At 34.2% G+C, this 72089-nt stretch overlaps 3 protein-coding genes across 5 annotated transcripts in view; 1 reads left to right on the top strand and 2 right to left on the bottom strand.

The window, feature by feature from the left end:
- The window catches only part of LOC100375004 (uncharacterized), a 14723-nt gene extending 7057 nt beyond the window's left edge, over nt 1-7666 (bottom strand). The window contains exon 1 of the mRNA XM_085503844.1: nt 7421-7666. Within this exon, the coding sequence (XP_085359970.1) occupies nt 7421-7523 (103 nt within the window). The 5' untranslated portion in view covers nt 7524-7666. The remainder of the gene's footprint in view (nt 1-7420) is intronic.
- Nucleotides 7667-14051: 6385 nt separating this feature from the next.
- On the bottom strand, nt 14052-33061 carry LOC146739183 (transcription elongation factor 1 homolog). Of its 2 annotated transcripts, XM_085503465.1 has the most exons (5): nt 32931-33061; nt 29467-29551; nt 25967-26116; nt 18867-18937; nt 14052-16902 (listed from the first exon to the last, which is right to left on the bottom strand). In XM_085503465.1, exons 3-5 carry the CDS (start codon nt 26080-26082, stop codon nt 16838-16840), a joined length of 252 nt encoding a protein of 83 aa, XP_085359591.1. In that variant the 5' UTR covers nt 26083-26116; nt 29467-29551; nt 32931-33061; the 3' UTR covers nt 14052-16837. The 2 variants fall into 2 exon arrangements, with proteins under 2 accessions (XP_085359591.1, XP_085359590.1); XM_085503464.1 differs by lacking the exon at nt 29467-29551.
- A 171-nt stretch (nt 33062-33232) lies between these two features.
- On the top strand, nt 33233-66544 carry LOC100379073 (WD repeat-containing protein 70-like). 2 transcript variants are annotated; one of them, XM_085503463.1, is made up of 17 exons: nt 33233-33276; nt 38815-38991; nt 39231-39365; nt 39881-40026; nt 40204-40263; nt 40689-40822; nt 46918-47071; nt 49397-49473; nt 51662-51836; nt 52333-52432; nt 52827-52911; nt 57844-57982; nt 58162-58262; nt 58351-58430; nt 59389-59508; nt 62139-62301; nt 65916-66544. In XM_085503463.1, the coding sequence occupies exons 1-17, from the start codon at nt 33261-33263 to the stop codon at nt 66022-66024; spliced, it is 1971 nt and encodes a 656-aa protein (XP_085359589.1). In that variant the 5' UTR covers nt 33233-33260; the 3' UTR covers nt 66025-66544. The 2 variants fall into 2 exon arrangements, with proteins under 2 accessions (XP_085359589.1, XP_085359588.1); XM_085503462.1 differs by lacking the exon at nt 33233-33276 and adding an exon at nt 33321-33380.
- Nucleotides 66545-72089: the final 5545 nt, after the last annotated feature.

Raw genomic sequence — 72089 nt, 5'->3', positions numbered from 1 at the left:
GCGATGCGATGCTGACATCAAGTGTGTGTTGGCCGAAGTTTGACCTCCAAGTCAGGCGCTGAACTGGCGCGTTACCTTAGCAACCTTTTTCTTTCGTGCTCCGCGCGTCGATCTAGTGAAATTGTTATTTTATCTCACAGCACTGTAATTACTCAACTCTGTACTGGCTTTGAATATTTCAAAATCGTTTACTTAGTGTGCTGCTTTTCTATTTAGGCAAATTTGTTTACAATATTGTACCGGCTCTGAATAGTTCAACATTCTAATTGCTTTCATAATAATTACGCAAACTCAACGTATTGGGTCTGTGAATATTGATATATTACTGACTTGACAATGCGTTGCATTCGTAACAATTACGCAAACTTAAACATGGAGCATTTAATGCCAATAACATATGAAGATATAAAATATTATAATAAAATGTATACAAGTGTTGTAATGTTCGGTGTAATAGCTAGATGTTGAGTTGAGTTTTAAATTTGAATGTGAACTATTCCAGTTCATGGGTGCCAATAAAAGTTGAGAAAAACTGAAAGGTACAAGTCAGACTCTTTGAAAAGGAATGAATCAGGAGTATACACATGACTTATTTGCCCCAACACATTGGTTTATTCTTTATTCTAAGTTGCGTCCGTATAAATAAGTATCGGCAGTCGAACTTTTCGGAGTTGTCAACGTATTTGCCAACATCGAAAATCTGGGAAAAATCGCAAAGAGGTGCAAAATAGCTGCCTGCATCGTAAAAAAATAAATAAGTAAACAATCTCTTCTATAATCACACCGAAAACATGCAGAGATGGCTGTTGATTCATTTGCCCAATGCACTGATGTTGCGTTCTCCCAGTGATAGTTCGCAAAGAACATTCAGTTTTCAGGAGTCACTTCTCTTACCAGCGCGTCCAGGGAGCGCGTCCTTCGTTAAAATTGTATTCACGCAACTTGACCTTTTGACATAGATTTGATGATGATTATTTTATTTCAGCAATATTCTGTTTGCATTGTTGAAAAGTTTTTATATTCGATATCGTGGAAGTCGTGGAATACTATTGTTGTTGCGATAAATATACATTCCTCTATTCGCCGAGTTTATCAAACAATGTTTTATTCATTGTTATCGTACACTTTATTATTTCATGGACGCACATACTCCACATTTTAATAAATTAATTTCATTTTGAACGTTTTATAAAAATAATAAACTCGTTTATTTTTAAGGAAGACATCTAAAATATAATGGAATCGCCAAGGCATTGTGCAACACTTCCGTCCCAGGCTGGTTTGGTTACGTCCCAGCAAGAGCAGCGGCCGACGTCAGCTAGCCTTATTATAAAATTTTCGAATTAACTGTATTTTGTTATGCATTCAAAATGTCGTTGTTGCAAAACATGATATCGGAGGTTACATCGCGATGGTATAGAGGATGAAACTAAAAGTAAGATATTCCAAGGAAAAATTGACTGGCAATGGGACATGCCATTAAACGGGAAACTGAGTACCTGACACTCGCAAACTAATATTACCATAGACCTTAATGATATTACTAATACAAAGTAAATGACAACATCAAATATCAACAAACTGCCAATTAGTGTTGCTTTTTAATATCCATTCTCAGTGTTAAAGCAATGTTTCGTATACCCATAAAAGCAATGGAATAGTCCAACTACGCCGTCTCAAACGACCTCACATCAAAGGCATACCGCGTCCGGTGTTTTGAAGTTCTCAGCGTTTGCAACTACAAGTAATTTGCGCCAGCTTTCCCCACATGCTTGTTCGCGCTATACCAGCCCGGTAGCTATAGGACCGAAGTTGTTTATTTTAACAAGTCTTGTTTCGCCAACAAGCCTGAAATAAATCAGTTGTAAATAATTCACAGGCCACTCGAACTAGTAATGTTAATACTGCAAGGCAAAAAAGTGGCGCGGTGATAAATGTTTCTGCGAATGACAGGCATGAAACACTGTCAAATCAAACGAGTGGATGTGTATCATATTTGATACACATACATTTTACGTACAGCTGAAATTCATTCATCTCCACAATTAAGAATGAGTAAAGCAGACCACTGTGTTGTATTTCGTGATTGACTGAAATAATAATTGGAAGCTTACCAAAGCTGAGGGATTGGTCAGTTACTTAGGCCTAAGGGGGTCGGTGGATCAGTAGGGGGGGTTACCCTGTTTTTGATTGTGCGAATAGGGGGGTCACCCTGTTTTTGATATCATGTTTTCCAGAATTAACACGTGCTCATGCATATATTTATAAAAATTTTATTTCAGAACAAACGATAAAAAAGTTAGTCGTACAAATGTATTCTTAATAATAACTATTACCTATATTGCCTATAAATTTGTTGATGCAAAAAATTTTATAGGCTAAATATTTTGAGGTTAAAGTTGCCAAATAACTAACAGATCATGCAATGCGGCTAGAACCCCAATTATACAGTTAAGTTTTAAACACATCCCAAGTCCATGTGCTGCTGATATCAGATTATTTTATTTAAATCTGTAGTCACTCACCATTGTATAAGATATTTACTGGATTTATCCAATTATAACAGGAGACGGAAAGACAACACAGCAATTAGTACAAAGAGCAGTGACAGTTTTTGTTCAGCAAGTCAAAAAAGTTAAATTTGTGAAAATGCTGATATATAAATTAAAATATAAGGGCATATATCGAGTGAGTACTCCACAGCTTTGCTTTTATTTACTATCTTTAGCAACATAGATTTCCCTCCTTCCTGCAGCCTTTTCTGTAGTTGTTTTTTGGCTTTATGCTTCCCCTCCCCTTCTAAGGTCTATTAAATGCAAACGCTAAAAATTATGTCAAAATTATGGCAAACCATGATATTTTCAATGCACATATAATACATTTTGTAATCATGTCAGAGTCAAAACTGTTAATGTTTCTTTGTTTTTTTTTAGGGGGGGTCAGCATGTTTTAAGTTTTAAAATATGTTTTGGGGGTGTCACCCACTTTTTTTTATTTGATAGGGGGTGGGTCAACTGAGATTTACAGCTGGCAAAATGGAATCTGCCGATCCCCCCTAGGCCGAAGTTACTGACCAATCCCTTATGTATAATATTGTATCAATAAGGATCTTTAACCAAATGGGTGGTGCATGTTAATCAATATGGAGTGAAGACTAGTGCAACTTCTTGCAATGATTTCGCTGTATTCTCAATATACTTAATACTTCCATATTTCATTGGCATTTACAATTAGATAGCCACATGCAAGCCCACACACCCACAAGTCTGATATTTGCGCGTACATTTCTTTTGTTCCAACTCAGCGAACTTCTGGTTTGCGCGCAGGTTATGATTAGAATGCCACGTGCTAGTTAAATTTGCACGTACACGCAGAGTGGCATATATACAACACTGCGCCTCACCTTTTCCACGCGCATCTGCACTCTCAAGTCCCAAATAAACATACCCCACGGACAAATCTTCAAACCCAAATAAACATACCCCACGGAATAAACATATCCCCCGAAAAATTTCCAAAATGACTGGGGTAAATTGTTTCCTTGCTTCTAAAATGTGCTCTTACTGGTGTATATGCAAACTTTTTACTGTTCCCTGTAATGATAGGAATACAAATATACAACAAATGATGCATTTCTAGAAATATACAAATCTTTGTTTGTCAGGTCGCGAGATATAGTCAAACAGCAAACCAATCACTACAGTGATGATGTATTTCACAAAATTTGATCTGTTGTAAGGACAAAAGTTTTCTCGATTTGCATGTCACTGTGTGTTGATAAAAATGCACGGGCTGGTCGGCTTCATCGATAAAGTTCCTCTAGTGTGACATTCGTGGCTGACGAAAAGCAAGATACCGTATAATCTTTTAAATAGGCGCACTCTAATTAAGACGTCACAGGAGTGAAAGGCCTTAATTAGGTTTTACAATAGGCGTCATGAAATTTTGAAAAATTACAGTCAATCAAAAAAACTTCACATTATAAAAAAAATATATAATATACATTAATTTTTTTAATTTTGTTGGTAAAGTATTGAATAAACAAGCAGCCTCTCGGCTGAGATAGCTCCGCTGTTAGCGATGCACATTTCAATTAAAGAACAAAAGATATCATTAGAAAATGAACAATATGGATAGTATCAATGCAATGGGACTTGCTGTTTTCAACAAGAAATCAAAAATATCATTTTTCACCATAAATGATTGTGGTTTTTAACAAGAAAAAAATATCACTTTTTACCAAAAATGACAAAAATATTCACCAAAATTAGAGAATTAAAGATATCATTACAAAATGAACAAATCTGAGAGTGGTCCACATGTAGTACCTATATATGTAATATCAAAGCAATTGGACTTGCGGTTTTTAACAAGAAGTTGAAAATATCACTTTTTACCAAAAATGCCAAAAATATTCACCAAAATTAGAGAATTGAAGATATGATCATGAAATGAACAAATCTGAGAGAGGTCCACATGTAGTAATTATATATGTAATATCAAAGCAATTGGACTTGCGGTTTTTAACAAGAAGTCGAAAATATCACTTTTTACCAAAAATGACAAAAATATTCACCAAAATTAGAGAATTGAAGATATCATCATGAAATGAACAAATCTGAGAGAGGTCTACCCAAGGTACATATACACCAAGTATCAAATCATTCAGGCTTGTAGTATTCAAGAAGAAGTCGAAAAAGTAAAACATTGACACGGACGACGACGGACAATCACTAAACATGAATGCATTGCTTAGTAGCAAATAATCATGGTACGCAATCCGGTCATGAATTTCACAAGTGAATACCTTACTTATTAAGTGTTGCAATTGTTGATTATTACTCAGTAGTAATTGCGATACAATTTCCACAAATTGGCTTTGATTTCGATGAGGAAACTGCACGATTTTTTATTTAAAACAATTTTTTTTTTTTTAATTTAAAAAAATAAATAAATATACGATCCAAAATAAGAAAGTACTGGTACGTTTATTTGAAACTTGGGTAGTGGCCGCAGATGAACGTGGTGAACTGCCCGTTTGATTTCCTTTCTGATTTCGATAGTCCTGTAGACAATTTTTAGCTCTATTGTCATCGAAGATGACTTAGCAGAGCATATGGTATGACTGATCATCCGCATCCAACTTTACTGTTCATCTTCTTTTCCAGAACTGCTTGACCAAAAGTTTTCATATTTGCACCAAAGGTACTTGGGCTGATTCTTAATCAAAGTAAAATTTGTGTCAAAATGACGATGTATGCAAAACTCTATTTTTAGTGAATTTGTTTGTAAAATTCATCTTTTCGACTTCTTCTCCAAAAAGTCAGACATGTAGAAAAAATGTAGACACATGTACAAAGTTCTCTCAAAGTTGTTCATTTGGTGAAGCTATCTCTATTTTTTAATAAATCTGACAGAAGACTACTTCAAGTATATTTGCCGCAAATATGAAAGCAATTGGACTTGCAGGTTTGGACTAGATGTCAAAAATAACATTTTTCCCCAAAAATATTCACTAAAAATCCAGATTTGCATATTTTGACAAAATCTAACAGAGACCACCCCAAGTATCTTTGCTGTGAATATGAAAGAATTTATTAAATATTTCTTTTGAATACATTCATTAATGGTTGTTTTGATTGATAAAACATCCTCTCAAACAAAAAACGTTTTTCAACAAAATTTAATGTGCGAAAATATTACGATTAATATATGTTTGACTCCCAGTCATATTGAAATTAAAGTTTGAGTCGTATCTGATGTTTAATTTTGCCTATCTGCGAGGATTATTTTTAAACATGAGGACAGCGTGATTACAAATGTTTCAGCAGTCATTGTTTATTAGGTTCAACAATCACAAATTTATGGAATATTTTGAATGGTAACCCTGTATATTGTATTTGTGTAACGTTATGTGATCAGGGGCGGATACAGGATTATTTTATGGGGGGGGGGTGTCCAAACTTTAAAATCGCCAGACTAAGTTAATGATTTTTTTATATTATAAAAACAAATTGAATAGATTTTTCAATTGGGGGGGGGGGTCCAAGAACCTCCTTAGATCCGCCACTGGTGATGTACCCCTGGCCTTGTCAAGCTTGCCTAACTTACAGACAATCTGATAGTCCCCCGCGCACACACGTTTTAATTTGTGGGTGATGTGAGTGGAGCTTATCATATGAGTGATTGTTCGTCAGTGTCGTTCGTGTCTTCTTGAAAACTACAAGCCTGAATGCATTGATACTTGGTGTATATGTAGACTTGGGTAGACCTCTCTTAGATTATTCATTTCATGATGATATCTTTAATTCTTATATTTTGGTGAATATTTTTGTCATTTTTGGCAAAAAGTAATATTTTCGACTTCTTGTTAAAATCCGCAAGCTCGATTTCTTTGATATTACATATATAGGTACTATATGTGGACCTCTCTCAGATTTGTTCATTTCATGATGATACCTTCAATTCTCTAATTTTGGTGAATATTTTTGTCATTTTTTGTAAAAAGTGATATTTTCGTCTTCTTGTCAAGTCCGATTGCTTTGATACTATACATATTGTTCATTTTCTAATGATACATATATCTTCAGTTTTTCAATTGAAATGTGTATTGCTAACAGCAGAGCTATCTCAGCTGACAGGCCACTTGTTTTAAAATGCTAATTCTGTGACTAATATGATGTCCCTCCCCTTTACCGCAGTTGGAGTTTGAACTTGGAAAATTGGCATCATATGACTTGAGTTATATTTGGAAATCCTGCTCTGTATGGTGGCACGAATGAGCTCATCAACACCGTGAATCAGGACTAGTTTGGATTTCCATTATCAAATATAAAATTTTGAACTTGGTAAATTAGCATATGATGAGAGTTATAACTTATATTTGGAAATCCTACTCTGTATGGTGGCACAAAGGAACTCATCAACACCATAAGTAGGAACTATTAATAGTTTTGGATTTCCATTACTGTATGGTGAATGGTGATTTGGAAATACAACTTTGTATGGCTTATACACCCATGGAAATTATACCCTGTATGAACTAAACACACAAACTCATCAACAGGGGGGGGGGGGGGTGCAGATATAAACTGGAATGGCCCAATGCAAACAAAATATTACCATTTAAAGGGCGGTAGTCGTCGTGCCGCGTCCTGTTCGATATAGGACTCATAGCGACATATACAACGCGTGTAAAACCCGGGGTGTAAAATACATTGTTTATTTACATGAAATTCGAACACGCGCTGCGCGACGACCACCGCGCTTTAATGATGAAACCAATAGAAGTATTGTCGAAGTCATAGACAGCAGTTATTGTTATTATCTATCGTCATTGCTTGTTTGTATGATTGCTGACGTTTCGAGTATAAACGTATAAAAGAAAAGAAGTTATAATCGATTTTGTGTTGCCATTTACCTAATCGATTTAGCCCGTGACTGAAGTGTCCTCTGTAATCTGCTGCAATCAAAACTTGGCTCAGTGCTCTTGCGTGGAGTTCCTTTGTTCCAACCGACTCCATGCAGTTTTGAACGAATTGCTCCGCGTCGAGGGGATGCACCAGGATCTCGCTCTGCTTGATACCCGTTGAAAGCGGTTGTATTCGCACAACAAGTCCGTATGTACGAAAAAGCAGCCGGCGACTTATTTTTGTTGAGATCGCCATTTTGAAATATCTGGGATTGCCCTCAGCCTCGTTTTGGCGAGAGTGGCGTATTCCTAGGGATTCCTTCGAAAAGAATCCGGTATCACAGTCACTTGAGGGATGAAATTCAAGTAAATCAATCAGTACTCAGCACTATGTATTATTAGTTATTGTATGAGTACATTCCGCCTACTGGTTACAAGACTAGTGGCATTCGTGTTTGGGAGAATACAGTTCCGCGTCATATTCTCAATCCATGCAAAAAATGAGTAGCGCTTTTCCAAAAATGTATGGACTACGAAGAAGTTAAAACTTACATTTACCTATAATTCCACTTCTGTGTGGGTTCTTGTTACCGCAATACCAACTAGATAATAGAACTTTTAATATATTCATGGATGACTCACAATGAGTGCGACGAGAGATTCATCATAGACCAGTTTGTATAAAGATGAAAAGAATACGTAATTCTATATAAACAATAGAGTGCGGCGTTTTGAATCACAATATAAATACACGTACTAGTATGTGGTTTACAATCTCCATATGCATATAATTGTGTAGTTTACAATTTCAATGTGAATATACAAGTAGGATGCTCACCATCTCCATATGAATACAACTGTAGGGGTTTACAATCTGCATATGAATACAACTGTAGGGGTTTACAACCTCCATATGAATACAACTGTAGGGGTTTACAATCTCCATCTGAATACAACTGTAGGGGTTTACAATCTCCATATGAATACAACTGTAGGGGTTTACAATCTCCATATGAATACAACTGTAGGGGTTTACAATCTGCATATGAATACAACTGTAGGGGTTTACAATCTCCATATGTATACAACTGTAGGGTTTACAATCTCCATATGAATACAACTGTAGGGGTTTACAATCTCCATATGAATACAACTGTAGTGGTTTACAATCTGCATATGTATACAACTGTAGGGTTTACAATCTCCATATGAATACAACTGTAGGGGTTTACAATCTGCATATGAATACAACTGTAGGGGTTTACAATCTCCATATGAATACAACTGTAGGGGTTTACAATCTCCATATGAATACAAGATGGATGTTTAAATTCTCCATATGAATACAACTGTAGGGGTTTACAATCTCCATATGAATACACCTGTAGGGGTTTACAATCTCCATATGAATACAACTGTAGGGGTTTACAATCTCCATATGAATACAACTGTAGGGGTTTACAATCTCCATATGAATACAACTGTAGGGGTTTACAATCTCCATATGAATACAACTGTAGTGGTTTACAATCTCCATATGAATACAACTGTAGGGGTTTACAATCTCCATATGAATACAACTGTAGGGGTTTACAATCTCCATATGAATACAAGATGGATGTTTAAATTCTCCATATAAATACAACTGTAGGGGTTTACAATCTCCATATGAATACAACTGTAGGGGTTTAAAATCTCCATATGAATACAAGATGGATGTTTAAATTCTTCATATGAATACAACAGGAATTTTTACAATCGCCGTAATGAATACAAGTGGGATGTTTACAACCTCCATATGAATACACATGGGGTGTTTACAATCTCCATATGAATACAAGTGGGATGTTTATAACTTCCATAAAAATACACGAGGTGTAGTAAATATCCATATGAACTCAGAATGGATGTGTATAATCTCCATATGAATACAAGTGGGATGTTTACAATCTCCATATGAATACAAGTGGGATGTTTACAATCTCCATATGAATACAAGTGGGATGTTTACAATCTCCATATGAATACACGTGGGATGTTTACAATCTCCATATGAATACAAGTGGGATGTTTACAATCTCCATATGAATACACGTGGAATGTTTACTATCTCCATATGAATACAAGTGGGATGTTTACAATTTTCATGTGAATACAAGAGGGATGTTTAAAACCTCCATATGAATACACATGGGATGTTTACAATCTCCACATGAATACAAGTGGGATGTTTATAATTTCCATAAAAATACATGAGGTGTAGTAAATATCCATATGAACACAGAAGGGATGTGTATAATCTTCATATGAATACAAGTGGGATGTTTACAACCTCCATATGAATACAAACGGGATGTTTACAATCTCCATGTGAATAAACGTGGGATGATTATAATATCCATATTTTTACAGGTGGGATGTTTACAATTTCCATATGAATACACGTGGGATGTTTACAATCTCCATATGAATACAAGTGGGATGTTTACAATCTCCATGTGAATACACGCGGAATGTTTACTATCTTCATATGAATACACGTGGGATGACTACAATCTCCATATGAATACACGTGGGATGATTATAATATCCATATTTTTACAGGTTGGATGTTTACAATCTCCATATGAATACACGTGGGATGTTTACAATCTCCATATGAATACAAGTGGGATGTTTACAAACTCCATATGAATACACTCGGAATGTTTACTATCTCCATATGAATACAAGTGGGATGTTTACAATCTTCATGTGAATACAAGAGGGATGTTTACAACCTCCATATGAATACAAGTGGGATGTTTACAATCTTCATGTGAATACAAGAGGGATGTTTACATTCTCCATGTGAATACAAATGAGATGTTTATAATCTACATATGAATACAAGAGAGATGATTATAATCTACATATGAATACAAGTGGGATGTTCACAACCTCCATATGAATACAAACGGGATGTTTACAATCTCCATATGAATACACGTGAGATGATTATAATATCCATATTTTTACAGGTGGGATGTTTACAATCTCCATATGAATACACATGGGATGTTTACAATCTCCATATGAATACAATTGGGATGTTTACAATCTCCATATGAATACACGCGGAATGTTTACAATCTCCATATGAATACAAGTGGGATGTTTACAACCTCCATATGAATACACATGGGGTGTTTACAATCTCCATATGAATACAAGTGGGATGTTTATAATTTCCATAAAAATACACGAGGTGTAGTAAATATCCATATGAACACAGAATGGATGTGTATAATCTCCATATGAATACAAGTGGGATGTTTACAATCTCCATATGAATACAAGTGGGATGTTTACAATCTCCATATGAATACACGCGGAATGTTTACTATCTCTATATGAATACAAGTGGGATGTTTACAATTTTCATGTGAATACAAGAGGGATGTTTACAACCTCCATATGAATACACATGGGATGTTTACAATCTCCACATGAATACAAGTGGGATGTTTATAATTTCCATAAAAATACACGAGGTGTAGTAAATATCCATATGAACACAGAAGGGATGTGTATAATCTCCATATGAATACAAGTGGGATGTTTACAATCTCCATGTGAATACACGCGGAATGTTTACTATCTTCATATGAATACACGTGGGATGACTACAATCTCCATATGAATACACGTGGGATGATTATAATATCCATATTTTTACAGGTGGGATGTTTACAATCTCCATATGAATACACGTGGGATGTTTACAATCTCCATATGAATACAAGTAGGATGTTTACAAACTCCATATGAATACACTCGGAATGTTTACTATCTCCATATGAATACAAGTGGGATGTTTACAATCTTCATGTGAATACAAAAGGGATGTTTACAACCTCCATATGAATACAAGTGGGATGTTTACAATCTTCATGTGAATACAAGAGGGATGTTTATATTCTCCATATGAATACAAATGAGATGTTTATAATCTACATATGAATACAAGAGAGATGATTATAATCTACATATGAATACAAGTGGGATGTTCACAACCTCCATATGAATACAAACGGGATGTTTACAATCTCCATATGAATACACGTGAGATGATTATAATATCCATATTTTTACAGGTGGGATGTTTACAATCTCCATATGAATACACATGGGATGTTTACAATCTCCATATGAATACAATTGGGATGTTTACAATCTCCATATGAATACACGCGGAATGTTTACAATCTCCATATGAATACAAGTGGGATGTTTACAATTTTCATGTGAATACAAGAGGGATGTTTACAACCTCCATATGAATACACATGGGGTGTTTACAATCTCCATATGAATACAAGTGGGATGTTTATAATTTCCATAAAAATACACGAGGTGTAGTAAATATCTATATGAACACAGAATGGATGTGTATAATCTTCATATGAATACAAGTGGGATGTTTACAACCTCCATATGAATACAAGTGGGATGTTTACAATCTCCATATGAATACAAGTGGGATGTTTACAATCTCCATATGAATACACGTGGGATGTTTACAATCTCCATATGAATACAAGTGGGATGTTTACAATCTCCATATGAATACACGCGGAATGTTTACTATCTCTATATGAATACAAGTGGGATGTTTACAATTTTCATGTGAATACAAGAGAGATGTTTACAACCTCCATATGAATACACATGGGATGTTTACAATCTCCACATGAATACAAGTGGGATGTTTATAATTTCCATAAAAATACACGAGGTGTAGTAAATATCCATATGAACACAGAAGGGATGTGTATAATCTCCATATGAATACAAGTGGGATGTTTACAACCTCCATATGAATACAAACGGGATGTTTACAATCTCCATGTGAATACACGTGGGATGATTATAATATCCATATTTTTACAGGTGGGATGTTTACAATCTCCATATGAATACACGTGGGATGTTTACAATCTCCATATGAATACAAGTGGGATGTTTACAATCTCCATGTGAATACACGTGGGATGATTATAATATCCATATTTTTACAGGTGGGATGATTACAATCTCCATATGAATACAAGTGGGATGTTTACAATCTCCATATGAATACAAGTGGGATGTTTACAATCTCCATGTGAATACACGTGGGATGATTATAATATCCATATTTTTACAGGTGGGATGATTACAATCTCCATATGAATACAAGTGGGATGTTTACAATCTCCATATGAATACAAGTGGGATGTTTACAATCTCCATATGAATACAAGTGGGATGTTTACAATCTCCATATAAATACAAGTGGGATGTTTACAATCTCCATATAAATACAAGTGGGATGATTACAATCTCCACATGAATACACGTGGGATGATTATAATCTCCATATGTTTATAAGTGGGATGTTTACAATCTCCATATGAATACACGTGGGATGTTTACAATCTCCATATGAATACACGGGGGATGATTATAATCTCCATATGTTTATAAGTGGGATGTTTACAATCTCCATATGAATACACGTGGGATGTTTACAATCTCCATATGAATACAAGTGGGATGTTTACAATCTTCATGTGAATACAAGAGGGATGTTCACAACCTCCATATGAATACAAGTGAGATGTTTACATTCTCCATATGAATACACGTGGGATGATTACAATCTCCATGTGCATACAATTGTGTAGTTTACAATTTTCATATGAATACAAGTAGGTTATGATCTCCATAGCAATATGGGTGTCAACATGTATTTTACTACACATTACAGACATTACGATGTGCAGTTCTTGGATGGTAAATCATTGTTAACTAAATCTCTAGGTGGACGGACATACAAAACATACATCGCAAACATTGCTGGCCCTATTGTACAAAGTTAATGCTTGTAAACTCAAACAATGTGCATGGAGAAATCATTATTTAACAAAAGATTATGTTGAGAGTAGACCATGCTAATTATATCTCTGCCAATCGATGCCTATGTAAATCTGTCACTGTCAAGAAAGTTTGATTTTTATTTGATCATAACATCTTAAGTGCTAGAGTCCAAGACCATAAAACAATACAAGGATCGAGGAATGGAGACAGTATTTTTGATTATAGAGGGACGACATCACCACATTGCATTTCGGATATATGCACGAGTAATTTAGAGGGCCATTCACTGGAATCAAGGTTCCATGACAAGATATATCAATATATACATGTGAAAGTTTAAACAAAATTCTATCATACATACAATCAAGAGATCTAGTTCCAGAATCTTCCAAAGTTGATGCAGGTTAAGGAATGAACATAATTCCCTAGTATGTCAAAGATATGGCTTCAAAACATTTTTGAAAACTAAATGGAAAAACAGCCATTTTTATGTGAAATATTGCATTATGTGTAAAGTTTGAATATGGTCATGTTCAATTGTACATGTGGATGAAAGTGAGCCCAATAGAGTTATGCAATGATAGTTTCAATCTAGTCGCAACAAGTCTAATTTTAATGATTCATTATACAATAAATGCAATCTCTGGTTTATATGCAAATACATGTCTTTTGTGAAACTATACATGTATACAATAACCCAAACCTTGCACATACTTACACTAAAGTACATAGACACATATTAAATCATTAATTTTAAATTTATTTAGAAATAATTGAAGCAATTCCATTTAACTCCCAAAACACAGAAATTACAAGTCTATGTATACTGACATGGTGTAGAATCAACTGCAATGAATCATGATAGCAGCAGTACAGCGACTTCACTCAACATCCATAGATAGATTCCATGAAACCATTATATAGAGAACATAGCATTATTACTATTATAACTTTGCTCTTTGATAATCTAGATATTAACAAATAATAATTTTATTCTAAAATGAATACAAACTACTGACATACTTGTTGCCAGTTACAATCTGTGTGGCAAAAGCTGAAATAAAAGTTCTAAAACAATACATTTAGACAAAATTCTGCAAATACTGTCCAAAAAGTGAACAAGAACATACCATATAATAACAATATTTTTAATTCATGTTCCTCAATATTACTGTAACATCGAAAACTCTGCAACCCCCCCCCCCCCCCCAAATCGACAAAGTAATTTTTTTGCTGATTTTTATGTAATTTATTTTCTATCGTAATTATTATCGATCTTTGGTACGTTTGGTTCAAAAATGTCACCTGATTTAGATTTTCTTCTTGGAACTATGGTTTAACATTAATGTTGTGCTAGGAATACTAGGAGGAACTACCATCACCCACAAAACATCATCTAGATCTTGGCAAAAAATGACTTGTTTTAATGACTTGTTTTAATGAGAATGCTTTAGATAAGGGAAATAACATCTGATTACGGAACTAGTATCAGATCTTAAACAGTATTTATACTACTACTATCTGGTTCTTATAATAATAATATTTATTTATTTACCCAATAATAATAACAATAAGAAACACTGAAAAAAACAAAACAAAAGTAAGCCATACAGAAAAACAAATGGTAAGAAAAATACATATACTTAGAATCAGCAGTGTCTTCATAACCTGCACTTGTTTATTTGTTGCCTTTATGAATTGAATGGTACAAAAAGATCAACGCCTTAATAATAAATTTATTTGTTAATTATTAACTAGGGAAATCCACATACAAAAATACATATGCAGGGCAAAATGAGAGTAGTGTAGTGTACTAATATTATTTCAGACCAAAAATTAAATTGATGAATCTTAATTAATACTACATGTACTGTATTAATCAGTGTCCCTTATTGAATAATATAACCTGAATTGTATAAAAGTTCTTTAATGGTACAGCAATATCTAATTTTGAGAAAAATGATGGCTGTCGATTTTGATGAAATAGTAATTATCAATTGCAAAAAATTCACTTGTGCTACCATTAAAAAACATAACATTTCACTACCAATTAATTGACAGATCATTCCAAACTCTGATTCTCATGATAAGTATAAATATTTTCACTCTGGGCATGTCTGTGTCTAAACATGTTTTATTTTCGCAAAATTTGAACTCATATCTTGAAAATTATTTGTCACACAAAAATCGGTAAACATTTTATTGTGATTGATTCCAAAGTTTGAAGATGATCCGATAACAAAAAAATTATTTCACATTTCACGACAAAAAAGGACAATTTTAGGTGAAATTTCACCAATACACGTATCATGAAAAAATATACATACAACCCATGTCAAAATTTAATTTGTTGAAGAGCACAAACTGCTCAATAACATGCCCATATATATCCATAGTTATTGTAACAACAAGATATAATTGTACACAGGAGACAACGACAAAGATATTGTACCCTTATATACTGTTCATTGGATGAAGATTGGGCAAGATGTAAATTTGATATTTTGAATCCACAGCACATTTTTATCTTAAACCTATCCTGAAATTTGTTGAGTGTGAACCTTCATATGAGGGGGGCAAGGGGGGCAGCTGGTACAGTTTTACGGGAAATAAAAAGGCCTTTTTAAATTTACAAGGAAAAAAAGGCATTTTTACAGTTTACAGTGAAAATTAAATTTTGCAGTGAATTGCATCATCTAGTCGTTTTACAGTTTCGAAAATGTAATTTCCCTGGATTATTCTTTACGACTTTTTTTATTTGGATGTAAATTCTTGTACGTACCGCCAAAAATAAATTTTTTTTTACAGTGTACGAAAAAAATATTTGATTGATTACGTTGTACATCTAGCCTGTGATTACAGAATTACGGAATTCATTTTTTCAATTTACGTTGTTACGTTGAACAAAAATAACCCTTGCCCCCCCTTCATATTTTGTAAAGAGTGGCAAAAAAATCAATTACATTAATTAGGATACTTGCATTATAACAATTTTGATTTGTAGGATGGAAAAAAAACCTAAAAATAAATTTTGAATTGGCAAGATACATGCACGTACCAGTAGCTAGGTGAATACGGGTATTCAATGGGTGAATGAACAACGCAATATGAATAGTCGTACATATCCCCATTTTGTATGTACATGTATCGCAACAAAATATTACCTTTACAAAATTACAAACAATATTTAGTGATGCCTTTCCATATAAAGCAAGACAAATGAAAATTCACATCCATATAGAAGTATTTAGGACTTTTTCCCTTAAAACTTATTAGATCACCTGAGATACAGGAAGTACTAAATTGACCTAATCATTTCTGGTAGTATTTTGCTTCTTCTAGTAACCTAGATCAGGAGATAATAATATTGTGAGATTGTCTTCACATCATAATTTATTACAGTGATAATGTAACAGAGCAAAATTAAAACCCTGAAAATGGATCAACAATGTCTTCAAAAGAACTAGTGTAATTGTTACATGTGATGGGCAGTACTAACAAGAAATGAATAAAGTTAATATTGTGCTATTGGTTGGCAACCTCACAGGCATCAATCCAGTCACTGTAAACATCAACAGGTTCTGATAAATCTGATTATTACAGTTAAGGAAAAACACCAACAATTCACAAAGAGATAAAAAAGAACCTTCTTTAGCTCACTACATTATGTCAACTGTAGTCACTACATGTACCTTCCATAGCGCACTACATTATGTCAACTGTAGTCACTACATGTACCTTCTTTAGCTCACTACATTATGTCAACTGTAGTCACTACATGTACCTTCCATAGTGCACTACATTATGTCAACTGTAGTCACTACATGTACCTTCCATAGCGCACTACATTATGTCAACTGTAGTCACTACATGTACCTTACTTAGCTCACTACATTATGTCAACTGTAGTCACTACATGTACCTTACTTAGCTCACTACATTATGTCAAATGTAGTCACTACATGTACCTTACTTAGCTCACTACATTATGTCAACTGTAGTCACTACATGTACCTTCTTTAGCTCACTACATTATGTCAACTGTAGTCACTACATGTACCTTCCTTAGCTCACTACATTATGTCAAGTGTAGTCACTACATGTACCTTACTTAGCTCACTACATTATGTCAAATGTAGTCACTACATGTACCTTACTTAGCTCACTACATTATGTCAACTGTAGTCACTACATGTACCTTACTTAGCGCACTACATTATGTCAACTGTAGTCACTAAATGTACCTTCCATAGCGCACTACATTATGTCAACTGCAGTCACTACATGTACCTTCTTTAGCTCACTACAATATGTCAACTGTAGTCACTACATGTACCTTCCATAGCGCACTACATTATGTCAACTGTAGTCACTACATGTACCTTCCATAGCGCACTACATTATGTCAACCGTGTAGTCACTACATGTACCTTCCTTAGCTCACTACATTATGTCAACTGTAGTCACTACATGTACCTTCTTTAGCTCACTACATTATGTCAAATGTAGTCACTACATGTACCTTACTTAGCTCACTACATTATGTCAAATGTAGTCACTACATGTACCTTCTTTAGCTCACTACATTATGTCAAATGCAGTCACTACATGTACCTTCTTTAGCTCACTACATTATGTCAAATGCAGTCACTACATGTACCTTCTTTAGCTCACTACATTATGTCAAATGTAGTCACTACATGTACCTTACTTAGCTCACTACATTATGTCAAATGTAGTCACTACATGTACCTTCCATAGCGCACTACATTATGTCAACTGCAGTCACTACATGTACCTTCCATATCGCACTACATTATGTCAACTGTAGTCACTACATGTACCTCCCATAGCGCACTACATTATGTCAACTGTAGTCACTACATGTACCTTCCTTAGCTCACTACATTATGTCAACTGTAGTCACTACATGTACCTTCCTTAGCTCACTACATTATGTCAACTGTAGTCACTACATGTACCTTCTTTAGCTCACTACATTATGTCAAATGTAGTCACTACATGTACCTTCCTTAGCTCACTACATTATGTCAAATGTAGTCACTACATGTACCTTACTTAGCTCACTACATTATGTCAAATGCAGTCACTACATGTACCTTCTTTAGCTCACTACATTATGTCAAATGTAGTCACTACATGTACCTTACTTAGCTCACTACATTATGTCAAATGTAGTCACTACATGTACCTTACTTAGCTCACTACATTATGTCAAATGTAGTCACTACATGTACCTTACTTAGCTCACTACATTATGTCAAATGTAGTCACTACATGTACCTTACTTAGCTCACTACATTATGTCAAATGTAGTCACTACATGTACCTTACTTAGCTCACTACATTATGTCAAATGTAGTCACTACATGTACCTTCCTTAGCTCACTACATTATGTCAAATGTAGTCACTACATGTACAACTTTCCTTAGAGGTTAGCCCACAGACATTCGGACAACATGAACTCTCATTTGTGCTTTTAGAAAACACAGAAGCTAAAAATGTTTTTTTTTTTTTTTTTTTATAGGATACAGTTTATACTGGTCTGGAAATCTTCAAGACATACTCTGCAAGTTATGATACCAGTGTTTCTTTGTCGATCCCTAGAAAGGAAATATTCATACAAAGGTAAAAATCTAAATACATGTACATGTATGAATTTGCAAAATGTCAAGTACAATAGTAGCAAATTATTGTTATTATTGCAGCTTAATTAACGGATTTTAATAAACATTTTGAAGTTTTGAGCGATTTTGCTGTGTCTTAAGGTAGAGATGCAGTTTATTTGTGAATTTCAATCAAAAATAGTTTTTTTCGTTTTTTATATAGATTTTTATCTAAGAACATTCTGTGAAAATTTGACCAATGAATTGTTATTGGAACACCGTTAAAATTGCTGTTTATTTTCTGGTTAAAAATAAAAAACACTCACACGTGGCAATGTTTATGTCCAATTGTCTAATTTGCATGAGTAACCAAATAACAGGACCTTTGATTGACAATATGCAAATCGAGATTGTACGGGTCATAGTTCATTCAATTCACGCGCATGTGCAATTATTCTCAAATCAGTTCTCGCTCGCTAGCAAACCAAACATTATATTTCCTCAGTGTTTTTTCCTAATTTTTATCATTACATTATGCGTGGTGTGAAAAGAAAGAGAGGTAGAAAGAAGATTCAGATGATTTCTATGTCGGAAGAGGCAAAAGCTACACTGAAGGCATCAGCCCCCCGAACGAAAAACAAAATTGATGTGAGCGTCCAAACATGACTTTCCCTGAAGGCATGAATCCGAGTTTCTGATTGACTGAGAGATTTTATTTTTAAATAATTGTTCTCAAAAAATAAACTGAGCATGTGAAGAATAATTTAACATTGTTTATAGTGATAACTGCTCATTGTCGAAACGAAGCTTACCCATTCACGCTAGTCACAATAAACATCATACTCTTGAATAGGCGTCAATGACTACAGTAAAACTTAGACTCTATTTTAGGCATCAGGAATGATTGAAATATCGGAATATGACGCCAAAATACACCTTAAAAGTCCCATTTTATTTTTTTTCTAAATCCCATCCTGAATTTACGGCAGAATCTGGTCCCTCAAATAAGGGACACGTGAGCTTTGATTCTAACCGGATATATTGCACTGGGTCGGGGAGATACAAACTTTTGTGTATCTTTTGTCCATAGGATACCTCTACTACGATCATTCGCAAGTTTTGCTAGGTGGTGCGAGACAGCTTTGTTTGCAACCGGACGAACTCCGTTTAATTCAATGAAGCAAACAACTGACAATGCTAAAATAAATTGCAGAGGTACGCTAAAATTAATTGAAAACAACCAAATAAATTCAATGAAAAATAAATCACAGAGAGAGGTAACTTGATACATTACGGTAACAACTCTTTTGACGCGCTGACCGCTTCTCCGCGTCTGATGTTTTGTTTTCCTTGTCATAATACTTACTGATTGATGATTTTGTTTTGATTTTTGAGTTTTTTAGCCTGCAACTCGGCCACGACCTTTGCTTTTTCCGTGAAAAATGGGGAAGTTTACGTCAATTTGACGGACATCCCATTTTTTTTAAAACTAACGAAGCACACTGTTTAGCACTCCTATTTTTTTCATTTGCCAATTTCTATTCAGAAAAATTCGACCGCTCGCAAATGCACCTTAATTTTGCACTCTTAAAACATGTCAGATTTCCAACACTTAATTATTTAAAACCGGTCGAAATTTCAAAACTTTTACGTTAGGAGCTGGAGCTCTCTTCTTACAGGCGACCGTCGCCGGTAGTACAACAGCATGTTTTGTACGTACATCCGTGCGCTGATTGTCTTAGAAAATCCCTGAATAAGGCGTTGCCAAAATCGGAAAAATAAAAAAATGCCTCCTTCAAAAACGAACATAATTCAAATATTTCTTTTAACAAATATGTTGCAGTGGGAAAAATGGGATTGGAAAGGATGAACAAAACTTCTGTGCCTCGCGTTTCGATTCTAGGATTACGCGATTATTCATTATTGTGTGTTCGCTTCCTGGAGTTGGTTCTCAATACTACATAAAAATCATCAAGGATAAATAATTTAATATCCCACTTTGTACTCTTCACGGTAAACCATAGCCTCTGAAATACCGTATTTGTCTTCAATTAGGCGCCACTTTGTTACACTTTCATGTCATGGTGGCGCTTATTTGTGGTTAAATTTGAGCAACTTTGTTTCAAATGGCGCTTATTTCAAGCACTTCAAGTTCTAGTACCGGTAATTGTGTTACAAGCCATTGTTTTTGCTCCATTCTGGTGATAGATTATTGACAATATTTTACATTACAGTCTGACGCTTAGTCACTGTAGCCTTTATTTTAAATACTGAGTAAATGACCCGTTTTCAGACAGTTTAGAAAGTTATACAAAAAATATCATTCTTTAGAAAACATTCACAGTTTGCCGTACAATCAACAGAAAAATAAAACAAACACAAATTCAACGCTTAGTAGTCAATGATCACGGTAGCAAAATCCGGTCATGCTGCATTCCACGGTTACGATTATTACTCAGTAGTAGTTATAATAACGTACAAAAAATAAAATGCAAGTAAAATTCAACTTAATTTCATCGTAAGCAAATGATTCTGGTCGCATGTAAACGCTCGGCGCGATTCGATGTCTGCCATGCTTCCTGTCTAGGACTTGACCTGGAACGCGTTTTTTGACCTGATAGGTCAAGTCGTTAATTAACCAATCAAAATGCTGGATGATGCCAACGTGATCAAATTACCATAGCTCATTTAAATAATGTATGAACGCAATGCGGAAGTGATTTGCCGATGTTTGCGATATTTTGGCTTTGATTTTGGTGGGAAAAACGGCATGATTTTTTTTTCAAATCAAGAAATTAGTTATTTTTGGAAAGTAAACTGAGCATTTAAAGAATAATTTAACACTGTTTACTGTGACAACAGCGCATTTGAAACAGAACATTTTCGCGTTGTTTTAAGGTAGAGATGCACTTTATTTGTGAATTTCAATCAAAAATAGTTTTTTTCGTTTTTTATATAGATTTTTATCTAAAGAACATTCTGTGAAAATTTGACCAATGAATTCTTATTGGAACACCGTTAAAATTGCTGTTTATTTTCTGGTTACAAATAAAAAACACTCACACGTGGCAATGTTTATGTCCAATTGCCTAATTTGCATGAGTAACCAAATAACAAGACCTTTGATTGACAATATGCAAATCGAAATTGTACGGGTCATAGTTCATTCAATTCACGCGCATGTGCAATTATTCTCAAATCAGTTCTCGCTCGCTAGCAAACCAAACATTATATTTCCTCAGCGTTTTTTCTTAATTTTTATCATTACATTATGCGTGGTGTGAAAAGAAAGAGAGGTAGAAAAAAGATTCAGATGATTTCTATGTCGGAAGATGCAAAAGCTACACCGAAGGCATCAGCCCACCGAACGAAAAACAAATCGATGTGAGCGTCCAAACATGACTTTCCCTGAAGGCATGAATCCGAGTTTCTGATTGACTGAGAGATTTTATTTTTAAATAATTGTTCTCAAAAAATAAACTGAGCATGTGAAGAATAATTTAACATTGTTTACAGTGATAACTGCTCATAGTCGAAACGAAGCTTACCCATTCACGCTAGTCACAATAAACATCATACTCTTGAATAGGCGTCAATGACTACGGTAAAACTTAGAAAATGACGCCAAAATACACCTTAAAATCCCATTTTTTTTTCTAAATCCCATCCCGAATTTACGGCAGAATCTGGTCCCTCAAATAAGGGGCACGTGAGCTTTGATTCTAACCGGATATATTGCACTGGGTCGGGGAGATACAAACTTTTGTGTATCTTTTGTCCAATGGGTACCTGTACTTCGATCATTCGCAAGTTTTGCTCGGTGGTGCGAGACAGCTTTGTTTGCAACCGGACGAACTCCGTTTAATTCAATGAAGCAAACAACTGACAATGCTAAAATAAATTGCAAAGGTACGCTAAAATTAATTGAAAACAACCAAATAATTTCAATGAAAAATAAATCACAGAGAGAAGTAACTTGATACATTACGGTAACAACTCTTTTGACGCGCTGACCGCTTCTCCGCGTCTGATGTTTTGCTTTCCTTGTCATAATACTTACTGATTGATGATTTTGTTTTGATTTTTGAGTTTTTTAGCCTGCAACACGGCCACGACCTTTGCTTTTTCCGTGAAAAATGGGGAAGTTTACGTAAATTTGACGGACATTCCATTTTTTTAAACTACCGAAGCACACTGTTTAGCACTCCTGTTTTTTTCATTTGCCGATTTCTATTCAGAAAAATTCGACCGCTCGAAAATGCACCTTAATTTTGCACTATTAAAACATGTCAGATTTCCAACACTAATTATTTAAAACCGGTCGAAATTTTAAAACTTTTTACGTTAGGAGCTGGAGCTCTCTTCTTGCAGGCGACCGTCGCCGGTAGTACAACAGCATGTTTTGTACGTACATCCGTGCGCTGATTGTCTGCGATTGTCTTAGAAAATCCCTGAATAAGGCGTTGCCAAAATCGGAAAAATAAAAAAATGCCTCCTTAAAAAACGAACATAATTCAAATATTTCTTTTAACAAATATGTTGCAGGGGGAAAATGGGATTGGAAACGATGAACAAAACTTCTGTGCCTCGCGTTTCGATTCTAGGATTACGCAATTATTCATTATTGTGCGGTCACTTCCTGGAGTTGGTTCTCAATACTACATTAAAATCATCAAGGATAAATAATTTAATATCCCACTTTGTACTCTTCACGGTAAACCATAGGCTCTGAAATACTCGTAGATTTTTTATTGAAAATACATCGAAGAGAAGCCATGTTTTGATCGTGATAAAAGGTCACCTTCCTAGGACCGCCCCCTGTTTAATAATTCAGGAGATGACGTGATATTTACTGGGCATTGCCACGTGTTTTTACCGACGCCATCAAAACACTGGTATGAATGACGTGTTTCTGATTTATATATTGAAGAGCAGTTGTTCTGGTCCAACGATTTTACATAAAATGTCTATGTCTATACGTCAACTTTCAATTTCAATAGTCTAGAAAGTATGACAAAGTATGACAAAGCAGTAAATCCCAGTTTAACGCGCAAATATGCAAATTAGCCTTTTTCTCGTCTTCTATTTTTAGTGAATTCTTGGGTTTTAAATTAAAATAGCTGATAGACGCTTTGGCCATTTGCCTCGAAATTTTCACACATTATTGACAAGGTGTTCCCCCTTCAAAATGCGTCCGGACAGTTTATTACGGCGAGTGGAACAAAAATAACAAGTCCGCAATTAACATGGATATATAAATTATGCAAAAATAGAAAAGAGTGAACTTTGAGGTCATGCTGTGCGACTTTGAAAGTCGTTAAAGAGATGAGTGGACGCATTTGAATTAGTAGTATACCAAGGTATCCAGTGATGTAATTTTACCCACAAATGGACTTGAAGTTTTTAAGCTAATTTTTTTTAAACCACTTTTGTCCAAAAAAGCATATTTTTGACCCAAAATCAAAAACGCATTCTGGATATTTAAAATAAAGACAAGTTTTACAAAGTTTGTATAATAAGCTTTCAGAAAATATATAACATGTTGGATATATAATACCATCTTCATTGTCTAATTACTCAATTAAAAAGCAAGCCAAATAAACTGCATCTCTACCTTAATTTCGTTTTTATGGACTTACTGCGAAATTAAAAACCACACTGATATTTTCTACAGTAGACTAAAAAGACATGTTTCAAGAGATTATAGACCGATTTCTTAAAAATTGTTAGAAACAAAACCAATTTTGTTTACATAAAAGCCATTCGTACAGTAACAGCGAGGGACTTCCGCGATCGCGTCCATCGCTACGAACCGGTAACCGGTAGTCGATCCGCCGGCGCCCAATTCACGATCATTACGTGCCAAAATTTCAACTTTGTCTGGCGCTTAATTGAGGTGTAAAATACAAAGTTTTTGTGGCACTGGCGCCTAATTGAAGGTGGCGCTTAACTGAAGACAAATACGGTACTCGTAGATTTTTTATTGAAAATACATCGAAGAGAAGCCATGATGTTTTGATCGTGATAAAAGGTCACCTTCTTAGGACCGCCCCCTGTTTAATAATTCATGAGATGACGTCATATTTACTGGCCATTGCCACGTGTTTTTACCGACCCCATCAAAACACTGGTATGAATGACGTGTTTCTGATTTATATATTCAAGAGCAGTTGTTCTGGTTCAACGATTTTACATAAAATGTCTATGTCTATACGTCAACTTTCAATTTCAATAGTCTAGAAAGTATGATAAAGTATCACAAAGCAGTAATTCCCGGTTTAACGCGCAAATATGCAAATTAGCCTTTTTCTCGTCTTCAATTTTTGGTGAATTCTTGGGTTTTAAATTAAAATAGCTGATAGACGCTTTGGCCATTTGCCTCGAAATTTTCACACATTATTGACAAGGTGTTCCCCCTTCAAAATGTGTCCGGACAGTTCATTACGGCGAGTGGAACAAAAATAACAAGTCCGCAATTAACATGGATATATAAATTATGCAAAAATAGAAAAGAGTGAACTTTGAGGTCATGCTGTGCGACTTTGAAAGTCGTTAGAGAGATGAGTGGATGCATTTGAATTAGTAGTATACCAAGGTATCCAGTGATGTAATTTTATCCACAAATGGACTTGAAGTTTTTAAGCTAATTTTTTTTAAACCACTTTTGTCCAAAAAAGCATATTTTTGACCCAAAATCAGAAACGCATTCTGGATATTTAAAATAAAGACAAGTTTTACAAAGTTTGTATAATAAGCTTTCAGAAAATATATAACATGTTGGATATATAATACCATCTTCATTGTCTAATTACTCAATTAAAAAGCAAGCCAAATAAACTGCATCTCTACCTTAAGTTCATGAACTGGGTAGGGAAACAATGTTATTCTCCCAGTTTGGATTTAATTTAGCGAATTTCACTTATGAATGAAAATTGGAAACCAGGGAATTAATCACGCATTAACAGTAATCATGACTCTAGCCCTAGTTTTGAGCTGTGTTCAATGGGGGCTAACAATCATACTTACATTTTAACCTCACATGCTTTCTCATGATTGCAGAAGGGGCAAGTAAAATGTGAGTCTAATGTTCCTAGAAGCTTCTTCTTCGTAGGAGGCTTTCTCTTAGCACGGCGTCTTCCCATAATGAATCACTTTTATGTGTTACAGATATTCTTTCTGAAAATTGCATTTAAAATAAACATTACAGGGTGGAAAACCTCAAATGATGTTCAGTTTACACCAAGGTTTGTGCTAAAGCTGGTGTAAGTGTAAAGAATTTTAGAGGATTTATGGTCAAAACTTTCCCCATGGGCTTTTCTAAACCGATACATGGCAAAATTTATAAAATTATTAGCTTGCCAGATTTGACTATCATATTAAGAACTAGGATTTGTAGCGATTTCGCATGATTTTTAGTCGTGCTTGCTGTGAGTTTCGCCAGCGTGCTCAGCTATCATTTTAGATTTGCTGGTAGTTTATTGACACAAGCTTACCCGAAGATTCGCGAACATACTCACATTTACCTGCTTCGTGTGTTTTCGTAATGTCATTCTAGTGCAGAAGGCGTAGGCGCATACTTTCAGATCTAACCGGAAATGACATCCATGTGTTCTGACCTTTCCATCATTGTCGTTTCTCTCCAAATCGGTAAATTTTTGGGCGAGTTACGGCATTTTTAATGTTTTATACTTTCGTCTATGATATTTATGAATACATAATGAGCAAATGTATAGTAATAATCAGTGTTCTCCCCACATAGAACAAAGCATGGCGGTACCGCCATGCTTGGCGACCCGGCCGCCACGCTTGGGCTCGGACCGCCATGCTTACAACTTCACCGCCATGCTAATAGGATGCATTGTTTACATCCATTTGACCCGCTCACACGTAGCACTGCATAAATTATCACCGTCTACGCCACGGCGGTTTGAACTTGCCGGGACGAATTAAACAGTCCCATTGTTAAACACGTGTGAAGTACAGACGCTGTCAATGGGGAACAAATTGTCACTCAAGTTGCAAACACCGAGATCTAAACATGTAAAGGAAAAATAGGTGATGCCGCCCGGCTAAAACATACAATCACCGCTAGCACAGCACAGAAACGGAAGCGTGTAGAAACACGGAAACGGCGTGAGGCTGGTTTTGATGAATCGTGGAAAAAGACATTTCCCTGGTTAAGGTCAATTGTTCAGGTAAGATTTCGTAATTTTAGAAATAAAATGCCAGTGTGTGTATGTTTTGCCGATCGTAAGAACACCGAACATGGTAGGCCTACACCGATTTCAATCAACATCTTAGACACGAGGCTGGTATAGACACGACATGAAAAAAAAAAAAAAAAACATCACTCATTACTGTCAACTTTTTTTAGATTATTTATCTTCATAGATTAATGGGTACGCGTATGTTATAATTTGTCCAAGCAAAAAAAAAAAATCGAATTTTGTAATCTTCCGGTCACATGTTGACCTGTGTAGGTATTTCCAAGATGGCGGCCTGTCAACGTCTTGCGAACGACGCTGCTATCATCATCACGCGCTATGATCGATGGAATCCCGATTTGTATACATAATTCTATCGTTACGTTTTAATTTTAATTGAATAGTGACCTCATGTTTTTTTTCCCTCGAAATTCCCGAGTCTCCTTGTCGTTGACCTGACAAAACCAACATGTAAACAACATGTTTTGCAGACGAAATGCTATCCATACGGCACTGGGTTCCCGATTGTGGCACAATTCAATCGTTATGTTTACATTTATTTGAACCTCAATCCTCATTGTTTTGTTTTTTTATTATTTTTAATTTTTTCCCACTAGGAATGTTGTGCAGTTAATGCTCAAAGCACGTCTATGACGAGTTTAATTAACTACAGTAAGGCAGCCACAGTCACTTGGGGGCTGAAAATCAATAAATACTATTTTTTTAAAAAAAATCATCTGCTATACGTATATAAATAAACAAGTTGTGAAAGAAGGCAGCCAATGTTTGGAGCACAACAAAGTCAGAAGGATTAGTTTAGACTAAGTTTTATGGAACAGTTCACATTAAATGACAATCTTGTCAAATTATGGTATATTATGTAAAGTATTATGTAATTTAAATAAAGTCTCTCATACATTTTAATACTATCTTGTATGTTTTTGTGAGAGTGAATCCTGAAAAATATGCAAATTAGTATGCAAATTAGACCACCATGCTTGCCTCTGAGCCTGGGGAGAACACTGATATTTCTCGTTACTTTCACTTGTCCCAACATTTATCGAACTTTTTCTATAAAGGTCAAATGGCGGTGTTGGCGTCGACAGTGTTCCTTTCTGTGGATGATTCGTAGTTTTTGAGGACACTGCATTTGAAAACTTGATATGCTCACACAACTAAGTGATTGAAGTAATTTAAAGAGCGAAAGGCGTCACGCCGTGTCGCGTCCTGTTCGTAATGAGACTCATAGCGACGTATACAACGCATGTAAAATACATTGTTTATTTACATGAAATTCGAACATGTGCTGCGCGACGACCACCGCGTTTTAATAATCGGTAGGAAGCTACAGTACAGTTCTTGCGGAAGCTTTGGCTTCACTTCAGCTTCACCTTCGCTTCAGCATCACATCATTATGGCATTGTTATGGCTTCAGTAACGCTTCAATGTCGCGACATTAAAAAGTTAGGCGGTTATCCCTTTGCTTCATTGTGGCCTCATTATGGCGACAGTGTAGCATCAGCATCGCTTCATCAAACAAAGAAGTACAGAACTCATTTTTGCCCAACCTCTCGCCCGCTTCCGCTTTTCAATCGCTCGCTTTTGCGACCGCTTGTTGAATTTCCGCTTTATTTCCAACTGTGCAAAAATTTGGACTACTAACAATTTTCTGGTTTTCATAGATCACGGTTACTAGTTTAGTAACCGTGCATAGATGTTAAACAACCGTCAAAAGTTCAAATACTTTTTGTTTTAACTATCTATAATTATATAATTATATGCACGCAATCTGACCCTTTGACCTAGATTTGGCTGGGATTGACTATTTTATTTTAAACAATATTCTGACGTGACGCACTGCTACAAAATGTATTTCAACAGAAGTACGACATGGTTGTCCGGGTTTCTTTTCCTGACTGTGTTGAGTTTACGATTTGTATAATTATTGTTATTTCCCTGCTAAATAGAAGTCCCACCCATGGACTGAGTGAAAGAAAATATTTCTAAGGCTAAAATAAAACCTAATATCTCTTTGTGTATTTGTCAATTTTGCATATATTTGTTGTGACAGTATGTTCGTAAATATCTGGAAAATTCTCGTCTTTCGTTAATAATTTCATTTGTTTGAAATGTCTACCGACCGTGTCCCAATAATTTGTTTGGAATATCGATCCCCGTTGGTTTCTCCAAACGGTCCCGACGTCTATTATTCAACATAATCAGCATTTATTTATCGTAATTCAGGGGGATCATGTCCCGTAATTTGCGGGCTGTAAAACCAAATAATTAAACATGTACTATTTATTATATATATTTTTTTACCTCGTGAAACTACAACACAGCTTAGAGTTGTCGCGGTGAAACAGTCGCCTTGAAATCGATGGAACTTCAATTATCCATTTCTCGCCTTGAAATAAAATTAAAAATATTATTAACCATTCTTACCAATCGCTAGCTTTATTTTATTCAAATCCATAAAATTCACAAGTTTCTCGACATTTGTTGGCAACTTCCGCGCTAAAAATGGTTGAAAATGTGGGTGTGGTTCTCTCGCAAAGTCCCGTTGATAATACGGACAAATATGGTTCTGTGACCCAGGTCGTGCTCCGATCAGGTGACTTTCAGCAAATCAATGATGTTGTAACAAAGCATATTTGACGCTAATTGAAGGGTCGTCGTACTGTCCAATCTCCGGCGTTGATTCACTGTGCTGTGACAGGCTTCACAATCATTCACTGAAAAACATCGGTATATTTTGACAAACGTCTGGGATTTGACCTCAGTTCAAAAAAAAAAAAAAAAAGGAAAACTGGGCTGAGATACAAATCAGTTTTGCAAGTTGGGAAATAAGGTAAACCAGATTGGGGTCGATGATATTCAGTATCGAAGGACTTCCGTGTATATAGAGTTTCAAATTGTTCATCGACTGGTCACCAAATATTTACGGCTACAACTAAATGAACACTTTTTTCTGAAGCCCAATAAATTATTTCTGCACGTCAAGTGCTATTCGATTTTTTACCAGGCTTGTGGCTCGTTTTTATTCGAAAATATTTTTTTGTGAGAATACTTTTAAAGTACGTATAGATCAAGCTCAGGTCACTTATCGTGACTTAATTTTGAAAATTGGATGTAAAATTTTACCAGACCGACGCCACCACAACCATCCAATCATAGTTGGAAATGTACGCACTTGTTTTGGAACTTTGTATCAAGATGGCAGGCGACAACGCCAGGCGGCGTTCGCGTGTTTTGCATATATTAGTAGTCCTGGCATGGGATCGAACTTGGCTAAAACTAAACGAAACACAGAAAAATACCATCAAAATGAGGAATCTGAATCTGTTCTCTTACCAGCAAATAAAATGAACGAAAATAAGGTAATTTTATAACAAGAACAGTTTCATTTCGTATATCAAATTGTGTTGTTTCCGAACGACGATTGCATCGTGAGATTTAAATTTATCACGTTTTTCCTTGCAGTCAATATGACACTCGTCACCTTGCAGATTGCAATGTACTTCACATAGTTTTTGGGACCCAATACTCGAACATTAAATAATTAAACAAGATATATTTTTAAAATGTCATTTTACTCTTGGTCATATTATTTTATTCCCCTTACCGCTTTGAATTTCAAATCCATTACATATTGAACTTCTGTACATGTGTTTCTTTACTGCCTTTCCATGTGAAAATAATGAGGTCATACTCATGTCACAATACTTTGAAGCTGATGCCATGTTGATGCTATGAGACTGCGAAGCTGAGGCCACAATGATGCCACAAAATAAGAGAGGCGAACACAGCTTCAATTTTCAATGACGCGAAGCTGATGCCACAATGATGCGATGCTGAGGCGACAATGAGGCCATGCGTAGGCGACAATGATGCCACAAAATCCAAAGCTTCCGCGAGAACTGTACTGTAGTATTTTCATGGAGCATAAATTATAATTGTCTCTATTCTTTGTTCTTTTATAATTTCAGAAACATGGAGAATAAACATAGAAATAAATTGTCTATTTTTTGTTGCATTTATGGATAGCACCGTGAAGCAGAAAAACACTAGAAAAATGAATGAACTACATATGTATGACCCAACTAATACTACTTCCTGTGTACATCTCGCAGTATCTCGCGTGATTTGATGAAATAATAATGGATATCGTGTTATTACGCTATAGTCGAGTTAGTTCGATCGGTTGTTCATTGGATTAAAAAGTTAAGCCCAAAAACAAACGTGGCATGCATCTGACCAAAGGAAAAGCCGTGTTACTAGTCTGTTATTTAGTGGTCTGAGGCTATACGCTTTGAGACATTTGATCTGCGATTGTGCACTTCATCTCTCTAAAGAATCTGAAAGTTGTGGACTTTGCCATGAAGCGACATCACTTTGTTTGATTTTGTTATGTATTTCGTGTGTTTTGTTAGAATTAAAAATACATATACATGTATCTACATATTATGTTCAGTGCATTTGTTGAAAGAAAATGATGTTGAAATAAGCCTATACTCAAGAAGTGTGAAGTTCTGTGTGCAGCTTGTTTCAGTGTTTGAATGTGAACAGAAACAGCTAGACTCCGCTGATTGGCTAAAGCTCTTCTGGTCATTGCCCTCCTACTATGACCAGTGCGCAAACTCATCATCTGACCAATCATGCATCTCGTAGCGGAAGATTTTGACGTCAGAGGTAGGGAGAAAGTTGGACAATCGCAGATGTCGCACCTGTTCGCTCTGATTTGAGCGAGATTTTCACACTTTTGAATGAATTCATCGAAATTCAGTAGGTACATGTACAATGTATTTTCGAATTTCAAGAATATCACCGTTGCATCTGTAGGTTGAGTTCGCATTTGCGCTTATTTTTGGAGTCAAAAACGCCAGGTTAAAAAAGTGACCCACTGGAAAATATGGAGTTGTGCTTCCTAACTTGTGTATTTACATGTATACATGTATGTGTAGTCACAGTTCCCTTAGGGACTGTGGTGTAGTAGAGGAGGTACGGACCTCCGATTGTTAATAAAAGACTTGTAACATGTGACTGTGCGTTAAAAGCCCAATTTACTTGCCCCGGGCAAGTGTGCATTGGAGGTGTGGCTATGCTAATGAGTGTTGTTAATCACTTGTATAACCTATGACGCATCCTGTTTCAGCAGTCCAACATCATGTGACTTTGATTGACAGTAGTTAGTTATTCAAGATTAGTAGCGCATCCCTTTCCTCGGTCGTGTTTTTGACTTTTATCCGCCAAAATCTCAGCTCGTACACTATTTATTGTCATAAATACTACACAGAGTCACTGCTGTGATATTCATAGTCACATGCATCCACTTTGGCACGACATAATCGACCTGTAAGTTCGAGAAAACGTGTTTTTACGGGAGCTTGGCTGGAGCTGTTCACTACAATGTGACAAGCAAGGAAATAATTCCTATTGTTTAAGAGCGTATTTATAGTATACCTGGGCCTTTAACTATAAAGATCGTGTGATCATAGGTGAATAATTGTAAATTGTATGCAATTACATATAGTGCAACGTCGATATTGCAGGTACTTCACTTTTCGGTTTCTCATCGATGCAAGTAGGCAACTATTTCACCGCTCCCTTTCGACGTCGATGTAGGCACGCTGCATGACCCCCATACGAGAGTCAAGGTCAAATTAGATTTTTACAGAACACGCAGATTCGGTCAAGATTGTATTATACATACTATTCGCCCTCTAAACATTAAGTGTCCGTAATTAAACAGTCATATTGCTTGACAATCGTTTTATACTACTCACCGCTGCAGATTTGTAACTACGATATTCCTTATAGCAGTTCTATTCCGTTTTTCTTTTGGTTACCAAACGTCATGCAATCGTAAACCAAAACACACGCATGGCCGAATGGAAGACGAGGGATGCTCCCTATGTTCACGGTATTTCTCAAAAAGAGAAATTCGAATAGTTCATTTGAAAATATAACGAACGTAACTTCTAGTGAAAATAATATTTTAAATAATTATTATTAATAGTTTACTGCTGTACTATTCGTATTGTTATTAAGAGGATATCTTATATGTTCTAGCGTTTCATTTTTTTCATCAAGGCTGAGGGGTTCAATATTTCAAAATGGCGGCTGACAGAGGTAATGTGTATTTTTAATTTGTTTTGTTTAATGACTAACAACAATGCTAGTGTTGGCGATGTTGCGCGTCAGTCAATTGACAGCCAAACAGAGACTGGAGCATGGTAAGCTGATCTACTGTATTTTGAAATATTGAATTCCTCTGCCTTGATGAAAAATGAAATACTTGAACATAGAATTTAGTCTCCTAAGGTATAAACATTGACAGTAGAGAAACACTAAATTAAAGGCCAAAGTATATGTGCTTTTGAAGTACCTGTGAAACGCTTGTTACCGGCGATGTCACTTATTTAGAGCACAAAATAAATATTTTAATAACAAAAAATGAATTTCTAAGTTGATGTTTACTGATTATTCTTATTAAATTATTGTCTCAATCAGAACGACTGATGGCTAATATTTTTGATAACAATTTCAACAACTTTAAACTTTTTGAAATGTTACAACTACCTATTTTACTATGTGCATCTGAGTTATGAGGTATATCGGTTAGGACAGAAAAGTGGGACACCACTGTTACTGAAAAATGTTACCTAGAATATTGCAGGCACATTTTGAATATTAATAATAGAAGTAGTACAATAGGCTGTAGGCTTGAAACTGGCAGGCTACCTTTAATTTCAAAGATTCAAATTGAAGCTGTCATGTATATACTACCAAAATATTAAAAACAATGGTCCAATTAATTTTACTTTCCATGCAGTTAAAGAACTTGAAAACAACTGCTATAACGAATCATGGTTGGAAGACGTTAACAAAATTAAAGACCTGTATAATATTGATCTTCTGACTGTTTCTAGTAATGTACTCTACCAGAAAACTAAAAACCATTATACTAACATGTGGATTAATAATATCAAGAGACCAGATGCCAAACTCTGATCTTACAGTCTACTTAAAAGTATTTAGTCCAGCTAAATACCTACAACTGTTAAATAATAGACAAGATATTAAATTACTGTTTCAATTGAGACTTAGTTGTCACAAACTCAAAATAGAAGTAGGCAGACATAAGAGACCTAAAATCCCACTAGAGAACAGCATTTGTGATCAGTGTAGGAGTGACAGTATTGAAGACGAAGTTCATTTTATTACCGACTGTAGCTATTACACTGATGAAAGGGATATTATGTACACTGAATTTACCAAGGAAATCCCCACTTTCCAGTCTGAAATCAATATCAACAAGTTTATTATCATTATTGATACTAACCATCCTAAACTACCGGTAATTAGACATGTGTATCTGAAAGTGTGTTTTGAAAAACACAAACTTTTATTTTTTACTACCTAATCTTATGTTATTTTAACGTTCTGTTTTTTACTTACCTTTTTACCTTAACTTTTATTACTTTCAGCCAAAAATGAATTTGTAATTTCATTACCATGTAATAAAACTGTATTATTATTATTATTATTTATTGCAATTCACAATGAGGCTCCCTGTTTGTATACAGTGACATTTCTGCACACATGGTAGTGGGACTACGACACCATTCTGGGGAACGCTTCAAGTTCCAATTTATTGTCTATTGACTTTAAAATAACTTTCCACTAAATTTTTATTAAACTGTGTTTTTAGTACAATAAAAACTTGATTTATTTACAGGATTTCAGACTCTTAAATTAATTTTACCACCTGACATCGTGGCGTGCTCTCTGATACATACAGTTTTGTATAAATCATTTATTCTCAATAACGAAGCTATGTCAGATCCACCAAACATTTTCTGGACCAATTGCAAACAAGAATAGACGATGAAATTTGAGATTAACACCTCTTTTTTCCCCCCTGCCTATGCTGATGAAAAAATCATTTGTTTTCTACTGACTTCCTGTTATGTCTGTCTTTGAGAATTGCAAGAAAAAAAGGAGAAGAAAAAAGCGTGTTGCTCAATTTAATGTTAGATTATGAAGTTTGAATTGCCTGGTTACCCTTATTCTGTTGTCACAGGTACCTACATAAATGCAACTGCAAATGTGTGGGAGTAATAATAATTATTAAATATTAATATCAGTCATAAGATAATAGAATATAAACAAAGTCAAGGTTATTTGTTTGTCCTTTATAATAATAATCTTTATTGCTTTCTAAGAAATACAATCTTACTATCAGTCTACAGCAATAAAGTATTAAAGAAAGTTTAGTTAGTTAATAATAAAGTAATAATAAATGAAAGTACAAAATGTACCTAGTAATGAGTTTATAAGGAATTTTCATTTTTGATTTCAAATGATCTGTAAATATACTTCCCTACTTGTTTAATTATATTTTGATTATTATTGCTCATCTGAAATATATATTTGTTTATTATCTATTATAAAAATATGAATATCTAAGTACAGATAAATATTATTCATGAGTGTCTTTAAGCATTATATATACCGATATGTACTAAGCTTCGTTTTCAGTCCCTGTTCGGACACAGTCCGTAAACGGGGACTTATGGATTTACCTCTTTGTGTTCGTGTGTCTGTGCATGTGTGCATGCCTGGACCAATTACATTCAAACTTCACACATACATTATACATAATATTTTACATATGCACATCAATTCAAAATGGCCGAATGGTGGCTATTTTTGTGCTAAAAAATCATTAAACATCAAGCATTTATGGATGGATTATGTTCAAACTTGGTACATACATGTACATGTACATGTACCATGTACATTAGACAACCAGGGGACCTGATGCACATCATTTTATTTGTCAGATCAAATTTAAAATGTCCAACTGGTGACCATTTTGTTTTAATGAATGCATATCTCTGACATGCTTTGACTGATTATTTGATATATTCATTATACATCATGACATAGATATACAGGTGTATTGGTTTGACTATCTGATTCAAAATGGACAAATGACGGCCATTTTTGTGCTGACAAATTATCAAAATCAAGAATTTATGGATGGATTTTATTCAAACTTGGTACATACGCTGGACGTTATAGGTTCCTGATGCACGTCATTTTGTTTTTCAGATCAGATTCAAAATGTTTGTTTTAAAGAATGCGCTTCTAGAGCCATATCTCTGACATGCTTTGACTGATTATGTTCAAATTTCATATATTCATTATACATTATGTTATAGATATATATAGATGTATTCAAAATGGTTGATTTTGTTTTAATTAATGCTGTTCCAGAGCAATATCTCAATATGGACAAGTACTCGTTTGATGATCAGATACAAGATGTCAACCATTTTAATGTTAAAAAATTATAGTCATATTCCTGACATGTTTATATTCTAACTATATTACTATAAACAAAACTATATATCTTAAATTCGATAACTAACAGGGACTGTGCCATGCATAGCTTGTTTCTTTAAGGCATTCTTTCCAGAATTCAATGTAATCTTTTTTTATCACAATTGTAATCCTGTGTTTAATTGTCTCCCATTACAGATTTTTTTAATTTCTGAATTGAAAAACCCCATGATAAGTTTGACCTCATCTGTTTTTGAAATGCTAGTTTTGTTAAATTATTTTCTGGAAGAACCTTAAAGTGCCTGTGCAATGCCCACCCACACGCTTCCCATTTTAGATCTGTGCCCCACTGAAATGGGCAATTATTGATTTATTTGCTGAAAATGATTACTCGTATCTAAGTAAATTTGAGATATTTTCTGTGCTGTAGCCACGCCCACCTATCCTGAAACAGTCGACTGTTTCCGGATTTCCGACTCTCGCCGAAAGTGCGCCACCAAATGCAAAAATATGAGAGGAAGCCATACCCCTGGGCCGTACTTTTATATCACTGTGTCATTCAACGTACAACTGAACTTTTAAACGATATACATTTTTTAATCGGCGTTTCTTTTGTCTATTTAATTTTATTTTTGAGAGAGCGAATTTTTAGAAGTTGTTTTCACAACAAACTTTTATGATGGTTAAACGTTGTGTTGTGGGCGGTTGCAGTAATGCGTATAGTCATAGTGTAAGTATTTCCACGTTTCCAATCGATCCGAAGGTGCGAAATCGGTGGACGAAAGCCGTGAAAATAACGAAAAAAGGTTGGGGTGGACTTCCTCCTAAAAGCGTCATATGCAGTGTCCACTTCACCTCAGATTCTTTTTTTTGTTTTTGAAAAACTGTCCTTGTCCATGACAAAACAACTAGGTTTTAACGAGAAACGCCGACAATACAAAACGTTTTCAAAAAAATATATTCCGGACCAGCCCATGATCACTGAGACGGATTTCAGAAGGGGAAGAGACGTAGAGTATGTGTTTCAAATGATTTGATTTTTTTGCGATCCTGATTATCGCTTTATAGAGACCACCCGTGTTATGTAAAAAGGTAGCAGTAATTTTGATAATGACACGAAAATGAAGCGTCGGACAAACAGGAAATTATGCAGCCCTCAGGCTGTTTTCATTTTCGCAGGCTAAAAGTGTCTGAATTGTTCGGTTATTGGTGTTGAATGTCGAATTCACACCTTTGTTGCCTTTACTTGCAGCTTGATCGACGTAAAAATTTACGGACTAAGAATCCGAGCTTGAGCTGTCAATGTATTTTTTTAATATGATGTCATAATCATGAAAATTACGCTAAATCCACTCTGAATTTGTCTGTATGTGAGTCGCTCTCAATAATTTTTGTTATCGAATTAAGCGCCGCCATTCACGCACTCATGACCCGACACGTTCACCCATTACAACGCGGCAGTCATTTATTCAGTAACTGTGTTTTTTGTTTTTTTTTAAATTATTTCTCTATTTTATAAATCAATAGTGTCTAGTAACCTGCTAAATAACAAGACAATTCAGCAGTCAAATTCGATTTTGTCCAATGCCGGAGTCCAGCAACAGTGTACAAACGTGCTCCGGTGACGACCACGGTGACCAGCGACACCAGACCGGACATATTTCGCATCTGACTCAACCCCTATGCAACAAACTTCATACAATGTGTTCATTATGGTCCATTCTTCCTCGACGAACAAGTACATAAGTGGCAATTTAGTCAAAGACAAGAAAACAGCACAAGAAATTTGCCTTATTTACACGTATCGGCAATGCAAGCTGCCCAGCGACTTCCCCTTCTGACGTCACAAGGGGAATTTCTGTATGCTAATGAGGAGCCTCGTTTTAAAATACACAAAAATAAAGTTTCCGTAGACTGAGTTAAAAACACATTTTTTCACTTAAAAAAATTAATTATGCTTAGAAACATAAAAATTAATAATATTTATGTATCAATGGATAATTTTAGGCGTGAAAATAGCAGCCATTTCACAGGCACTTTAATTCTAGACCAGTAATTAATAATATTTATTTTAATATCAACAAGTAATGGGAATTATCCCAGCTCTGCTCTACATGCAATATCGGTGGAAAATTTGTTTAGATTCAATAGTTGTTTGCAAAATTTTTCTGTTGATGTTTTATCCCAAATTTTTGCATCATATAATAAGACAGGTTTTACAATTGTCTTGAAAATATGGATAACTGTTTTGCAGTCATTTTCTTCTGGCATGTATTTTAATTCTAAATACAACTCAATTGTTATATATCTATTTCCTAGTTACATCCGATTTTGGCTCGTTTGGTCCACCAAAACCAACTAAACCAGCCACCAGTAAGGGTTTTGGGACACATGTTGAATCCTCTGTCTCCTCTGAGTCTGGAAAAAACAAGAAAGTAGATGACAACATGGATGAAGATGATGCTATGTCGAAGATGATGGGATTTGCAGGATTTGGTGAGTAGCATACATGTCTACACATCTTGTTCTGGTACATGTATACAGATGTATACAGTTATGATTTGATTAGCAGCAATGCCACCAGGAATTTTGAGCCCAGTGAAAACTGCTGTGATTTATCTACAAAATGGAGCCTTTGAGTTCACCCTGAAAATATGTGTATCTGTTTCACTGTTATCACAAGACTGTCTTTGATGTTTGTTAACAAAAATCCTTCTTGTTATATTCATATGTAGGTAAAAAAGCCCGGTCATTTGATTTGGACACTATGCTTGAACAGACAAAAAAGACTGCCATGGAAATCAGTAAAAAAAATCTAGAAGTTGCAGACAAAACAGAGGACAATAGTGAATCAGAAGATGATATGATTGGTAAGGTAATTTGGTTAACATTGCTTTTACACTCAGTTTTAATGCAATGTTAATAGATTATAAATTTACAAAGTTATTAGGAGCTATATCTCGGACACCCATTGACGGATTTCATTCAAACTCTACACGAAGACAATACATAATGTCTTACATATGTGCGTCAAGTTACTTTATGATTTTTTTTCGTGATTAGAACAAATATGGCTGACTGGCAGCCATTTTGTTTTTCATGGTACCCATGCTACTTTCTCTTGAATGCAATGAACATTTCTGTTTAAATTTTGTACAAAGACAGTATACCAATAGATACATCAACATGAACATTATTTTTGTAATTTGATTCAATATGACTGCCCAATGTCCAATTCTCATGTAACAGCACTAAATCATAATTTTTTACAAATCCGTCTCCTATTAATGGTTTCAATCTAATCTCAATGAGTTCAGATCACAAAATTTTGGATGGTGACTGTGTCATTAAGATTGACTTGTTATTTACAAATTATTTACTATAGGACCACCTCTACCTCCTGGATTCTCAAAGGAATCTTCCTCTAATGACAGAACGCAGAACACTGAGAAAACAAAACGGTTATCTGCAAATGAGGATAGTGATGATGAAGATAGTGATGATGATGATGATGATGATGATGATGAAGAGGTTAATATTCCAATATTTATATTGCAACAAAGCATTATCCTTTCATGATACCTGTACTATATAATGATCATTGTATTCTTGTCTTGTCCTTGGTGGCAGAAAAGTCTACCCATGCATGTGGTGTAAACTATTGCAATGAGGCATATTGTTCTAAATTTCTAATCACATTTTTTGCAGTCTTTAGAAAAGAAGATCCCTGCCACTCATGAAATCACACTAGAACATGGTGATAAAGCAGTAGGTATATTATTGCAATAATTCATATATGATTATTACTGTTGAATGATTGAATAATAAATTCTGTGCATCTTACAACTGAAATTGGTTTATTACAAACTTGTATTTGTGATGAATAGCAAAGAGTGGGGGGGGGGGGGTTTCCTTGTGTACAAAATCACCAATATTAATAATAATTGTTGCTATTTAGTCTAAGATTACTATATTATTATTATGATAAAATGATAAAATTGCATAATATTCAATGAATATATTTAATGAGACTATCATGTTGTTACCATTACCATATCTTCACTGATATTTCTCATTAAATGTCACAACTGTGAATTATATGCACCGTTGTAGTAGGATAACAAAAAAATATTACAATATGATTTGTTTTTTGTACATTCTCTTTTTATTCATTGTTTCAATATATTTCTCAGGTATCAGCAATTTGTTTGGACCCAGCTGGAGCTCGGTTGGCCACAGGAAGTTATGATTTTGATGTAAGGTTTTGGGACTTTGCAGCAATGGATATCACATTGAGATCTTTTCGTACATTTCGGCCCTGTGAGTGGTAAGTTATCGCATGTTTCACATCACCAACCTAGTGAACATTACATACTGTTCATTTAATATGTATATAATGACTATCAGACTACTTTAGATTTAATGTAATAATAACACAATTATTCACTGTGGTTCCTTGTTGCCTAACTTGTCGACATTTTGTAAATGTCATAATATATAGGTAGTGCGTGCAGGAAATGACTCATAATAATGAAACATGCAACAAAGAACGGAATGTGTTAAACAGACTTACATGTATTATCACTCAAACATAATATTTAAGCAAAAACAATGAAATTCTTGCCTACAATAAACATTAAGTAAGACAGCTCAAAAATTATGATAACGTGGGACACTCCTACAACCGTTTCAAAAGTCTTACTCTTACTTTGAAGTGTTTGTATTCTTTGTGTCTTCTTTTAGAATGTATGTTTTACCGACGACGTACTTTCTGTACGATACAATGTATATTCAATGTTATGATAGTTCAATGGCTTCTGCGATGATTGAACAAAGTATGTTTTATCAGCGACGAGTACAGCATTCGGAATGACGTTTTACGTTCGGTATTTAAATGGCCTTTACATTGGCTGATCAACAAAAACTTTGTGAACAAATGCCCAAATGCCAAGGTCCCAAATATCTTGTGCAAATGGCTTGTGCAAATCAATGTCAACAACTCCGGGTCATAGAACCCTAAGTCAATACTAAAAAAAACTCCCTAGCTTAGGTAAAAATAACAAATTCTGTCGCACAGAGTAAATAAATGCGTAAATAAATGTACAATCTCTATAACACTGTAAACAAGGGCATTAAAAACACAACGCAACAGTGGAAATAGGTTTCTTCGCTTGTGTAGAATGAAGGGAAGATGGACAATAACTGGAAAATAATTAAAACCAGGGTGATGTCTGTCACTTGCCATATGCTCCTCTGTAATTCTAATAGCGATATTTGTTGCGAGGAACATAACATGACAATATTAACAATAAACACTTCCACTATTTTATCTTTAGACGCAATTATTTTTCAAAATATTACCACAGCTAGAAAACACTATTATACATTATTTAAATATTGCTGTTTTATGTTCATTATTTCTTGACATGGAATGCAAACAATGGCAGAACTTTTCAAGAATCTGTTTTGTAAAACAATTTGAAAGTTCTTAATTTTATCCAAAAAATGCAAAAAAAATCAAAAAATTATCTTCTTAAAAACTGCTTGCTTGTTTGACAATCAATTTAGCATATACATGTAGTATCTCTGTTGATAGCTCTACACAGTTACTGAAGCAGATTTTGAAAAATGGCTTCTTTGACAGCCATCTTGGATTTAGTAAAAAGTGAAATTACTCTATAACTCATGATCAATTTGCCAGTTGAAACCAAAGTTGGCATACAACATCCGTTCAATGCGATGATTATGTGTTCATGAACATATTTCCCATGATTCAAGTGATTTTGCCGGCCATCTTGAATTGATCAAAAAACGCAAAAAACCTCAAAAAATGTTCTTCTTAAAAACTGCCCGCTTGCACCTATGTTGATAGCTCTACAAAGTTACTGAAACAGATTATTGAAAAATGGCTTCCATTGGCAGCCATCTTGGATTTAGTAAAAGAGAAAAAGTTCTATAACTCATGAACTATTTGCAAGACTGATACAATGTATATTCAATGTTATGATAGTTCAATGCTTCCGCGATGATTGAACAAAGTATGTTTTATCAGCGACGAGTACAGCGTTCGGAATGACGCTTTACGTTCGGTATTTAAATGGCCTTTACATTGGCTGATCAACAAAAACTTTGTGAACAAATGCCCAAATGCCAAGGTCCCAACTCTTTTGCCGTAAGGAGTAGTCTCAAGCAATTATCTTGTGCAAATGGCTTGTGCAAATCAACGTCAACAACTCCGGGTCATAGAACCCTAAGTCAATACTAAAAAAAACTCCCTAGCTTAGGTAAAAATAACAAATTCTGTCGCACAGAGTAAATAGATGCGTAAATACATGTACAATCTCTATAACACTGTAAAAGGGGCATTAAAAACACAACGCAACAGTCGCAATAGGTTTCTTCGCTTGTGTAGAATGAAGGGAAGATGGACAATAACTGGAAATTAATTAAAACCAGGGTGATGTCTGTTACTTGCCATATGCTCCTCTGTAATTCTAATAGCGATATTTGTTGCGAGGAACATAACATGACAATATTAACAATACACACACCATTATTTTATCTTTAGACGCAATTATTTTTCAAAATATTACCACAGCTAGAAAACACTATTATACGTTATTTAAATATTGCTGTTTTATGTTCATTATTTCTTGACATGGAATGCAAACAATGGCAGAACATTTCAAGAATCTGTTTTGTAAAACAATTTGAAAGTTCTTCTCACAAATCTCAGTTTCTTATACAGGCAAGGCGTAGATAGTTTTTCTATGTTTAGAAAAATAGTACATGTATGTACACTACTTTTATTCACATGTAGCATAAAACCAAGACTCATTAACTGCATTTATTGATTCATTACAGAAATGACACAGCCACTTTTATTAGCTCCGCTGTCGACGAAGTCGAGCAGAGCTTATAGTATTACTGATTGTCCGTTGTCGGCGTCGGCGTTGTCAACTTTACATTTTCGACTTCTTCTTAAAAACCACAAACTGTATAGCTATGAAACTTTCTAGGAAGGCACCTTGAGTGGTTCTCTCAGATTTGTTAATTTTGTGTGGATATGTTCAATTGTCTTATTTATAGCGAATATTTTTGTCATTTTTGGTCAAAAATGCTATTTTCGACTTCTTCTTGAAAACCGCTAGCCCAAATGCTTAGATATTACATATGTAAGTACTACATGTGGACCTCTATCAGATTTGTTCATTTCGTGATGACATCTTAAATTCTCTAATTTTGATGAATATTTTTGTCATTTTTGGTAAAAAGTGATATTTTCGACTTCTTGTTAAAAAACCGAAAGTCCAATTGCCTTGATATTACACATCTAGGTACTACAAGTGGACCTCTATCAGATTTGTTCATTTCATGATGATATCTTCAATTCTCTAATTTTCATGAATATTTTTGTCATTTTTGGTAAAAAGTGATATTTTCGACTTCTTGTTAAAAACCGCAAGTCCAATTGCTTTGATATTACATATCTAGGTACTACATGTGATCCTCTCTCAGGTTTGTTCATTTCGTGATGATATCTTTAATTCTCTAATTTTCATGAATTTTGTCATTTTTGGTAAAAAGTGATATTTTCGACTTGTTAAAAACCGCAAGTCTAATTGCTTTGATATTATATACACTACATAGGTACTACAGGTAGACCTCTCTCAGATTTGTTCATTTCGTGATGATTTTGTTCTTCAATTATCTAATTTTAATGAATATTTTTGATAAAAAGTTATATTTAGGGTTTCGAGCCCTATGGGGCGAAACCCTATTGTAATTGCTTTGATTATTATTATTATTCCGCCGTTTTTTGTAAGTTCTGTAACTTGAAAAATAATGCTGCGATTGATTTGCTATTTTGCATGCTGATAAAGGGCCATGAGTTGTGGTTCATACCCCCAAAACCAGCCATGTAGATCACATGACCTGGCCGCCATCTTAGGTAGAACACAAACCGGAAGTGCTCAATTGCACCACTTTCTGAGGGTCTAGGAACTTCCGTTTTTTGTGTGTGGCATCATTGGCTCATGTCTAGCAAATATCAGCAATAAAATCTTTAGGGGTCATTTGACCTTGGCCGCCATATTGGATTTTCTGAAAATTGACAAAAAACTTTAAAAATCTTCTTAAAAATGGCTCATTCATGTGATTAGAAATTTGTTTTGCAGCACCTATGGCCATAGCTCTACAAAGTTACTGAAGCAGATTTTTGAAAAATTGGCTTCCTTTGGCAGCCATCTTGGATTTAGTAAAAAGTGAAATTACGCTATAACATATGAACAATTTGCCAGATTTAAACAAAACTTGGCATACAACATCCACTCAATAAGATGATTATGTGTTCATGAAAATATTTCTCATGATTCAAGTGGTTTTGGTGGCCTTCTTAATTTTATCCAAAAAATGCAAGAAAAATCAAACAATTATCTTCTTAAAAACTGCTTGCTTGTTTGACAATCAATTTAGCATATAGTATCTCTGTTGATAGCTCTACACAGTTACTGAAGCAGATTTTGAAAAATGGCTCCTTTAGCAGCCATCTTGGATTTAGTAAAAAGTGAAATTACTCTATAACTCATGATCAATTTGCCAGTTGAAACCAGAGTTGGCATACAACATCTGTTCAATACGATTATGTGTTCATGAACATATTTCCCATGATTCAAGTGGTTTTGCCGGCCATCTTGAATTGATCAAAAAACACAAAATACCTCAAAAAATGTTCTTCTTAAAAACTGCCCGCTTGCACCTATGTTGATAGCTCTACAAAGTTACTGAAACAGATTATTGAAAAATGGCTTCCATTGGCAGCCATCTTTGATTTAGTAAAAGAGAAAAAGTTCTATAACTCAGGCTGCTAGTGTTTTTATACACTATAATTAAACATAATTGAAAAATCCTTACATGTACCGGTATCATACACATAAAGCGATGGGTCAACTTTCCAAATTTGTCTGCAATTCATTGCAAGCAAAACATCATGCATTTCTCATTGTGTTGGCCATGGAAGTTTGACCATCATATGATTACTGTATCAAACAATTATATTTGGGATCCTGACAACCAAAGACCAATTAAATGTGAACATTTCCTGTGTATGTTTTGCTGCTATCGTATGTTTCACTGCTATGGTATATTTCACTGCTATGGTATTTTTCACTGCTATGTTATATTTCTCTGCTATGGTATGTTTCACTGCTATGGTATGTTTCAGTGCTATGGTATATTTCTCTGCTATGGTATGTTTCACTGCTATGGTATGTTTCAGTGCTATGGTATATTTCACTGCTATGATATATTTCACTGCTATGGCATGTTTCAGTGCTACATGTATGGTATATTTCACTGCTATGATATATTTCAGTGTTATGGTATATTTCACTGCTATGGTATGTTTTAGTGCTATGGTATGTTTCAGTGCTCTGGTATTTTCACTGCTATGGTATATTTCACTGCTATGGTATATTTCACTGCTATGGTATAGTTCACTGCTATGGTATATTTCACTGCTATGGTATGTTTCAGTGCTATGGTATATTTCACTGCTATGATATATTTCACTGCTATGGCATGTTTCAGTGCTATGGTATATTTCACTGCTATGGTATATTTCAGTGTTATGGTATATTTCACTGCTATGGTATGTTTTAGTGCTATGGTATGTTTCAGTGCTGTGGTATGTTTCAGTGCTATGGTATATTTCAGTGCTATGGTATATTTCACTGCTATGGTATGTTTCAGTGCTATGGTATATTTCACTGCTATGGTATGTTTCAATGCTATGGTATGTTTCAGTGCTAAGGTATATTTCACTGCTATGGTATATTTTGCTGCTATGGTATATTTCACTGCTATGGTATATTTCACTGCTATGGTATATTTCACTGCTATGGTATGTTTCAGTGCTATGGTATATTTCACTGCTATGGTATGTTTCAGTGCTATGGTATGTTTCAGTGCTAAGGTATATTTCACTGCTATGATATATTTCACTGTAATGGTATGTTTCAGTGCTATGGTATATTTTGCTGCTATGGTATAATTCACTGCTATGGTATATTTCACTGCTATGGTATATTTCACTGCTATGGTATATTTCACTGCTATGGTATGTTTCAGTGCTATGGTATGTTTCAGTGCTATGGTATGTTTCAGTGCTATGGTATATTTCACTGCTATGGTATTTTCTGCTGCTATGGTATATTTCACTGCTATGGTATGTTTCACTGCTATGGTATGTTTCAGTACTATGGTATATTTCAGTGCTATGGTATATTTCACTGCTATGGTATGTTTCAGTGCTATGGTATGTTTTAGTGCTATGGTATATTTCACTGCTATGGTATATTTCACTGCTATGGTATATTTCACTGTTATGGTATATTTCACTAAAGGTACTATGGTATATTTCAGTCATCAGATCAGGTCCTTACAGTACAGTAACACTGGTGATGCTATTCTCATCATATCTGGCAACTCACAAGCTAAAATCGTAGATAGAGATGGGTTTGAAGTTATGGAGTGTGTTAAAGGTGATCAGTATATTACAGACATGGCAAACACAAAGGTAATACAATACCAAAATATCCTTCAATTTGTTTCTATTTTCAGCTCACATATGCAATGTACACGAGTAAACGAGTGTCTGTTCCATCAAAATCTCAAAATATGCTAGGCCAATCAAAATGAAATACAGAATACATTACATATTATGGCATACAATATTCTAAGGGCGGAAATCCAATGTAAATTAAATTTTTTTTGACAAGAAAATGTTGTTTCTAGAATATGACAAACTTGGCTCAGAGGACATCTTGATTTCTGTGCCATGCCTTGACCAAACACAGTACTCCATGATTACTGCTAATCTTAACACAACGTCTTCTGAAAGCCTCTATGTATAGCCAAAATGAATGAGTAAAAAAGTCTGTGGGAGATGTATTTTTTTTTACTGACCTGAAATGTGCTTTGTGATAACAAATGAGTAAACCAATTGCTAATAGCATGTAAATACAATGTAGCATCAAATTCATTTTTGTTCAAATACTGTAAAATACTTTATTTTAGCTGGAATTAATTTTCGCTGAATATACTTTTTGGGCTTTTTTATTTAAAAATTTATGATTTTTGATGAGTTGAATGTAAATTATAGGAAAAAAGGTATATTTGCTAGATTTTATTTTCACTGAATCATTCCTTCAGCGAAAATCATTTCCAAGCGAAAATTAAGTATTCTACAGTATGTTTACTGTTACACATTTTGCTTATTATATAACCTCTCACTTGCTTCCAATTATTGATTGTTTTTTTTACTCAATTACCTTTGTGTCCCCTATGGACATTGACCGGAAAAATTCCAGATTATTTTCAATTTTGTGAACCCGGAATTATTACTCACTTACCAAATCTGTGTTTCTACTCAACCATTCAAAATGTTGGTCTGAGGTTTTATAATGATTTATAGTGCATTTTTCCGGCTTTTTTTTAGGTATTAGGTATTTTGAGGGTAGCCTGTCTGAAGTTCAAGTATGTTCTGTTTATAATTACCTGTAATTATATGCACACAATCACTTTTGACTGACCCTATATTTTCAGTCTCCGTTCGGACACATCTGTGTGTGTGCATACATACATGTGTGCATCTGAACCTGTATCTTTGACATGTCGTGACCAATTTCATTCAAACTTCACACATACATTACATACATAATATTATACATATACACATCAATTTGTTCTCCAATCTGATTCAAGATGGCTGAATGGTGGCCGTTTTTGTGCTGAATAATCATCAAAATCAAGCATTTCTGGCATTCCGGAACTAGATCACGGCTTGTTTACAAATGTATTTTGTTGAAACTTGATACATACGTTGGACATTATGGGACCTTGATGCACGTTATTGTGTTTTTTAGATAGGTGTCATTGGCCGACAGGCATCCATTTTGTTTTAATGAATGCAGTTCTAGTGCCATATTTCTGACATGCTTTGACTGATTATGTTCAAATTTTATATATTAATTATACATCATGTCACAGATATACAGATGTACATGTACTGGTTTGACGATGTAATTCAAAATGGCTAAATGGTGGCCATTTTGTGCTTAAAATCATCAAAAAATCAAGCATTTCTGGCATTCCAGAACCAGATCTCAATCTTTTATGGATGGATTTTGTTCAAACTTGGTACATTCATTAGACATTATGGGTTCCTGATGCACTTCATTTTGTTTTTCAGATTGGATTCAAAATAGCTGATAAACGGTCATTTGGTTTTAATGAATGCAGTTCTTACATGTACATGCTTTGAATGATAATGTTCAAATTATATATATTCATTATACATCATGTTATAGATATACATATGTATTGGTTTGACACACCGATTTGAAATGGCGGACTGATAGCCATTTTGTTTTACTTAATGCCGTTACAGAGTAATTTCTCTCAAATTGGACAAAAGTACTTGTTTGACGATCAGATACAAGATGTCTAATGTTAAAAATCAGCTTCTGGATCCATATCTCTGACATGTTTACGCTCCAACTATATTACTACGTATATGTATAAACAACAGTAACATGTATAACTAACAGGGACTGTGCCATGCATGGCTTGTTTTAGTTACCAGTAGCTTCATTCAGAATTGCACTCAGCTGATACAAATGTATATTCTGTATCTCTAAACTTAGCATTAAACATAATTATGTGTCAGTTAGCCAGCGGTTGGTGTATTCATTAAGCAAGCAAGTGAAAAAAAAGTGATTGGTTGGCTGGAAACTGAGCAAATAAGCTGTCAATAATAGTGTGATAGAAGCGTGAGATTCAGCAAAACAAATAGTGTTGTTTCATTTAATTTTTCACCGTAGTTGTTCTATTCTTATTGCAGGGTCATACAGCAATGTTAAATGGAGGTGGTTGGAATCCTAAGGTGAAAGAAGAATTTATTACATGTTCTAATGATGGGTGGGTATTTGTGATAGATAATCTACCGATATTAGACAGTCTTCACTGTGTCTCTTACCTTTATTTATTTCGCTGTCATCGTAGATGACGGAGCGGAGCTGTTGTTGTCCGTTCGTTGTCCATCAACAATTGCAGATGCAACTTCTTCTTGAAAACTGCCAACTCAATTGCTTTGATACTTGGTATGTAGGTACCTTGGGTGGACTTCTGTCAGATTTATTCATTTCGTGACAATATCTTCAATTCTCTATTTTTAGCAAATATTTTTGTCACTTTTGGTAAAAAAAGCCATTCTGGACTTCTTCTTGAAAACTACCAGCCTAATTGCTTTGATACTTAGTATCAAATTGAGCTTGTAGTTTCCAAGAAGAAGTGTGCATTGATCCACTTGGCTACCACAATTTTCATGTAGGACAGCAGAACTATTTTGACTGTTAGATCACTTGTCTTATCACAGATGAAGGGATTAGTGGCACTCGTCTTTAGTCAGGACATCATATAATAATAAGTTCTATTACACCAATGCTGTTTTATTCAATCACTTGTACATCCATGATACTGTTGCTACCAGCATGTGTAAACAACTAACCAAACAAACAAAAAAGCCAGAAACTTGTATTTTGCAGAATTTTTATTCTCACGTACAGAAAAAAATATCAGACAGCAAGAGATTCATTAATTTGTATTCATCCTGACTTCTTATTTGTTACATCTTGAATCTTACTAGTTATGCTACAATGCATGTTGAAGAGATCTTTACTGATAAATAGATTCAGCCAATTACCATGCTACAATGCATGTTGAAGAGATCTTTACTGATAAATAGATTCAGCCAATTACCATGCTACAATGCATGTTGAAGAGATCTTTACTGATAAATAGATTCAGCCAATTACCATGCTACAATGCATGTTGAAGAGATCTTTACTGATAAATAGATTCAGCCAATTACCATGCTACAATGCATGTTGAAGAGATCTTTACTGATAAATAGATTCAGCCAATTACCATGCTACAATGCATGTTGAAGAGATCTTTACTGATAAATAGATTCAGCCAATTACCATGCTACAATGCATGTTGAAGAGATCTTTACTGATAAATAGATTCAGCCAATTACCATGCTACAATGCATGTTGAAGAGATCTTTACTGATAAATAGATTCAGCCAATTACCATGCTACAATGCATGTTGAAGAGATCTTTACTGATAAATAGATTCAGCCAATTACCATGCTACAATGCATGTTGAAGAGATCTTTACTGATAAATAGATTCAGCCAATTACCATGCTACAATGCATGTTGAAGAGATCTTTACTGATAAATAGATTCAGCCAATTACCATGCTACAATGCATGTTGAAGAGATCTTTACTGATAAATAGATTCAGCCAATTACCATGCTACAATGCATGTTGAAGAGATCTTTACTGATAAATAGATTCAGCCAATTACCATGCTACAATGCATGTTGAAGAGATCTTTACTGATAAATAGATTCAACCAATTACCATGCTACAATGCATGTTGAAGAGATCTTTACTGATAAATAGATTCAGCCAATTACCATGCTACAATGCATGTTGAAGAGATCTTTACTGATAAATAGATTCAGCCAATTACCATGCTACAATGCATGTTGAAGAGATCTTTACTGATAAATAGATTCAACCAATTACCATGCTACAATGCATGTTGAAGAGATCTTTACTGATAAATAGATTCAGCCAATTACCATGCTACAATGCATGTTGAAGAGATCTTTACTGATAAATAGATTCAGCCAATTACCATGCTACAATGCATGTTGAAGAGATCTTTACTGATAAATAGATTCAGCCAATTACCATGCTACAATGCATGTTGAAGAGATCTTTACTGATAAATAGATTCAGCCAATTACCATGCTACAATGCATGTTGAAGAGATCTTTACTGATAAATAGATTCAGCCAATTACCATGCTACAATGCATGTTGAAGAGATCTTTACTGATAAATAGATTCAACCAATTACCATGCTACAATGCATGTTGAAGAGATCTTTACTGATAAATAGATTCAGCCAATTACCATGCTACAATGCATGTTGAAGAGATCTTTACTGATAAATAGATTCAGCCAATTACCATTTGGATTATAATCTGTACAGTATAATTAAGACAGTTTTCAAATTTTATTATTATTAGGACTGTTCGAATCTGGGACCTGAATGCAACAAAACAAAAGCGGGTGATAAAATTGCGACAAAGTAATGGCAGAAGGACCATACCAACGACTTGTTCCTACAGTAGGGATGGAAAGCTGGTAGCGAGTGGTTGCCAAGATGGTTCACTACAAGTATGGGATATTAAAAGGCACATGGTAATTGAAACAGTGATACTTCTCAAGTGAATTTTCTTCATTAGGCTATGAACAAAATTGTATGCTTCTTATCCCATGAAAATGATAAATGCAGTTTACATTTTTTTTGTATTGAAATTATTCATTACTTCAACAACAAAGTCTGTTAAATTTGAAACAGGAACTCGTTTGAACATTGTTTATATCATTTTGGGACCACAGGATTTTCAAACAAATTTTTATTTTTATTTAATCAGGATAATTATTTTATTGTTACATACATTAATTTCTATTTGATAGTTTGATTTTTCATCAGTGAAATTGTAATTAATTTCTTATTGCCTGAATTAATTATAGATGTGAAAAGTAACATTATGTGAAATGGTATGTTGACCTTTGCCCTCGTACAGTGTTTCACAAAGTACTTCTAATTATGTATGTCATATTAGTCTTGCTCTGTCCAAAATGCATTGTTTTTCACTTTTCTATAACCAAGTATTTTGAATATTTGTTATAGGTGTTCCCAGCATATAAGAATATGACAGCACATACGAATGGTACTGATACATCCTGTGTTTGTTTCTCATACGATAATAGGACACTGGCCTCAAGGGGTGGTATGTACATGTATTATTTGTTTCTTTATTTGTCTTATAAAATATACACACTTCATAGAACATATAAATTATTTATGACACTTTGCTTCAGGGATCTTGTTTATGGATTATCATGATTTTGATTCTGCATAGCAGGGATTTTAGTTGAAGACTTTTGGTGTACTGCTGTATACCATTCTATACATGTCACACTGGCCGGTCTAAAAAGACAAGTCCCTGGGTTTCAATAGAAAATAAACATTTGATAAATAAAAAAATGAATTGTATTTAAATATGTGCGCATAAGTAATGTATGAAATATCGTATTGGCCATGTGTGTTTCAGCGTGTAGATTTGACAATGCTAATGTCACCTCCTTAGTTTCTTCACAATATGTTGTTATTGTTGTTAACAGGAGATGATACTTTGAAGCTGTGGGATTTCAGGAATTTTAAAAAACCTTTGGCAGTCGTGCAAGATCTGACCAATTACTTTCCAATGTAAGCTACATATTATGTATTTAATGTGAAATTAGTAGAAAAAAAACATTCTTATTGTATCATACCGAATATTCAAGTGTTACTACTATGCATACCGGTAGTTAAGTATATGCTTATATTCAATATGGATTCCATACTATGCATAGTTAAGTATATGCTTATATTCAATATGGCTTCCATACTATGCATAGTTAAGTATATGCTTATATTCAATATGGCTTCCATACTATGCATAGTTAAGTATATGCTTATATTCAATATGGATTCCATACTATTCATAGTTAAGTATATGCTTATATTCAATATGGATTCCATACTATGCATAGTTAAGTATATGCTTATATTCAATATGGCTTCCATACTATGCATAGTTAAGTATATGCTTATATTCAATATGAATTCTATACTATGCATAGTTAAGTATATGCTTATATTCAATATGGCTTCCATATTATGCATAATTAGATATATGCTTATATTCAATATGGCTTCCATACTATGCATAGTTAAGTATATGCTTATATTCAATATGGATTCCATACTATGCATAGTTAAGTATATGCTTATATTCAATATGAATTCCATACTATGCATAGTTAAGTATATGCTTATATCAATACGGGTTCCATACTATGCATAGTTAAGTATATGCTTATATTCAATATGGATTCCATACTATGTATAGTTAAGTATATGCTTATATTCAATATGAATTCCATACTATGCATAGTTAAGTATATGCTTATATTCAATATGGATTCCATACTATGCATAGTTAGGTATATGCTGATATTCAATATGGATTCCATACTATGTATAGTTAAGTATATGCTTATATTCAATATGGATTCCATACTATGCATAGTTAAGTATATGCTTATATTCAATATGGATTCCATACTATGCATAGTTAAGTATATGCTTATATCAATACGGGTTCCATACTATGCATAGTTAAGTATATGCTTATATTCAATATGGATTCCATACTATGCATAGTTAAGTATATGCTTATATTCAATATGGATTCCATACTATGCATAGTTAAGTATATGCTTATATTCAATATGGATTCCATACTATGCATAGTTAGGTATATGCTTATATTCAATATGGATTCCATACTATGCAGAGTTAAGTATATGCTTATATTCAATATGGATTCCATACTATGCATAGTTAAGTATATGCTTATATTCAATATGGATTCCATACTATGCATAGTTAAGTATATGCTTATATTCAATATGGATTCCATACTATGCATAGTTAAGTATATGCTTATATTCAATATGGATTCCATACTATGCATAGTTAAGTATATGCTTATATCAATACGGGTTCCATACTATGCATAGTTAAGTATATGCTTATATTCAATATGGATTCCATACTATGCATAGTTAAGTATATGCTTATATTCAATATGGATTCCATACTATGCATAGTTAAGTATATGCTTATATTCAATATGGATTCCATACTATGCATAGTTAGGTATATGCTTATATTCAATATGGATTCCATACTATGCATAGTTAAGTATATGCTTATATTCAATATGGATTCCATACTATGCATAGTTACGTATATGCTTATATTCAATATGGCTTCCATACTATGCATAGTTAAGTATATGCTTATATCAATACGGATTCCATACTATGCATAGTTAAGTATATGCTTATATTCAATATGGATTCCATACTATGCATAGTTAAGTATATGCTTATATTCAATATGGATTCCATACTATGCATAGTTAAGTATATGCTTATATTCAATATGGATTCCATACTATGCATAGTTAAGTATATGCTTATATTCAATATGGATTCCATACTATGCATAGTTAAGTATATGCTTATATTCAATATGGATTCCATACTATGCATAGTTAAGTATATGCTTATATTCAATATGGATTCCATACTATGCATAGTTAAGTATATGCTTATATTCAATATGGATTCCATACTATGCATAGTTAAGTATATGCTTATATCAATACGGATTCCATACTATGCATAGTTAAGTATATGCTTATATTCAATATGGATTCCATACTATGCATAGTTAAGTATATGCTTATATTCAATATGGATTCCATACTATGCATAGTTAAGTATATGCTTATATTCAATATGGATTCCATACTATTCATAGTTAAGTATATGCTTATATTCAATATGGATTCCAAACTATGTATAGTTAAGTATATGCTTATATTCAATATGGATTCCATACTATGCATAGTTAAGTATATGCTTATATTCAAGATGGATTCCATACTATGCATAGTTAAGTATAATTTTATGCTTATATTCAATATGGATTCCATACTATGCATAGTTAAGTATATGCTTATATTCAATATGGATTCCATACTATGCATAGTTAAGTATATGCTTATATTCAATATGGATTCCATACTATGCATAGTTAAGTATATGCTTATGTTCATTATGGATTCCATACTATGTATAGTTAGGTATATGCTGATATTCAATATGGATTCCATACTATTTATAATTATAAGTATATGCTAATATTCAATATAGATTCCATACTATGCATAGTTAAGTATATGCTTATATTCATTATGGATTCCATACAATGCATAGTTAAGTATATGCTAATATTCAATATGGCTTCCATACTATGCATAGTTAAGTATATGCTTATATTCAATATGGATTCCATACTATGCATAGTTAGATATATGGTTATATTCAATATGGATTCCATACTATGTATAGTTAAGTATATGCTAATATTCAATATGGCTTCCATACTATGCATAGTTAAGTATATGCTTATATTCAATATGGATTCCATACTATGCATAGTTAGATATATGGTTATATTCAATACGGGTTTCATACTGTGCATAGTTAAGTATATGCTTATATTCAATATGGATTCCATACTATGTATAGTTAAGTATATGCTTATATTCAATATGGCTTCCATACTATGCATAGTTAAGTATATGCTTATATTCAATATGGATTCCATACTATTCATAGTTAAGTATATGCTTATATTCAATATGGATTCTATACTATGCATAGTTAAGTATATGCTTATATTCAATACGGGTTCCATACTATGCATAGTTAAGTATATGCTTATATTCAATATGGGTTCCATACTGTGCATAGTTAGGTATATGCTTATATTCAATATGGATTCCATACTATGCATAGTTAGATATATGCTTATATTCAATACGGGTTCCATACTGTGCATAGTTAAGTATATGCTTATATTCAATATGGCTTCCATACTATGCATAGTTAAGTATATGCTTATATTCAATATGGATTCCATACTATGTATAGTTAAGTATATGCTTATATTCAATATGGCTTCCATACTATGCATAGTTAAGTATATGCTTATATTCAATATGGATTCCATACTATTCATAGTTAAGTATATGCTTATATTCAATATGGATTCCATACTATGCATAGTTAAGTATATGCTTATATTCAATATGGATTCCATACTATGCATAGTTAAGTATATGCTTATATTCAATATGGATTCCATACTATGCATAGTTAGATATATGCTTATATTCAATATGGATTCCATACTATGCATAGCTAGATATATGCTTATATTCAATATGGATTCCATACTGTGCATAGTTAAGTATATGCTTATATTCAATATGGATTCCATACTATGCATAGTTAGATATATGCTTATATCAATATGGGTTCCATACTATTCGTAGTTAAGTATATGCTTATATTCAATATGGTTTCCATACTACATGTTTGCATTGCAATGTGTATGGGTCCAATGTACATAATAGTACATGTATTGTTTGCTGAAAATAACTGCAAAATACACATTAAATGTTACTTTCAATGGTGTGAATTTACCAAGTATAAAAATTGTCGGAATGAATTGAGGACTTTTCCACTCACCAGATAAAAATTTCAGAACGCTGGTAAAGTGACTGCAATGACTTTCTCACAAACATCCCACACCTTCTATCTGCATTCACAGTTGTTAGAGCTTAGAGCATTCTTGGTGAGCATTAAAATGGCACGTGTAGAACGCGCCGCAGTGATCCCGGATGTGACATTTCAGTGGCAGCTTTGCCGTAGAAACATATTTGCTTCACATAAAGAATATCCTAAACATCAAAACAGAGTATCTTACTTAATTTCTATTTTGGATGACTAATGTTCCTTCAAAACCTTGAAATCAACCCGGAAAGCAAATTAAAGTGCAGACATCAGCAGTGCAAAGAACGACAAATGCTCAGTATCATTGCACAGTACAGTAGTTTCAGTGACGTTATCCATGTCATGTGACTGAGTCTCAATCAAACACAGTATTGCGTAACAGTGAGACATTAGACATTGAACTTACGTTGCCCTCAAGTCGGAAAATTGGGTTGGTCGGTCGATCAAATTTTTTTTTTTCTTTTTAAACTCGTGAAAACTAATCATAAATGCATGCTAGATCAAAATGTTTCTTTCAGTCTTTTGTATTTAAATACAGATCAACCCGAGTTTCAAAGTCCCCACTTATCCCTCTGGGGACCCTGGGGATCAGACAACGGTCCGGAATCGTTAATGTTTAGAGGAAACACTTTTTTACTGCTTAAAATAGTGAGTTTTTAATATTTGGGCCTATTAAAAAAAAAAAAAAAAGAACGCGACCCGATATTTCTTATTCTTCAGTCGGTTGCTGTGGGCAACAAAACAATTATTTTTTGGCCTTATACTAATGCTGCTTCCCCTTCAATCTAATGCTTCACACAGGAGGTGCAAGTCAGTCTACATGACATACATTTTTTTTGGAGGGATTCATCAGTTATCCTGAAAAATTTGGATTAGGAGCGATGTGGTGTGATCTTGGTGTTTATTACATCTTGTAATTCTCAATTCTGATTTTTTTTTTCAGGACTGACTGTCTATTTAGTCCAGATGATAAATTAGTTGTTACTGGAACATCAGTAAAAAAGAATGCAGGAGCAGGCAAATTAATGTTCTTTAATCGCCAAACATTGGAGAAAGTAGCCATCTTGCCTGTCAATCAGTCAGTAAGTTGAACAAGGAATAGAATGTAATGTTTTACGTCTGTGGCTGTTTTCATAAAAATATTTGTAATATTAGTCTTACTAGTGAGGGGGAGGGGTCATCATTCGTTGCTCTCAATTATATTGAAAACATGAACCTCAGTGTCGTATCTTGATTTGTCAATACACTGTTCTATCTACAGAGTGTTATTCGATGTCTATGGCATCCAAGGTTGAATCAAATCATAGTTGGATGTGCTAATGGGGAGACCAAAGTTTATTACAATCCTGAAAAAAGTTACAAGTAAGTATGAATCTCCTAACATGGTTCCATCAACTGGAAAATGTTTCAGATAGAGACTATGACAATTTCCATTTTTCTTTTTTTTAAGTGGAGCTAAGTTATGCGTTGCTAAGAAACAGAACAGAGTGAAACAAATGGAGTTTGTTGTTAATCAACACATCATCACACGTGAGTAATCTTCTATTGTATGAATTGCATAATTTGCTGCAACTATGTAAGAATACATTTCATTGAATTCTCTTTATTTAGGCTTTGTGAAACATAAAATTCATGAATTTTTTTATTCAAAAACAGAGTTAAACAAGTTTAATTAACCCAACTGAAAATTTGAATTTGAATATATCATCTTCTCAGGAATGCATATGCTGATTTTATTCAAAGTTGGTACATGATGTTTTGTTTTGTGCTTTGATGCAAAATGTCCAACTGGTTAATGCTATGCAATTTGCCACTAAACAAAACAAGGATAAAATGCCTTTTGAAGTAACACCATATTTTAACTTGGCTAATAATCCTTCCACAATTAATTATAAATTATCTATCTATCTTTCATTGGTTTTAATTGACACAGTCACTAAAAACTGAATGGATACTATGTCTTTGACAATGACTTGCTTTGTTTATAGTTGTTTCAAAGACCAATCAGAATGATATATGGTACATACAGTGTATGCACAGAGTTAGTGTATTGTGTACAATTAGATTATCTGGAGTGGTGTAGTTTGTACAATTTATAAATATATAACGTACTAATCTGAATTGGTGTACAATAACAAAATATATTGAGCTCATCTGAAGTGATGTTTTTGGTTTTGTTAACTTTGTTCATTTGGCAGCCATGTTTGTCCTCTTAAACACAATAAACCATTGATATTGTTTTATAATTATCATAATTTAGTATTTTCAATGATAGATAGATAATTCAACTTTCAAAAGCATGTATGCTAGGCATGCTCTGAAGATCTCATTTCCCTGGAAAAGTTGCATGCAACGTGAAGAACTTATCATCCATACATAGAATGTAAATGTGCAAACCATTTCTTTGACACACTGTCTTGTTTTGTGGATCCTATTGGCTGCTGCTTAGTATCATATATCATAATATTGTTCATTATGTATTTGGCAGCTCATGCTCTGCCACTATTCAGAGATAGTAACATGACTGGTAAACTAGCAAGAAAGCAGCTAGACAAAGACCGCAAGGATCCTGTCAGATCACACAGACCAGATCTGCCAATCACCAGTGGTAAGTACAGAATTTAACTTGTGTCGCAATCTGAGAAAACAACACAGATTTACAATATATGACTGGGTATGGCTTACTTCTTGGACAACAATTTCTTTTATTTATTTATCACGTTCATTGACACTCAACTAAAACCTGATACATTTCAAACACAAAAAGTAACTTTTCAAAATGAAAATTATAATACCGTATTTATCCGGGTATAAATAAGCCCAGGGTCCTGAAAATGGAAAATTGCCAAAAAGAAGGGGTGGGCATTTGCCAGGAGATCCCCGGCAAAAAAAACGAAAATTGATAACACGCAGATCGAACTGCGGCAGGGAATAGAACGGCAAATGAAAACATGCAACGGAAATAAATAAACAATATGCAACACTAGAAGTAAAACAAAAATAATGTATTAATGTGACAAATAAACCAGAAATAATAAAAATCGACAGTGAGGAATCATTTGAATTAGGATTTTCCCACCGTCAAACACGCCCGATACGCATGAACTCAAAATGAATTAAAATGTCAGGGGTTAAACTGCGTAAAATGATTTCCGGTCTCGACAAATTCCGAATCAACCGTCACACAAGATCAATAATAATTTACAAATTTACACAGTAAAAATTATAAAAATTCATAGCTGTTTGAAAAAACTCCTCAGATCTTTATTTGAACGTCCATTGCCATCTTCGTCAAACTCAAAACCCTCAAATTCCAAGTCAGCGTCACTGTAGCCGTCGAACAAAATCCCTACAACTTATTCCTGAAGTTCGTCGATATCGTCCCACACAATTTGGACTTAGCACTTTTAATCCTCTTTTAATTTCGCAGTCTGTCAGCTTGGCACTTTCATTCATGTCTAATCATAATAAAGAGAAAAGAAAAATGGGGTCGTTCTGCTGCGATGGCACACAATGCTTTTGTTTACAGTCTAGCAATCATCTTTGACCTTTATGCATCTGCTTTACTGATTGGCTAAGAATGACATCACTACTAGTATTTCATCATAAAGGTTAAATCGTGACATTGCTTTCTTATCAGACTCAACGCTTGAAATAGGAAGTGTTTTTTTTATCCAACGACAGAAGAATAGTTTTCATGATAGAAATGCAATAGCGGTGATAAAAGATGATAAAAAAGTTGGCAGTCTTGGGCGTGACATTGCAAAATTGCCGGCCCCAGTTATGGATTCGCAAGCTGCTACATAATATTTTATAAAGCCAAAATATCGAGATTTCAACCACTCTCCCAGGTACGGGTTGCTACATTGGTTCCATTGTCGACGGCGCAAAAGCCGAGCGAGTGCGACACTTGCTTAGCGACTCTCCGGATACGATTTGCCAGAATCGTTTCTAATGAAGCACAAACTAAACGGCCAGCCCTTTTTAGGGCCACAACATATTTCAAAAAGAGAACTACCGTTTTAGCTTTAATATTAATTTTTTAAAAATTAAAATCTCCCCTTGTTTACGCAATTAACAATTCAACTTTTAATACAACCACAGTCAACGAAAAAAAATAGTTTTGGTTTTGTTTTTTTGTGTGTGTAGAAAAAGACCCCCTGGGCGTGTGCCCGGACATGACCTCAACTTCTTTATTGTGTCAAAAGTGGGGGGGTGGGCGTTTGCCCAGGCATGGGCTCTTACCCGGATAAGTACGGTACATGTAATATGAGAATAGGCAAGAATGTTTTTGTTAAGACAAGTATGTGAAAATAAAGTATATCACAATACTATAATTGTAAGACAAGTATGTGAAAATAAAGTATATCACAATACTATAATTGTAAGACAAGTATGTGAAAATAAAGTATATCACAATACTATAATTGTAAGCAGTAAACATTAAAACTCATTTCACATTTCATAAAACCTTTCATTGCCCATATATGGACATAATGTCATTGTTACCATCTATCCGAATGAGTATTGAATTCCATTGCCCTTAACCCTGCATTTGAACAAAAATTCATGCTAAATTTTCGATGTACACGGTTTGTGACTTAAAAATAAAAAAACAATAATATAAGTGAACTGAAATCAAAAATGTCATCTAAACATTGTATCTAGTTTTAAGTGCGGCAGTCGTCACGCTGCGCATGTGCGGCATTTGTATTGATAAACATTGATTTTCCCACAATCCAATGTGCTCTTCAAATGAAAATCACAAGTATGAAGTTTGACCTGGGCGCGACTTGCACTGAATACCACCGGCGACTCCTTCGATACAGTTCAATCAGCTAAAAATGACCTAATTAAAGCTTTGAAACGTCTCAGTTTGTACTCGTTGATCTGCGCTACAGTCAAAGTCTCCATCTTTGTTTATATGAGTCCCATATATCTGGCACATGTGTGGCGCGACGACTACCGTGCTTTAATCATTCATTTGTCGTTTGAAGTGTTTTTCTACTACATGTAAACTTGCATAGAATCAACTCCTCATTCAATATGCCACTTTGGGTCATTTATTATTATGTTAGAAGTCACCAGAGCTACAAAAATGATTATATAGTGGGAGTTTAAGCATGCCAAATTGACACTCAATTATTGTTGCAATCTTTCCAAAGATTAAGCATACAATGTACACGTATGTCTTTGAATTGAGAAATTTTTGAACTCATTGAATATCTTACTTTACAGGTAAGGGCGGGCGTGTTGCTGCTATAGGAGGAACTTTGACATCTTATATCGTATCCAGTATTGCTAAAAGAAAAGCAGATGACAGTAACCCAAGAGAGGCTATATTAAGACATGCAAAGGAGGCTGCAGAAAACCCCATGTGGGTTACACCAGCTTATCAGAAGTAAGTCCTTTTACCCCATGTGGGTTACACCAGCTTATCAGAAGTAAGTCCTTTTACCCCATGTGGGTTACACCAGCTTATCAGAAGTCTTTTTATCCCATGTGGGTTACACCAGCTTATCAGAAGTAAGTCTTTTTACCCCATACAGGTTACACCAGCTTATCAGAAGTAAGTCATTTTACCTCATGTGGGTTACATCAGCTTATCAGAAGTAAGTTTTATTACCCCATGTAGGTTACATCAGCTTATCAGAAGTCCTTTTACCCCATATAGGTTACATCAGCTTATCAGAAGTAAGTCATTTTACCCCATATGGGTTACACCAGCTTATCAGAAGTCCTTTTCCCCCATGTGGGTTACACCAGCTTATCAGAAGTAAGTTTTTTTTACCCCATGTGGGTTACACCAGCTTATCAGAAGTAAGTCCTTTTACCCCATGTGGGTTACACCAGCTTATCAGAAGTAAGTCATTTTACCCCATGTGGGTTACATCAGCTTATCAGAAGTAAGTTTTATTACCCCATATGTGTTACACCAGCTTATCAGAAGTAAGTCATTTTACCCCATGTGGGTTGCATCAGCTTATCAGAAGTAAGTTTTATTACCCCATGTAGGTTACATCAGCTTATCAGAAGTCCTTTTACCCCATGTGGGTTATACCAGCTTATCAGAAGTAAGTTTTATTACCCCATATAGGTTACATCAGTTTATCAAATGTAAGTCATTTTACCCCATGTGGGTTACACCAGCTTATCAGAAGTCCTTTTCCCCCATGTGGGTTACACCAGCTTATCAGAAGTAAGTCTTTTTACCCCATGTGGGTTACACCAGCTTATCAGAAGTCCTTTTACCACATGTGGGTTACACCAACTTATCAGAAGTAAGTCCTTTTACCCCATGTGGGTTACATCAGCTTATCAGAAGTCATTTTACCCCGAGTGGGTTACACCAGCTTATCAGAAGTAAGTCCTTTTACCCCATTTGGGTTACACCAACTTATCAAAAGTTCTTTTTCATTTATACTCAGTATCACATCGATTGTAATATTGACTACAAATTGCAGCGCTTGACCCTTTTATAAGAAAACCACATTCCAATAGAAGCTAGGTTTCGGCTGTAGCAAATGAACGTTAACTCTGTGTGTGAACATGTGTAGAAAATTTTCATAATTCTTTGACACAGGAGAATGACTAACATACAATTAATATCAAACACAGCAGTTTCTATATCTTAGAACACAGCCAGAGACAATATCAAACATGAAAGTTGTTATCATTTCAGAACACAGCCAGAGACAATATCAAACATACAAGTTGTTATCATTTCAGAACACAGCCAGTGCCAATATCAAACATACAAGTTGTTAACATTTCAGAACACAGCCAGTGCCAATATTCCAAACATACAAGTTGTTATCATTTCAGAACACAGCCAGTGCCAATATTCCAAACATACAAGTTGTTATCATTTCAGAACACAGCCAGTGGCAATATCAAACATACAAGTTGTTAACATTTCAGAACACAGCCAGTGCCAATATCAAACATACAAGTTGTTATCATTTCAGAACACAGCCAGTGCCAATATTCCAAACATACAAGTTGTTATCATTTCAGAACACAACCAGTGCCAATATTCCAAACATACAAGTTGTTATCATTTCAGAACACAGCCAGTGCCAATATCAAACATACAAGTTGTTATCATTTCAGAACACAGCCAGTGCCAATATCAAACAAACAAGTTGTTATCATTTCAGAACACAGCCAGTGGCAATATCAAACATACAAGTTGTTATCATTTCAGAACACAGCCAGTGCCAATATTCCAAACATACAAGTTGTTATCATTTCAGAACACAGCCAGTGCCAATATCAAACATATAAGTTGTTATCATTTCAGAACACAGCCAGTGGCAATATCAAACATACAAGTTGTTATCATTTCAGAACACAGCCAGTGGCAATATCAAACATACAAGTTGTTATCATTTCAGAACACAGCCAGTGCCAATATCAAACATACAAGTTGTTATCATTTCAGAACACAGCCAGTGGCAATATCAAACATACAAGTTGTTATCATTTCAGAACACAGCCAGTGGCAATATCAAACATACAAGTTGTTATCATTTCAGAACACAGCCAGTGGCAATATCAAACATACAAGTTGTTATCATTTCAGAACACAGCCAGTGGCAATATCAAACATACAAGTTGTTATCATTTCAGAACACAGCCAGTGGCAATATCAAACATACAAGTTGTTATCATTTCAGAACACAGCCAGTGCCAATATCAAACATTCAAGTTGTTATCATTTCAGAACACAGCCAGTGGCAATATCAAACATACAAGTTGTTATCATTTCAGAACACAGCCAGTGGCAATATCAAACATACAAGTTGTTATCATTTCAGAACACAGCCAGTGGCAATATCAAACATACAAGTTGTTATCATTTCAGAACACAGCCAGTGGCAATATCAAACATACAAGTTGTTATCATTTCAGAACACAGCCAGTGCCAATATCAAACATTCAAGTTGTTATCATTTCAGAACACAGCCAGTGCCAATATCAAACATACAAGTTGTTATCATTTCAGAACACAGCCAGTGGCAATATCAAACATACAAGTTGTTATCATTTCAGAACACAGCCAGTGGCAATATCAAACATAAAAGTTGTTATCATTTCAGAACACAGCCAGTGCCAATATCAAACATACAAGTTGTTATCATTTCAGAACACAGCCAGTGCCAATATCAAACATGCAAGTTGTTATCATTTCAGAACACAGCCAGTGGCAATATCAAACATACAAGTTGTTATCATTTCAGAACACAGCCAGTGCCAATATTCTAAACATACAAGTTGTTATCATTTCAGAACACAGCCAGTGCCAATATTCTAAACATACAAGTTGTTATCATTTCAGAACACAGCCAGTGCCAATATTCCAAACATACAAGTTGTTATCATTTCAGAACACAGCCAGTGCCAATATTCCAAACATACAAGTTGTTATCATTTCAGAACACAGCCAGTGCCAATATCAAACATACAAGTTGTTATCATTTCAGAACACAGCCAGTGCCAATATTTCAAACATACATGTTGTTATCATTTCAGAACACAGCCAGTGCCAATATTCCAAATATACAAGTTGTTATCATTTCAGAACACAGCCAGTGCCAATATCAAACATACAAGTTGTTATCATTTCAGAACACAGCCAGTGCCAATATTCCAAACATACAAGTTGTTATCATTTCAGAACACAGCCAGTGCCAATATCAAACATACAAGTTGTTATCATTTCAGAACACAGCCAGTGCCAATATCAAACATACAAGTTGTTATCATTTCAGAACACAGCCAGTGCCAATATCAAACATACAAGTTGTTATCATTTCAGAACACAGCCAGTGCCAATATTCCAAACATACAAGTTGTTATCATTTCAGAACACAGCCAGTGCCAATATTCCAAACATACAAGTTGTTATCATTTCAGAACACAGCCAGTGCCAATATCAAACATACAAGTTGTTATCATTTCAGAACACAGCCAGTGCCAATATTCCAAACATACATGTTGTTATCATTTCAGAACACAGCCAGTGCCAATATTCCAAACAGAAGATGATGAGGAAGAGGATGAAGATCAAAGGGATGTGCCACATTGGACAAAAAAACAGAAACTGGAAGAAGAGAAATGAACATGTACATTTTTTTCAAAAAACGAAAACAATAAAAATGTGAACTGAACTGGTCTACATCAGTACTTTTAAGATAAGAGCTGATGTTTTATTTGGAGTTGGGAATTATGAAAGACTCAGACATTCAACCATGGAAGTTTTTTATTAAAATATTATTTTCAACATCAGTACCTTGGATAAGATGGTTTGAATTTTGTGATCTCAAAAATTGGTTTATATTCTTGTATGTAATGCTTTTAATATTCTTGATTGTGTTATTATAAATACCTGCTACATCAAATACATGTCTTCAATTCATTGTGCACACAGAATGTCTTATTATATTGCATATAATATTGTAAAATGTGCATCAATAACAGTGCAGGTATATCAGCTGATTATGACTCATTTTGCTGTGAGAAAAAGGTCTGTTTATATTGTCCAAGTTTACATTTACATATTATGGCATCATCATAATGTTTTACATCAATCTTAGTATTTGTAAGTCAATAAATGAAATAAATTTCCAAATGAAAAAGTGTATTTTGTGTAGACCAAGTCATCTAATGTTCATTGCTGCCAACTGGTGCTAATCATATGACTGATTGTGTGTTGTGATCCGCATCCACGTCAACTTTTTACTTTTTCGTCTTCCTGAAAACCGCAAGTTGTGTAATAATGTCTTAAATTTTAACATATGCTTGTACCGTATTGTTTCTATCAAGATATACATGTATCACGCACAATTGAAACAACTTTAACTGTGATGTAATGCAAGTTTAAGTAGTGATTTGCCCCAATGAAATCTGTAAATATTATTATTAGCAATAATGTAATATTCACTCATAGACCCTCCAGTAGAGGGAGGGTCTATGATTCACTCCAACAGTTCACAACAAGTTACTGCATAAATTACAATAATTAGCAATGATTAGCTCATAGCATTTATTGATTGTACATAATACTTCACTTCAGATCTCATGCCACTAATCAACCATTGGCTGTTCCCAGCCCTCAATTTAAATGCCTTGCAAGAACCAATGACATTTGTTTTTATATTTTGTTTGGGGCGTGATTACCTGGGTCAAAGGTGAGACTAACATGTGGTCTTTTGTTTACTACTTAGTGGCTGTGTACCTGTGGGATTATTTTGTGTTTATTTGGATGTTTTCATCTTGGTGTTTTTCCAGTGATTTCTCTAGGTGCATTCCAAATACAGTAGGTGTGTCTTGTTTTACAAGTGTTTTAGCTGGCCAGCGTGTGCGTTTTTTTCGTGTGGTTGATTACAGGCATTGTGATTTCCCATTTTTGAGCCATGTTTTCAACTTTGTTTAATATTTTCATATATCAATCTTCTCATATGTTAGCACTTTCGTCTATGGAGTTTCAATTAGTGGTATGAGCCCTTCAGATTAGCTCAAAAGATGTTTATTGTACACAATACATCACTTCAGATTAGCTCAATACATTTATTGATTGTACGCAATACATCATTTTAGATTAGCTCAATACATTTATTGATTGTACACAATACATCACTTCAGATTAGCTCAATACATTTATTGATTGTACACAATACATCACTTCAGATTAGCTCAATACATTTATTGATTGTACGCAATACATCACTTCAGATTAGCTCAATACATTTATTGATTGTACACAATACATCATTTCAGATTAGCTCAATACATTTATTGATTGTAGACAATACATCACTTCAGATTAGCTCAATACATTTATTGATTGTATACAATACATCACTTCAGATTAGCTCAATACATTTATTGGTTGTACACAATACATCATTTCAGATTAGCTCAATACATTTATTGATTGTACGCAATACATCACTTCAGATTAGCTCAATACATTTATTCATTGTACGCAATACATCACTTCAGATTAGCTCAATACATTTATTGATTGTACGCAATACATCACTTCAGATTAGCTCAATACATTTATTGATTGTACGCAATACATCACTTCAGATTAGCTCAATACATTTATTGATTGTACGCAATACATCACTTCAGATTAGCTCAATACATTTATTGATTGTACGCAATACATCACTTCAGATTAGCTCAATACATTTATTGATTGTACTCAATACATCACTTCAGATTAGCTCAATACATTTATTGATTGTACACAATACATCACTTCAGATTAGCTCAATACATTTATTGATTGTACGCAATACATCACTTCAGATTAGGTCAATACATTTATTGATTTTATACAATACATCACTTCAGATTAGCTCAATACATTTATTGATTTTATACAATACATCACTTCAGATTAGCTCAATACATTTATTGATTGTACACAATACATCACTTCAGATTAGCTCAATACATTTATTGATTGTACGCAATACATCACTTCAGATTAGCTCAATACATTTATTGATTGTACACAATACATCACTTCAGATTAGCTCAATACATTTATTGATTGTACGCAATACATCACTTCAGATTAGCTCAATATATTTATTGATTGTACACAATACATCATTTCAGATTAGCTCAATACATTTATTGATTGTACACAATACATCATTTCAGATTAGCTCAATACATTTATTGATTGTACACAATACATCACTTCAGATTAGCTCAATACATTTATTGATTGTACACAATACATCATTTCAGATTAGCTCAATACATTTATTGATTGTACACAATACATCATTTCAGATTAGCTCAATACATTTATTGATTGTACGCAATACATCACTTCAGATTAGCTCAATACATTTATTGATTGTACGCAATACATCACTTCAGATTAGCTCAATACATTTATTGATTGTACGCAATACATCACTTCAGATTAGCTCTACATTTATTGATTGTACGCAATACATCACTTCAGATTAGCTCAATACATTTATTGATTGTACGCAATACATCACTTCAGATTAGCTCAATACATTTATTGATTGTACTCAATACATCACTTCAGATTAGCTCAATACATTTATTGATTGTACACAATACATCACTTCAGATTAGCTCAATACATTTATTGATTGTACACAATACATCACTTCAGATTAGCTCAATACATTTATTGATTGTACGCAATACATCACTTCAGATTAGCTCAATACATTTATTGATTTTATACAATACATCACTTCAGATTAGCTCAATACATTTATTGATTTTATACAATACATCACTTCAGATTAGCTCAATACATTTATTGATTGTACACAATACATCACTTCAGATTAGCTCAATACATTTATTGATTGTACTCAATACATTACTTCAGATTAGCTCAATACATTTATTGATTGTACACAATACATCACTTCAGATTAGCTCAATACATTTATTGATTGTACGCAATACATCACTTCAGATTAGCTCAATACATTTATTGATTGTACGCAATACATCACTTCAGATTAGTTCAATACATTTATTGATTGTACGCAATACATCACTTCAGATTAGCTCAATACATTTATTGATTGTACGAAATACATCACTTCAGATTAGCTCAATACATTTATTGATTGTACACAATACATCATTTCAGATTAGCTCAATACATTTATTGATTGTACACAATACATCATTTCAGATTAGCTCAATACATTTATTGATTGTACACAATACATCACTTCAGATTAGCTCAATACATTTATTGATTGTACACAATACATCATTTCAGATTAGCTCAATACATTTATTGATTGTACACAATACATCATTTCAGATTAGCTCAATACATTTATTGATTGTACACAATACATCATTTCAGATTAGCTCAATACATTTATTTATTGTACACAATACATCACTTCAGATTAGCTGTAAATACGGGTATAAGGGATATAATTGTCATCTTTACATATGTAACTTTTATTATGTATAAAATATAAATGTAAGGAGTCGCCATAGGAACTGCCATATTTAACAAATTGGGTCATTACACTCCACTGCCATGTGTTACGTGCATACAATATGATAACGCAAGAAATACACTTATGCAATATTGTCCGTATCATTGCTGCTGTTGTCATTGACTCTATTATGAAACTTTTTTATGTTGTTCTGTTACAATAACAGTTTTATTAAATTTCTTTCAAACTTGGACATTTTTTTTAACCAATTTGCTTTCTCGATTTTGGTTCTATATATATTTTTCAAGATAGTCGTCTGTACTGATAATAATTTTTATTCGATCAACTTCAAATTTAGGAATCTTATCAATTGTCATGGAATGGCAACTAATTTATAATTTGGTGGAACTAACAATTTTCCGGGAATGGAGTGAGTTCTACTGAAATAAGTGGAAAGAATGAAGACATTTAACTTCCGATAATGACAGTTGTCAGTAATATATGCCAATTAGGTAAGTAGAGTTAACATTTGTTTTGAGTATCTGGTTATTGTTTTATTTTGCTTACGTATATTACTGCGCTTTTATTTGCAAACGTTTATGCAATTCATACATTATTCTTTGATAAGGGGCATTGAAATAAATACAATAGTATTAATAGAGGAGAACACCTTGTCTATTATTTTCTTTGCCAAAGTTTGCTTAGATATGTTGTTATACTATTAATTTCATGAACTTTATGTTATGTTTTTTTAATGAGAGACATTGAAATTAATTTATGAGGACTACTTTTGGTTCGGATTGTCCCGACTACAATATTTGCAAGTATTTGTCGTGAAACATGTTTATACATGTTATTGCATTTTTTCAGGACTTTTATACTTATTTGCCACACAAGGATATTGCGTCATTCGTTTTTATGCATGCTTTTTCATTTGGTATTTAATCTAGACTCTAAATGGACAAGGTTGTAATAGTCACGCTATGTATATAACCTGGTATTGTTTTATCCAAATTATGATTCGAAACAATGAATTCCACTTATAATTAGTTTTCAAGAACTTAGTATCTGTCTGCGGCTACGACTACCAACAATACCTCACAATAAAATTTTAATAACATTTGTAACTACCTCTTAGAACAATTTCGACGAGTTCTTGTGTACTGCTGGGACAGATTGTATGCCTTTGATATAACGTTTGTTTAAATAGTTTATAATTACTAACAAATAAATAAATGACTAGTACATATTCAAGAAATACATAACCAGTAAATATAACATTAAGCATAAAAACAGAATGCATTAGATATCGTCATATATATTTTACATCAAGTTACCGAGAAAGAATTAAGTTCTAGTCGTATGTATATTTACTATAATACTTAAATCGAGTCAAATAAAATGTCTTTAGGGCAGTGGATTTGATTCAATTTGATTTCAATTCTTTAGACAACGTCTTCCGGTTGAAAACTTGTATTGCAGTTACCTACCAAACGTGAGGGCAATACGTTCTCATCGACATTGCCTTGTTTGAAATATGGCGACATCATGAGAATATCAATTTTTTCGGCGAGCTCAGAACACTTTGTTGAATAAGCTTTCATTTCTGATAATTTAGTACATATTGTACACTCCTCGTTGTCACTCTTCTTACAAGTTGTACTAACCTGACATATTATCCCCGAAGAGGTCGTAGCACCATTGGTGCATTCAGCATGATGACGAAGATCTCGCTGTTTAGACTCGGGGCTTTGCTTGGCCTTCGTTCCACGTATATTGGTTGCAGTAGCCTGGCGAATATCAGGAAAAGCGCTACAGCAGCGGAAAATGTCTAAACATGCTTCACGAATGGGGATTCATGAAGGAATAAATTATTGGATTCATGCAGCAATTTGCGTAAGGGGCAAACAAAGCAATGTGTTTGAATATTGGACCAATATATATATGAATGCCAAGGAGTATGCATACAATGTAAATATAGTACACTACATAACTGAAAAAATATGCCAGGAAGACAACTAACAAAATTCTTGCTGTCTTCCAGTGAGCTTTATCAAAATGTGCTTGTCTATACCTACCACTAAATTTCTTGTTGTTCTTCCTTACTTTATATACAATCATACTATAAAAAATTGTTGTTATGATAACGGGGATATTGAATAACACTACACTGATGAATATTCCTCTAAATTGTATGTACCAATAGTAAGGT

This window comes from Saccoglossus kowalevskii, chromosome 9 (genome assembly GCF_978046115.1).
Source record: "Saccoglossus kowalevskii chromosome 9, keSacKowa6.1, whole genome shotgun sequence".
Classification (NCBI taxonomy): domain Eukaryota; kingdom Metazoa; phylum Hemichordata; class Enteropneusta; family Harrimaniidae; genus Saccoglossus; species Saccoglossus kowalevskii.
This window is presented reverse-complemented; position numbering and strand designations above follow the sequence as displayed.

Bases quoted from the DNA above. Each gene is read 5' to 3' on its own strand.
- LOC146739183 (XM_085503465.1), bottom strand. From the start codon at position 26,082: ATGGGAAGACGCCGTGCTAAGAGAAAGCCTCCTACGAAGAAGAAGCTT. The intron at 18,938-25,966 runs GTAAGTATGATT...TTTCCTTTCTAG, and splicing joins AAAGCATGTGAGGTTAAAAT to GGATCGACAAAGAAACACTG. The intron at 16,903-18,866 runs GTATCCTATAAA...TGTAATAATCAG, and splicing joins TTTCCAGACCAGTATAAACT to ATTTATCAGAACCTGTTGAT.
- LOC100379073 (XM_085503462.1), top strand. From the start codon at position 33,335: ATGTTGCGCGTCAGTCAATTGACAGCCAAACAGAGACTGGAGCATG. The intron at 47,072-49,396 runs GTAATACAATAC...TTCTTATTGCAG, and splicing joins CAGACATGGCAAACACAAAG to GGTCATACAGCAATGTTAAA. The intron at 58,431-59,388 runs GTGAGTAATCTT...TGTATTTGGCAG, and splicing joins TAATCAACACATCATCACAC to CTCATGCTCTGCCACTATTC.